We start from the raw sequence: 72,089 nt of genomic DNA, 5'->3' as shown, positions 1-72,089 counted from the left end.
TCTGCCACTGAACCCCAGCCCCTATTAAATTTTGGGGAAAAAAATCTGTGGGAGAATTCTAAGATTCCTCAAGCTTCCTGTCTCCTGGTATATACAGATAGATAGATCTCTCTCTATCTATCTCTGTACAGATAGATAGATCTCTCTGTATCTATTTCACATGTATGTACATTCATGTCTTTTCCTCTTGAGTGTAGGTGAATCTGTAATATGATGGGCTGTCATTTCTATGCTTCGATTACCAAAAATTTACTTTGGGTTGATCAAAGGGGAGATTGTCATGGGTGGACTTGTTTTAGTGAGATGAATGTTTAAAAAGAAGTGAAGCCTCAGAAAGACCTTCCTATGTTGGCCTTGAGGAAGTGAACTTAGGCTGTGGAAAAGGCCACCAGGAACAAAAACAGTGGGTGGCATCTTGGAGTTGAGGACTTCTTTTCTTGTTACTACAAGAAAATAAGTTCTGTCAGAAGCCAATTTAGTGATAGAGAAACAACCCCAGGCCTAAAATGAGATTTCATATCTCTGTATGAAGACTCTCAGCATAGAAAGACCCTCAGCAAAGGCCCTTCCTTAACCACATCCAGATTCCTGACCCAATGAAATTATAAGTAATGAATATGTACACTAGGAAGTTTGTAGTAAATTGTTACACAGAAATAGAAAGCTATTACATTGTCATATTGAGCTTGTAGTCACTCTCTCCAAAGAACTGAAAATGTTAGGAAGCATATATATCCAAGTCCATAATATGAAGAAAACTTTAACTGGCTTTCGTTCTTTTTTCAACCATGAAAACCTATAAGTCCTGCTTATGTAATATTATTATGTCTAAAATTTTTGTTATTCATAGAAAAACAATACCCAGTTGAAATAATTTCTCTCAAGAATGAAATTCAAAAAAATAAAGTTATATTTCATGCCTGCTCTACTTAATTCATGTATTTCTTTTTCAGATGCATGATATGTTAAGGTCTTTAAAGAAGATAATGTTTTTTAAAATTAGCAACTTCTTTGTTTTGTTTACTCTATTTGACATTGTATTTCATCTTCCAATTTCTCCTTCAGGTTACCTTATTTTCATGTCTTTAAATCACCCTGTTTAATTTTACTATGTGACCATATTCTCAGTTTGCTTGGTTGTTTACAAAATTGTCAAAGTTAGTTCATCAAAGGAATAATGAGTACTACATATTACATTTGTTATTTTGATTTTCAATAAATAGGTGAATTGCATCTACATCTTATTACTCATTTCACTTTGAAATGATACAGATCATTTTCCCAATAATTATTCTCTCTTTATATCAACAACAACCAGTCTCTTACAAGAATATCAAGTAGCTGGGTACAGTGGCTTATGTCCGTAATTCCAGGGACTCAGGAGGCTGAGGCAAGAGGAACCATGTTCAAATCCAGCCTCAGCAACTTAGTGAGGCCCTAAGCAATTCAGAAAGACCCTGAAGACTATCTCTAAATCAAACATAAAGTAGTACTAGGGATGAATCTCAGTGGTTAAGCTCCCCTGGGCTCAATCCCCACTATTAAAAAAAAAAAAAAAGAAGAACATCTACTAATGGCTCTTTGGGTTTTTATATATTAACAAGCACACTCTGTGCCACATAGACAAAAAATATATTTCTATAAAACATAAAATTAAACAACGTGAGGTAAAAGAATATAGAAAGCAAATATAGTCCCTTTGTTAGGCAGAATAATGCACTGAGCTGTCCTAACGATATTCATATCCTAAAGATATTCATGTCCCAATCCCAAAAAACCTGTTAATGTGTTATGTTAAATGATGAAAGGAAATTAAGGTTGCAGATGGAATTAAGATTGCTAAATAGTTGAGTTTTACATAAGGAGATTACTACAGATTATCTAAGGGGAGGGAACAATGTTATCACTTAAAAGTGGAAGAAAAGTTCAGAGGAGGACTTCAGAAGGTACACTGGAGGATTCAAGCTGCCCTTTTGAAATGGAGGAAGGGCACCAGGAGCAAAGACTTCAGGGCAGCCTCTGGAGGCTGGAAAATACAAAGAAACAGATTCTCCATAGAGCTTCCAAAACAAAGCACAGTCAAACTTATCTCTTGATTTTAGTCCAGAGAGACCTGTTTCATGTTTCTGATCCACAGAACTGTGAGATACTGAATTTGTTTGCTGTTGTTTTGAGGCACTACATCGTGTACAGTGATTTGTTATGATAATAACCCAAAACAAATACAGTCATCAACTTCTGGAGAGTACCTTATCATTGATTCATAGTCCAAGCAGAGTGGTTGCAAAATGAACAGATATGACCACAGACACATTCAATTTTCTCCCAGTGTATTCTCCCAAGGAGGAAGAGTTCATGGGGTGCCACTGGAGAAACTTAGAAGATGCCTATGCGCCCACCAGTAAGATGGTGTATGGCAACAGATGACAGATTCACAAAAGTAACTTTCTTTGGAAAAAAAAATATTACCTTAATAGATTGCACAAATATATTTTGTATACATATGTTAGTGGTTTTCCCAATAATTTTTTGTATTTTATTCCAATGATGATAAAAACATATTGCTTATATTCCACTTAACAGCTTAGAGATAGAACACCTAGATCTACTGTTCATATTGCTTCAGGGAACAAAAAAGTTTAAAAGTTATGCACACACACTCGTACACACAAATTCTTTGGCATTTGATAAATGACTACAAAGACAAGCCTTTGATTTGGTTTTGGAAATATAAGACTGTAGTCACTTATGAATTTGCCATAATAAATTGAAATATGTTTTTTTCCTCTTTATCTGTTTGTGAGAACATTCTTGCTTTGCTTGTCAACATTTGAAGAGGAATGAGAAAATTACTTTATAAGGTATGAAGGAGCAGGAAATTCCTCCCTAATGTTGTCATGTTATCTTTCTGGCCACCTGGCCAGAAGAGACACAAGACAGAACATTGTAGCTTATTATTTAAAGCTGAACTTTCAGTTCTTCGTGAGAAGGCTAAGAATCCAAAGGTAATACTTTAACACAAGCTATGTTAAAGTACTGTGACTTGGCTCCCTGTTTCATTAATAGTGAACTCTTTTCATTTCAAATTCCCTTTTCTATTAAAGCAGTAATTTGTGTCAAATTTAAATTTATAGAGAGAATTGTGACACATTTGTAGATTGGTTATTCTCAAAAATATGAGTATTGAAAGGTATTGTTTTATTTCAGGGTGACAATGTAGTGAAGTCAAGTCATGTCCTAATATATAGCAAAAATAGATATAAAAAGCAGATGTACATGTAAACATTTTGCAAAAATTTATTTTAAATCATTCATCTCTGAGATAAAGCACTAATTTTGAGTAATTATTTTTATTTCTTCCTTTTCCTCTTTCTTCTTTTATTAATAAATCGTATTAACCAATTCTGTTAAATGCAAAACTCATACCATCAAATGGACTATTTTACATTAGAAAGTGGCATATAATATGGATTGGTAAAACAAATTTAAAATTCTTGCTATATCAGAGGACACAAGCAAGAGTTGATGTTTATACTTACTAAGAGCAAGACACTATTCCAAATATTTTACCTCCATAAACTCATTTTGTTGGCACAAAAAGTAGGAACATTATTACTTGCATTTTACACAAGGTTAAGTAATTTGCCTAGAAACACACATTGGATCTAGCCAGAGTTGTGGCTCAGTAGTTGAGTGCTTGCCTAGCACACATGAGGCACTAGGTTTGATCCTCAGCACCATATAAAATTAAGAATAAATAAAATAAAGGTATTGTGTCCATATACAACTTAAAATATTGTAGTAATATTTTTTCTCTGTCCATTCAAAAGTTAGATTAACATTAATTTAGGTTCTTTGGTTGCAAATAACAGAATAACTTCAAGAAATAAGACCCTCAACAGATTAAATAAGGAATGTAAGAGTAGGTTCTCATGGAAAATAAGGACAGGAAGCCTGGGGTTTGAACCACGCAATAAAAACATCTAGAATCACATATCCATCATTTTACTCCAATCTTGCTCTTCTTGATCTTCTTTGTAAACTAGTCTTATCTGTTTTGCATTCTTCCCAGTTGATAACAGACACAACAGAGCTCTCATGGCCCACTATGTTTCTTTTTATGTCCAGATCATGTAGGCATCCTCCAAATTATGCATTCTAATACTGGAGTATTAGATTGGTTTAATTAAGTCTAATTAACCACCTATATCAAAATAGTGCCACTGTTTGCAACTTGGTTTTCAAATAAAAGAAGTGGAACGAGTGACTAGGAAACACAATTTTTGGTATCATGTGACAGCATCAGTGAGAGGCTGATTATCTCCTGCTATGTAAACTATGTGACTAAAGAAATGAATATCAAAACTAAAATGAGAAGTTATTACTTGATTCCAAACTGTCTGCCTCCTAAAAAGAATTAAGCACAGGGCAACTTAAAATGTAAGAAAATAATTATTTCAAAATGGCATAATTATGTGATTGATAAATATTTTTTATTATTAATTTGAAATTAGCATCACTAAGTGTGAAACAACAGTCCTCTCATTGTAATCTGTGATTCTATGTTCATTTTTATATAAAAATTCTTAATTGTTTAAGTAGCTATATTCAAGTGTTTCATGTATATAATTAAAAACAAAATAAAACAAAAGATTAAGTTTGAGCAGGTCAGCTATGCAACCTGCTTTTAACACATTTCCAGATAAGATGCTTTTGGAAAGAAGCTTATTAATTATATGATAACTAAATTTTGCAAAAACAAGCAAACATAAATCTTATGAAAATTGGTTGATTCCAGCATGATATGGAAAACTCTGAGTGAACAAACAGAACACTGGGCCTTAAAGGATGGCAGGAATCTCTGAAACAAGAACTGGTGTCAGTGATGTAATTGGAACATAAGACTGGGGAACCTGGAGTGCCCCATGTCAATAGGTCATTACTACCATAGCACAGGGAGGTGAAAGTTCTGCAGAGAAGGAAACATCATTAATTTAGGATTCAGATTTCTACAAACTAAAAATTATCCAATAATCAACTAAGAGTGAAATATCACCACTACCACCCCAACACACACACATATATCAGAAGTAAAAATTTGTGGGGGTAAAAAGGCAAGAGCAAATTTAGATTACCAAGCACTTCAATGTTGAAGTTTAAAGACATTAATATAAATTGATTTACATTGAACTACACATGAGATAAAAGGTAAAATATCAAAAATGAGTGGGCAACAATAAGTGAGAAAAAGCAAAGTTGTATGTATGTTATAACAATATTTTTTAAAAATTGAAAAGAAAGTAAACTAAACAATATGGTACGTAAAGATAAATAATTAGTGCAACTATAAATCAAAAGGAACAGGATGATAAATTCAAAAATCAAAATATTATTATCTATGAATGGAAGAATAAGAGGTATCAAGAATTTGGAAGTGAGTGTGGAAAATGCTAGATGGAAAAGTGATGACAATGTTGCAATTCTTAAGTTGTGTAAGATTCTCAGGTATTCTTTTATGTGTCATAAATTACATACATGTCATATATATTACATATATGAACTATTTTAAAATAAGAATACAACTAAAAAGTATTGCATTAGCTCTTTTCCCTAATATGAAATTAAATATTATTTTGTAAGCAGGCATTAGAGTACAAAGATAAACAGTTCTAAATCTGTTTCTCTCATAGAACCACATATTCCTGAAGGCTCTGAAAGTTTCCTTCTCATTCCCCTTCTCTTTTTGATGTACTTATTTCTCCCTTCCTCTTTCTTTTCCTTAGCAGTTACCTTCACAAATGTTTATATATATGCATTTACATTAATTATAAGTTCAAACAATTCAATGTCTACCTTAGAACTACATAGTTAATTATAACTATAATGGCAACATTACTTACCAAACTCAGTAAAAGAATTTACTTTTATGTTTATGTTCTATTGAGTCAACATATTATTTTACGTTTTAATGGGTTCAGGTTAATGAGAAAAGAATAGAGGTCAACAAATAAGTAAATAATGTATTTGTGCTTAACCAAGATCATGGATGTAACTTTATGGCATATTACATGAATTCATATTTTAGGGTAGTTAGAACAAGGTGATTAAAACTGATACAGGAAAAGGATCAAAATGTATTAGACACTAGAGAAAGTATACAGAACTCAAGAAAATCGTATTTTTGTGACAATGATGTCTTTATACTTGAAGTGGTTATTTAGTTTCATCAAATCACCAAATTAACTTGAAACATCATAATAACTTCCTAATTCATAGATATAATAGTATTATTTGATTTGTAATATTTAGTTGTATAATTGCATAAATAACAATGAAGATGATTTATAATTTATGTATATTTAATTAACTTTGTGATAAATAATTTGATACCACTGAGAGACAGCTAATTTATTTTTCTCTTAAAGACTATGACTAAACATATCTCAAATAACCAGATTGTGCATTAAAATTCTCAGATAGCTTTCAGAGTGATGCATTTCTGTTGACTTGAATTCTCATTTTAAAATCTGAGGGTGTCATAATTAATTGAATAAAACAAGTTAACATCTCTACTTATGATTATGACTGCTGAAAATAAATTAAATCAATAGTATTATGTAGTAGGTAAGATGGCAACCATGATTACAATCCTACATTGAGCACTTTATAATGACTCTTCAAATTTTTTTAGGAGGGTTGGAAGATACTATATAGCTTTTATTAGAAAGTAATTCTAACCATTCTTGAAAATCTGACTGTTGGTTATTCTTACCCAACACTCAAGCTCACTGCAGGAAGGTCTATTCATACAAGACATTCATATTTATTTTATGAATGAATAAAGGAAATAAGGAATGAATCTTTGAGGAATCTATTTTATTCCTGAGATAGTGATTTCTTTCAAATGAAGACCCATTCCAGGTTTCTAAGTGTTAGAAATGGAAAGTTTCTTATGGTATGTTCCTGATTCTTTTATGTTTTCTTTAATCCCCTTGCGTGTTCCTGCTCAAATGCTTCTTCTAAAGTGTATCTGGATATATTTAATTGAACAAGATTCCTTACAATCCAGTGTAATTTCATTTTTATGGAATTAAGATTTTGTAAATATAATTTTGAGACATCATACATGACGTCAGTGTGTGGTCTATGTGAAATTCAAGGAGCAAATCACCTTGTGAAGAGTCTACAAACAAAATATGAAATATTATTAATAAATTGATCTCAGGTTTTGAATTCTCTAACTTCAGTTTTATTAGAAATAAGAGCAAAAGGAATCTGATTCTAGGGAGAAGATATTTTGGAGTAAAAATATGATTTGATATCCATTTTCTCCCTTCCCTCTCCAAGGGAAGGCACTGATGCCTGCTCTCCAGTGCTCTTTTGGGCTCAGAACTCTCTCAGAGGTATTTGTAGAGCTCAACTTGTGATTCCATCATTGGTGAGGCAAAGCAGATTGGGACATGACTCCCAATTCATAATTCTTGTACAAGAAAAAAGAATGCAGTATTATTCTTAGATGAGTGTGTGTGATTTGGGATGGACCTACACCCCTTGGGTGTTTCATAATTGCATGCTCAGTGCACATATATATTGCCACATGGAATTGCTGAGGGAACTCAGCAGTAAGAAAGTCAAAGTGTATTACTTGGCTCAGGAAACTATGACCAGTGATTATTTAAGGTAGAGGTTAATATGCCTTGGCTAGGAAAATGGCAAGAAAGTGGTCCCCATCGAGGAATCTCAGAAGAATTCAGAATTCCCAGAATATATGTCAGTCTCCTAGAGCTGAATGATGGGTAAAGCAGCAACTATCTCTCACTTGAAAATAACATCTAGAAAAGAAGGTATGGGAGAAAACTGTTTAAGAGAGAAGTAAATATAAATAAATAGAAAAGCAAACTATACACATGTTAAATACTCAAAGCTTCCAGTGGAAATCCACTGGTGTTAATGGAGCACAAATGTACTATAAAGCTGTGATGGATGTCTTCAGTGAAACATTCTAACTACTCAATTGTGTCTATGATAATAATTTAAAGTATCCTTAGAGCAAATTTTATTTATGAGTGAACAGGAAAGCCCTGATATTTACTTCATTCAGTCTATTTCAAAGGGTACGTGGGTGACAAACTGAATTTAGATACATCAAGAGAAGTTGTTCAACAGATTATTTAAGAAAATGTAAAACTTGTCTTCAATGAGCTAATCTTTTCTTCTATTATGTGGGATAAAAACAGGAACCTATGTTCTCTGATGTGGTTAAGTGTGTGCTTATACCTCTTTTTCCACTATTTTTCTGAATTTATCATCCAAATTCTTAGTCTTAACCAAAATTGTGTGAGGGAAAACCACATATTCAGATATTCTGTTAATAAGATAAGCATGAAATTTTAATAGATTTTCATTATCATTACATACTAATTTTTAAACACTTTGATAGTTATAACTTAAAAGTGCAATGACTTAGTAATAGAGCAATCTTTACCACTTTCTTCTGTTGTGAAAACTGCATTGCATATTTGGAATATTATATAGCTGTACATTTTCAGCTGAGATCAGTGAAGACGTAAGTTTCATTATTGTCTCTTCCTCCCCCTTCAATAGTGAATATTCAGGGTTAAATCTTCTCATCTCTTAAACTTATGAGCTTGGAGATATTTTCATGATGAACATTCTTGTCTATGTAAATCATCTAACCTCATGAAGCTTTCTACACTGTTCAAAGTTTCACAAGCAGATTTAAGCCTGAAACTTCAGGTATATTTACTTTTAAGTTCTTTTATACTTTTTCCATTTTCTGTTTTTCAAAACAATGGCACTTAGCTGTAGGTGTATACATTTTGCAAAGGTACCATTTGATTAGTGTTCAAGAAAACAAAATCATCTAGATTTTTATTTGCATTTCTACTTCCATAGCACATCCAGCAACTTCGGCATCCTCTTTGCAAAATGTACAGAAAAAGATATTTATAATAGGTACGAAGTGTCTATATTTTGAAGACATCAGCAGATGACAGCAACTGAACAACTTCCTTTATAAATGGACACCAGTTGTCAATGAGCTCTGCAGTGTTAGTGTTTCCACTTGCAAAGAAAACTATCTGAGATTTTTATTGCTGAAGCCTCCCTTTAACCTCATAGTAACAGCTATTCTATCATTCTTGAACATCTGTAAATACTACATGATACTTTCACAATTTTTGATGTCATGAAATTTTGGAGATGAAAAAAGATGCTAAAATATTTTATTATATTTTTATTTATCTTATTTTTTATTGTTTTATAATTTTTATGAACCTATGAATGAAGTTTGTTGTCAAAATGACATTTCATATTCTCTCGGTATTTGTTCGCTCATTGCCATGACAATTAACTGATTTTCTACTCTCTCTCTATATTTTTTCAATTATATTACCATGTTGTTAGTTGAATAGCATCCTGAAATATCTCAGTAAGCAAGTAAAACATAAACTTAGTTATATTTATCTTACTCCATGATACTATTAGTTCTTTAGAACATCTCATTATAAATATCCTGATATCTTTGATATCATTCCTGGTATCCAACAAATTGAAACAGCACAATTTATTATATATAATATAGTATAATAATAATATATTAATATAATATTACAATAATACATATGATATATAATAATATATAATATGTATAATGATAATATATATAATAGTTCATAATATGATTTATTGTGCAAGATTTTGTGTAATACTACAAAATCTAAACAAAACATTTTGGTAGCACAGAAAGCAAGAAGAACTGTACCTTAGTCATGGAAAATCTTCTGAAAGGAAATATTTTAATTTTGTTAAAAAGATTAACTAAAAGTAGAAAGGTTTTAAATAATTTGTCCTTTCTTCCCTTCATTTCTTCCTTCTTCATTTTATCCTTTCTCTCCTTCCTTTTTTTTTAAATCAATCTGTTCTGTTTGTTTGTGTTTTCCAACATCTCCCTTCTTGATATGGCCATGTATTGTAAATATCAGGCACATTCTCTCAAAAGGAACAAAGACCATTTCCAATAATTTGTATGGATTACAAGTGTTAAAACAATTCATCAATTACTAACATTTGTGTATATGGTCTCTGATATGCTACCTTCCTAATTCTTAATTATACATCAAGACTTATACCTTTTCCCTATTATCTTTTTTACATGTTCTGTACACAAGTTCAATCTCTGGGTATTTAATATCATTTCAAAAAAATTCATATTTCACAACAGTCACTCAACATAAAGAGAAGTGATAGATTTTAGGCTCCAAATCCTATAATTGGTTTGCATTTTTTAAAATACTGGAGGCTACTATATTTCCTTTCAATAAAAGTAATGTCACCTTGTTTTTCTATAGAACCATTAAAACATCTCTATCAGCATCTTTACCCAAAGCACTTTACTGACCTTGTAATTTGTGCTTCAAAGACTTTGCTGATTAAGCATTTGTTCAGATGATATTTTGAGTCACATTTATTCTCCATCTTTGTCCTCTATACCAGGTATAAATCTATTGTGTCCCTAAAACATTTTGAAATATTAATCCCAAATTTGTCTTTTTATTCCTGTTTTCTTTTACACCACTATTACATTGTACCTCTTAAATAAAAGAAGATCAAGAATATATGTATATAATAAAGTTTTTAAAAGGAATATGTATATATACATATGTACATGTATATATGTATACATATTCCATGTTTTACTATATTTTATTTGTTATTTGATTGTCATCCCATTGGCTATTTTCTCTATTGCTTCACTACCATCAGTAAGCTAAGAAAACTAAGCTATTGAGCCATGTGTACTTTGTCCCTTTCATTGGTCTCATTGAACATTCTTGGAATCATCACCCCAGCCTCTACTTCCTGTGTGTCTTCTGATGTCAGGTCAGTTTCCTCTCACCTTTCTGCAGCATCTTTTGGGCTGTTGGAATACCATCCCCCTTCTACCCAGCCTGAAGCACTGTGTCATAGGGTGAAGTTCCACCTCTGCTCTTTCCTCTTTTGTATCTCTTGCTAAGATTCTATCACTTGAAATGCTGCAAGATCCTAATGACTTATAAATATATTTTTCTGGGATAAATCTCTTTCTCAACAGATGAATGGATAAATGCACATATAAGATGGAGTATTACTTAGTCAACCTTAAAGAAGAACCAAATTATGGCATTAATGGTAAAAATGGATGGAACTGGAGACCATCACGATAAGTAAAATAAACCAGACCCAGAAAGTCAAAGATCAAGTATTTTCTATGATATGTGAAAGCTAGTCCAAAATAGCGAGAGTGGTGAAGGCAGAAAATAAAGGGAGAGAATTACATCAAAATGGAAGAAAGATCAGTGGTGTAGAGAAAGGGGATTGAGGAGGAGGGAGGAGAAATGGGACAAAGGAACAACAGTGGAATGATTCTGACTTAAATCTCCTAACTAAGTAAAAGAATATACCATAGGGAATCTCAACTTTACTGAAGTCTACAAGACACTAATTTTAAAAAGATAACTGTAAGTTAATAGAAGACAGTTCAGTCGTGTAGAGGAAAGGGAACAGGGAAGGAGGAGGGGGGAAAAGGAGAAGCACTGGGGAGTGAATTAGAGACAGTTCTGCTGCATGTTTTATAATCATGTCAAAATCAATCAAAATTTTATATATAATTAATGAGAACTGATAACATTTTTTTTCAGACACATACAAAACATATGATAACTTGAAAAACACAAGAGATACTACAAAGGAATTTTTGTAACCTCTCTATATAAGTCAGACTAAGCACCACTCCCAAGATGGCAACCTCCTCCTAAACCCCACTCTTTTCCCTCTGATCTCTACACCTCAGAAGGATGTGTCTCTTCAGTGCAGGGCATTGGAAACTGCCTGGACTCATTTATTCCTTAGTCCAATGGTTATTAGCCAGCCTTGCCCTCAGATTCCTCAGATATATATGCAAAATAACATAGATCAAAAACCTAGGTTTTAATTAACTTTTATCTAATAAAAACAAAATAGATAAAAAACAATCAAGGAGCCATCAAATATATACCATATTATAGGGTGATAAAAAGTGCAATGAGTGAATGCGAATCAGAAAAAACAAAAATAGTGGAAATTGCTGTTTATTGAAAAAAGAAGTTCTAACAAAGATGTTCTCTCTAAAGAGATGACCTGGAGCATAACTCTGAAGAAAACTGCAAATGAGTTAGACAAATATTTAGGAAATTATCTTTCTGGGTAGAGAAAGCAACAGCTATAAAGATATAAGGTAGGAGAACATTACAGAGTCTTCAAGAAATATGATGGAGATAACATGACTGGAGCTTCTCAAATGATATATTTTAATACAAAGGTAAAGCTATACTATATGACCTAACAAAGCAGACAGGTGCTTGCCCTTATGTATTGAATTACTGAAACTTGCAGGTATAGCTTTTGCCTGATTTTGCAACCCGACTTCACTGACACTTTTACTGTTGGCAACGCAGTTGTTCAAATTGTGAACAACACCTGCCATAGTTAGGAGGATAACACAGCCCTAACTTAATTGATTTGCCTAATTTTTTTCTACCCAGAAATTGGAAAGTAACTTTCCTTTAAATCTAATGTGATGTTGGGGTAGACCAGACATTGACAAAATATGAACATGCAGGTCAAATCTTGGTTGTGTGGTATCATCCCTTGGATTTCACAATATCTGTCTTTTGAATCTTACTAAATGTAGTCGTGTTACAGGTAAGTGTTTTAATTTTTTTTTCAAATTGTTCCTTGGACATATTGATAAACATCTTAAATATATTTAGGTCTAATGGGGAATGATTTTAGTCTATTAAAGAAGAACAACATAGTCAGATTTATATTTTAAAAAGATCATTTGAGCTGGACCCATACCCTAATGATTTGTGAAGCTGAAACAGTAGGATCGATTGAACTCGAGGGGCCTAAGGCCAAACTGAACAACATAGCAAGACCCTACCTGAAAAAAATATTCTATCGATTAAATGCTGAAATTTAGGGCATGAAAACCAAAATCAAAAAGAATATCTTTATTTATATATGTTTTGCTTGTGTTTATTTTACCCACCATGTTTTAGAATGAGTTGTTATTTTAGGACAAATATTTGAATTTATTTTAAAATATCAAGCTTAAGTATTATAGCAGAAAACAAGTTTGAAAGAACTCAAGAATATGGGCAATTTAGAAAATAGCCTCAAACTTGAGCTTTGGAGTTGATGTTCTTGAGTTATAATAGTGCCTGTACTGTTAACCACCATGGGAAATTCAGGAGCTGCTTCTCCACCCTCATAAATGTGAATCTGAAATTGCATTCTATTTCCAAATGACTCCCTATTAAAAATAGCAGGAGATAACAGAGTTTTCTCTCTCATTTCAAACAAATACATAATATAGCAGTGGACAAACAAATGAAAAAAAAAGCAGGGGATGGATACTCTTGGATTAAAAGTGAATTGCTATTTATCTTGTTTTGCTTTCGGTTTCTTTCTCCTCATACAAGCTTTTTAATCTCTTAAATCATCCAGAGATGAACTGGCAGTGTAGTCAGGAAGACTACTCAATGCAAAGAGCTGAATAGTCCCAGCGGAGCCTAAACTTCTCTCTGAGCTTTATACTATACACCATTGATTCAAAAAAAAAAAAAAAGAGAGTTTAAGAGAGATGCTTTTTCCTAGGTCCAATTCATCAAATATATTAGAAAAGTTTTCACACTAAAAAAACTGTGTGTAGCAATAAATCATTTGATAGTATCTGTGAGATGGGAAAGGAAAATCTCTTTTAATTGTTACAGCAGTTAAATCAGTCACAAAGGAAGCACCAATTAAGAAATTTTGACAGTCAAATCTCATTTATGAACCATCTGTTAAGTTCATTTACCAAGACCATCAAGTGAATCATTAATTGCATATAAGGAAGCATTTTATTTGATGTTATTAGCATCCAAATATTAAGCTATATTAATACCAGAAAAATGTGGGCCCAGAGCTGCACATGGTGGCGCATGCCTGTAATCCCAGCTACTTGGGAGACTGAGGTAGGAGTACCACAGGTTTGAAGCCAGCCTGGGCAATTTAGTGAGACCCTGTCTCAAGATATAAAACAAACTGTGGATGTAGCTCAGTGGTGCAGTGCTCCAGATTTCAAAGAAAATCACAGAAAAACAATGAATAGTGGGTTCAGGATCAAACAATGATCACATGATTGCATGCACAGCACTGGAGGAAGCCTAGCACTTGATTTAAGACAGAGCTCTATATTTTGATGCTCTTGGTTTAAATTAGCTGTACCACTATCCAGATATGTTACCTCCAGCAAGATACTTTCTTTTTCTGATCTCAGTTTCTGTGTCTGTGAAGGAATTATCTACTTCCAGGTGTCCTGTGAGGAATGAGTAAAGTCGTCTTGGCACTCAGAATACTGAAAATATAGCCAGTACACAGGAACGCATGGAAAGGATTTGACATCACTGCAATTATTCAGAGGACAAGATATACTAGAAGTTGTGTTTTGGTTTAAAGGAAAGGGACATATATATTGATGCAAGGATAAGGGAGGATATAAAATTAAATACTTAATTGAGCTTAAGGAACACATTTTTCCTATTATATAATGAACCCCAATGCTTAAATAAGTTTGTCTCTCTCTTTTAAACTGAAAAACAAACAAACCAAAAACCACATATATCTGAATTTTAATCTCTTCTTTTTGCACAATAGGCAGTTTCTTTTGTCACAGTTGGATTAAAGACAAGATGTATATGATGACAGCACAAATATTCTTTAATCAATGTGTGTGTGTGTGTGTGTGTGTGTGTGTGTGGTTTGAGTTCATAACCTTTATTGAATTTTGTAACATGCAAAGACAGAAATAATAGCTATGAATAACTTTGTGGTTTATACTTATTTCTATGAGGTCCTGGAGGAAAACAGAGAAGCTAAGAAAAGTGATAGTAGACAAGGAAAGCAAACTTTGAGAATTATCAAGATTATTTAGCAAACACAAAGTTTCTGCTTTGACTCAAGGCATTCAAACAAATTCACCCAAGTTGGGATATCTTATTGATACCTGCTCCAATTTTCAACTTAATTTTAATTGAGATATCATTTATATAAAATACTAAAATTATCAAAGAATGTAGAATACAATAGAATCTTACTCTAATTTTAAAGATTAATAAATATGCATTGAGTACATTTTCCAAAAAAAAGGTTGAAAAATCCTAAAATAATATAATATATTGTAGTAATGTTGACAAACTCTAAAGGAACCCACAAAAGAGACAGAAAACATTATAAAATATTAATTATAACTTGAAAAAGTTTCATACAACTTGTTTCTTGATCCTTGATTTAAAAAAGGTAAAGAATATGTGACTCCTAGTTTTCAGTTGTCTCTGATTCATGTGAAAGAAAATAAAATAAGTAAATAAAAAATTACAATAAATCACAAAGATTTTGGTAAATGTTAAGATAGAGGGCTACTTAATGGGCATTGTGGTGCACGCCTATAATCCCAGCAACTTGGGGGGCTGAGGCAGGGGAATCAAATTCAAAGCCAGCCTCAGAAGATTAGTGAGTTACTTAGCAAATCAGCAAGATCCTGTCTCTAAGTAAAATATAAAAAAGGACTGGGGATGTAGTTCAGTGATTAAACACCCCTGGGTTCAATCCCAGTACCCCCCCCAAAAAATATATGTGTATATTAATTACAAATTTTATATATATAAATGTGTGCATATATGTACATATTTGTATACTTTCTAAATATACATTTATGTAAATATATATTTGTACACATTAAATATTTAATATATTAAATAATAAATATCTAAATATATGTATTAAAGATCTCTCATGAAGGAAGAATTTGATAGGTCCCAGGAGTTAATGAAGAAACGACATGAAAGATTTTAGCTTTGAAGGCTCACATTCCTTCTTCAAGATTCTCAAGAAGACAAATATTATAAACAGAGAGATAGCCCCCCAAAAAAAGAAAAAAATATATATATACATATATATCAAGGGCTTTTCTGATATGTGCACAATTATGAGAGTCTCACATGAAAAGAAATTACATTGGATAGCATGAATAAAAGGCCAGAGACAAATAGAAAAGAAAAAACATAAATTATATGTGTGAATTAACATTTCTTACAAACACTTTATAGTAGGCTAGTACCACACTTTTTTAAACTTTCACCAGAACAATGTTTTTCTACTTCATGATGGAAAATCTCGTATCTCTTTATAAATTTCTACAATCTTATTCAAGTTTGCATTACCCTTGCCTAAAGATATCACCCAGAATATAATAAGCACCTCCCTCTTCCAATGCTGTTGCTCAACAGAATCATGCTAATTGGACCAGTTAATTCACTTTTTTTTCAAGACTCAAAATGCAATTCCTTGGGGAGCATACTTATTGCCTTTAATTCACTTGGAAGCATAAAAGACTAACAGATACTTTTTTTACTGAGTTCTGTTTTGATAGGAAATAAAACATAAAAGATGTTAGAGATGAAAATATTCCCAGACAGGTAGTAAAAAAAAGAAAATTTTAAGTAAGGGGAGAAACCTTCCTTTCTTTGTTTGACCTTTGAGCTTATGGCGCACACAAACATGCACACAATATAGATGAGAAGAAAATCTGTATTTATTTTAGTTTATCCACGAGCAAAAATTCATTTAAAGTGAACTTTATTTATACATTTTAACCTTATTCAAAATCATGGCAGAGAAAAAACATTTTAAAGTAAACTTTATTTATACATTTTACCCTTATTCAAAATCATGGAAGAGAAAAAAACATATAGTGGCAACAACAAAAAAAGCCCCCCAAAAAATCATAGTTCAAATATATGGCATTTTTTTTTTCCAGATTTGTGTAAGGACCAAGAATACAGGAAAAATCTAAAACTGCCATTACATTATTAGAACTCTCACAAACACTATTCATCAAAGGTTGTATTATTTTTGTGTGCATGGGAGGATAAAAAGAAAGAATTCCTATATTTTTTTATGACTAACTCCTTCATTTTATGTTATTTGTTCATCAAATATTGCTATTGTGTTGCTCTCCATTTTGGAGTTCTTACTGTGCTAAGCAAAACTACAATGTAATTCTTTATTATTGGTTCTATGAACAATGTTAGTCCTCACTGAGGTATCAGCAGCAACTGCAATAGCAGGAATGACCACATCTTGCAAACTAAAAAGATTTCTGAAAGTCTGAAAAAGAGGATTGGGAGTTCTCTTTCCAATTATTGTTAAAATAATATGTATTTGACCATATGTACAAGGTGCTTATTATATGTTGGGTGATATCTGTAGGCAAACTTGAATGAGATAGTAGAAACTCCGACCAAAGCCTCAGCAGCTTTACTCAAGAGAAAATACCTGAATCCATTTGAGGATACTCAGACGGCTGTTCTTCACTCCTCTCCTTTATTATCAGTGTTGGCAAATATTGTTAGCAATAATTCCAAACTGAATGAAGGAGCACTGTTTATGGAAGTGGGGAAAAAAGGAGGGTCTACAAAGAACAAACAAGCTTCCTGCATCTTTACGTTTCAGTAAGGCAGACACTAATCTTAGGTGGTGACACTTTCAGTGCTCAAGAATTGCTTTCAATATTTGTATTGACCATAGCTTATTCTTTGAAGCTGCTAAAAGAAACACAAACTGAGTGGCCTATAAATGACAGAAACAGACAGGTACACACCTGTAATCCCAGCTACTCTGGAGGCTGAAGCAGGAGGATCCTAAGTTCCACTTTAGAGAGACACTGTCTTAAATATTTTTTTTAAAAAAAATGAGTAGGGATTACTTGTGGTGGGGACTTGCCTAGCATGCAGATGAATTTGAAGGGATAGTATGGAGTAATGACTTAAGATTGCAATGCAAATGGAGAGGAAGTATCAGGTATGATATAAGCCAGACTAAGTGCACCACAGATGGATTTGATGGTATAGAAGGGAGTAATGACTAAGAAATGCAAATGGAATATAGAAACAGAACAAAGAAAGGCAACAGATTCTCCCCTGAAGCTGCCAAAAAGTAATTTAGCTGGTGTTCACCCTGATTTTACCTTGAGAAACTTAGGCTATGTGAGATATAATTTAATTAAAGTTATAGAATTTGAGACAATGAAAAAAAATTCTGGAAACTCTAAGCAAAAATCATATTACTTAAAAGTTTGTAAAATTAGGCCAGCTTAAGATTATTCAAATAGTATCTACCAAAAAAAAAAAAGAAATCAGGCAATAGAAATTTTTTAAAATTCTGGAAATTCAGGGGACATATCATATTCAAACCAGAGCAAAGCATATCATATTCAAACCATAGTTTTCTATTTAGCAATATTTTCAATTAATTCTGAAAGTTTCAAAAATACATTTTGGGGCTGGGGATGTGGCTCAAGCGGTAGTGCGCTCGCCTGGCATGCGTGCAGCCCAGATTCGCTCCTCAGTACCACATACAAACAGAGATGTTGTGCCCGCCAAGAACTAAAAAATATTAAAATTCTCTCTCTCTCTTTCTCTCTCTCTCTCTCTCTCTCTCTCTCTCTCTCTCTCTTTCTCTCTTCTCTCTCTCTTAAAAAAATACATTTTGAAAATGGAAAAACCCAAAGACTCTTGTCAGTGTGTCTTTATTATTTTAGTAGAATAGAAGCTTCCTCCAAACATGAGATAACTGGCAAAAGCTGAAAAAAATTTAAAAGAATATGAATCAGTATATTTAATAGTGTAACTGGGAATAAAACAAGAGTCGACTGCCCATAATTTTTTATCCCTGTCTCTGTCTCTCTCTTTCTCTCTCTATCTAGATAGTGGACAGACAAAAATATAAAAAGAGGCAGAGTCTCTGAGATTTATTACACAGCTTCATTTAATTACATAGGCTGGGAATTCCCACCATCTACATAATGCAAAATGTTACCTCCAGGATGCTATTTATGTAATTTACCTTGAATCTGAAGGCCTAAGAAATAAGAGAAACAATGTTTGAGGATAAGGGAAAGATGGATATACCAGCTGAAATAAGAACAAATTATTTTTTCTCTGGCTTTTTCTCTTTAGGCCCTCAGTGAGTTGCATAATGCTCAACCACACTGGAGAGAGTGATCTTCACTCATCTTACCCATTAAAATGCTTACCTCTTTTAAAAACTCCTTCAAAGAGGCATCTAGACACAGACTTTACCAGGTCTGTGTATGCCTTAGCCCAGTCGGGTTGACGCATAAAATTAAACCACAGCACATACACATTATATTTTTTGACAACATAGAAAAGTTGGAAGTAAATTATGGGAGAAGTGAAACAAAAGGGGAAGTCAATAAATTTTGTATATGTAGTAGGTGAGGGCCCAAAGATACTACTAAAGTCAATATTCCAGCAAGTAAAGTGTTCTATAAAAAAAACAAAGGTATTCAGTATAACAAAATGATAAACATTTCTAACTGCTAAGTATAATTTAAATGGAAAACAATACACTGCATATGAAGAATTAAACCAACGCTTACTATAAACACAGTAACATAATATATGTAACACATACATTCATATATATGTATATATATATATATATATATATATATGTATATGCTGTGATATTTATAGAAATACATATATTATTGTATACATTAATTATAACATAATATGATCAGAGACTAAAGAAATGTTTCATATCAATAAATGTGAATGGATGTATTTGGTTCAAATGAATTCATAATGCTTTTGTTTCATTAACAAAGTTTTATATTTTTTCATTCACTGCAGAATAATTAATAAAACTCAAAGAGTTTACTGTCATAAAACCATTTTATTACAAGCAAAGGATGCCCTCCTGTAACAACCTAAATCTCAGGTGTAAGATATTTTAGTTTACAAATCCTTGAGAAACTCATTACATTTATACCTGAAACAACTACTGACATCATACAAAGTTCCTTAGCAGGGGGCAGACTACTTTCTCATGATGGAGGTCTCCAATGGTGAGCTGGTCATGGACACAATCTAATTCTACAGATGACGTTGATAATTACATCCATCACCCGCCCCCAAACTGCATAGTCTCTCTTGAAACTTGATACAAATCAAGAATCTAATTATTTTTCTTTAAAAAAAATGCTAACACAGTGATACATCCTTCTATGAAACAACTGCCAAAGCATGGTTAAAAAATACTATTTTTAATTAATAAAGCCCAAGTATTGGTCACTACCTGTTAGCTTTAGGAATGAGCATATCATCAATTCAGACTTGCTAACAGTAACCCACACTAGCAATTCTGTATATCAAAGACACACTAAATCGAGGTGATTAAGGCTGCCAACAACGTCATAGGAAAAATAGTCCTGTACATGAAAATGATAAGAAAGAAGTTGACAACTTGATAATAGGCAAATCTGAGTTAAAAATTAAGTGAAACAAAGAAGTAATATAATACTAAATGGATTTATAATGAAGATATATCAGCTATGATTGTCTATATAGAAAAGAGTAATTGCTCAATTCAAAAAGTATAGGAAATGAAAAGAAAAATACAAACATAATACTGATAGAAGACTTTAATATGCCAATAATATACAAGTCTTAATGATAATACAGTACAAATATTCTAAAAATAAGGATTTAAATCATAGAAAATAACACAATTTATAAAAATCTTAACTTCAGTGTCTAATTATACAAGATATGCAGGAAATAAATATTGTTATTCTAGCATTGTAATTTTTACTCATTTTAATATAAAACTATAAATAAAAAAACTATAGGTCAAAAGCAGAACTGTAGATTCATAAGAACAATTTTAATACTTATAAGCTATTAAAAATGGGCATTGGGTGTTATGCAGCATTATTATTGGCAAAACATGACTAATACTTTCCCCTAAGTCTTGATATACACTGTTGAGAGGTATCTTGAAACACTAAGCATGGACATACAATCAATCACCATCCTGATGAGATATGAGCCCAGAGAAGTTTGAATACTATTTTAAATAATAAACTTAAAACTCCTCATCACATTGTCTAGTCTAAGAATAAAATTGACTACATTGAAATTATTATATTATTGTGATATTAAAATTCTAAGATACACTCTGGTAAACGGATGCTTAATTGGTGAGGGGCAAATGTTAACTGCTTAATAAAACAAATAATGGAAACAAAAGCATTATTTGTCAGTATTTTTTCTCATTAATACATAATTACTTTCACTTCAACTTGCAAAAGTTTCTAAATTTATCCAGACTCATTTTTGTTTTTACTTTTTCCAATGAGATGCAATTAAAACTATATTTGGAAAATTACATTTATTCTAATAATACTCATCATATATTTCTGAGAGAAAAGAAATTGTCTAATAGATTTTTTAAAGCCTCTTTATGATGGTTATATTATAGGGGTGTTGGCTCTATGTATGGTTAAAATTCTTTTTTACACAAAAACTTCATTTGCTTTATCAGCACTGCTGATATAAATGTTTTTACTATCATTACTACCCTGGATATCTATAAATATATATCTATTATTTATCTATAGCTATATAGAGAGATATATATTTTAGTCTTACTACTACATATTATGAGTGTAAGAGTTTTAACCTTAAAACTAAGACTTTTATTTCGAACTAGGAGTAGAATTTTGTGTAATTTTATTTAACCTGACTGTTCTTGGATTTTCCCCACAGATAAAAGGGAGAGAACAATAGTGATTACCTCAGAGTCATTTATGACAATTAAATGTATTAATGTTTTAAAATAATTAGTAATCCTGGCATACAGGAGGCAAATAAAAGTCATTATCATCATAATCTATATAATCTTAATCTTTTCTAGTATCTTACAAAAGATAGTCATAAAACTCTATATATCAGTTTTCCATGTAAGCACAAAAAATATTGTTTTTTTATTGATGTTTTAAATATTTTACTCTACCAATACAAAGATGCCTTGTTTTGTTCTAAATAATTTGGAGAATATCCTTGAGTTTGTGTGTATTTTTCTTGCATTTTTAACAAAATTGAAATATTTATATTAAAAAACATATCAAAATTGATTGTGCTAAATATTCTATATTAGAAATGGACAAGGATTTCAATGTGATAGGAGAGTGAAGGTATAAAATATTTTTCTTAAAATAACTTAAGTCATCCAGTTTTACACTAAAGATACTCCTAAATTAAAGTTAACTTTTCTATTCCTATCTAAAAATTAAAACTTATTAAAGAGTACATCAAGTTTGTGTTTTCTTTCATGCAATCATCTTCATGCTGTCTGCTCAGGCTATCACTTTTAGGAAGATGATGTAAGAAAGTTTCGATATATAGCTGGCATAATTGTGCATAGATGCTGTCAAGAATTCCTAGTCAGAGACTGTCATCTTAAAAGGTTACTGTGACATTTCTAGAATATGCTTTTTCAAATATGAATGAAACATGCTGCCTTTTTGGTTGAAGGTGGGGAAGTTATGGAACCTGACATTTTCCACAGTGCCAAAATTAGAAAACATTTTTTTTTGGAATGCCAACATTAATCAATCACTCAACAAGAATTTATGTAATACCTATTTAGATGCCCAAGGCACTATGGGAACTATGGTTTTATCAAATTTAAGCACTTAACCAAATGTAACCTAAAAATCTAAGAATTTTCTTAATCTAAATTATATAGACCCATCAACAGAGTGTAACACTCATACATCGGAACTACTGATGTCAATAAAGCCTTTGAATGCTCACAGTAACTGCAAATGAAGCCAAGTTATGACTAAAAGAAATGTAGCACCTTGAGGAAATAGAAATATGAAATTTAATTATGTATTTAAGTGATGATAATTTCTCACTCATGAATTTACTGTGCTAAAATCTTACTTTTCTAAAAGAAAAGTAGAACATTCCAAAAGTAGAAACAATCATTGACTTTGGCTTTTGTTTGTTTGTTTGTTTTTGTTTTTCTAAGATGCACTGATGTTAGCAAAATCACTAAGGAGAAATTCATTTAAAATGAATCATTATTTATCAAAATAAAGGCAAATTGTAACAGTGGCACAGATTGTACATATTGTGAACAAAACTCATTTAAAATCCTTTTGATTGTAAAATAGAGACAAAGAATATAACATAGCAAGAGTCTTAGGCCTGTTTCTAATTATTTTACATTGTGTGGGAGGTTTGCTCAGATAAATTTGGGAATGAAGTAGCTGTGTTATCCTTCCTGTGGAGTTGTAAATGTCATGTTCAAATTGAGGATAATTCCACAGCTGGAAAAATTTTCACAAATGGTCTACCACTTCTTTTGTGCTCTTGTTAATCTTTAATCCTTTCCTATATAAATCCTTTAATTAAAAACTATCCATTGAATTAACTCATGTATGCTTTAGATTGGTTCTCTTTATAATGAATGGAAAAATATGATGGTATCAATGATTTTTGTTTGCCTCTTTTACTATTTGTTGTTGTTGTCATTGTTATTATTATTTCTTATATTTGTGAAAAGTAATTTTTTCCATCTTTGTTTCATTTATCAGTAACAAAATCTGTAAATAAGTAGAAAATATGGCAAGGAGGTAAGTACTATATATTAAGACTTACAGAATTAATGAGATTTTTCAGGAGGCCCATGTGCAAATTGTAATATGCATAAAAAGAGTCTGAAAAGTATAAAATAAATGCAATATTTCAGAATTTACATAATTTACATAAAATTTTACTTACTTTATAGGAGCTGGAATTTAAAATATATTCTTTCATTTTACTTTATTTTTAAATCAACACCATGTCTTTTGGCTTCATGCTCATTCTTATCAATTATCTCACCTCACTTCCTTGGTTTTGCTGTAGATTCATGAAGTTAGTCTCCAAAGTTTGTGGATCATAAGTTTGAGAACTGTCATTGGATATTAATACTTGGTATATCTTGATAATATCAAAAAGTGAAACTTATTAAAAATGCAAATTTAACCCTTATGACCTGGAAATAATAAGCAAAAAAAAAAAAAAACAATACAAAAAGAAAATAATCTCAAATAGTGAAGCTTTTTCTAGAAAAGTTTTTCTTGTGATCTAACATCATGGCATTATAGTCTTTTTCAAAACTTTCTGTAAGGAATAGTTCCCCTTCAATTCAGTCTTTCCACAGTATTAGACTATGAAGTTCCCACAAACTGTGACCCAGACTCAAACTTACCAGAACAGAATCTGAAAAGACTATCATTCTCTAATTGCTAGCACATATTTTAGCTTATTTTGATTCCTATTACCATAGTCAGTGGCTTTTCACAAATATCCCAAACCTATTTGTAATAAAATTTCATTGAAAATAGTATTTTGCCTTTCTCAGATTTTAATGCCCTTAAATATTTATTTATAACTTCCTAAACTAATTAATCAAAATTCTTATTTTCTGAATATTATTCAATGGTGATCCAGCACAGCTGGATTCTAGGAGAAAAATTGTTGCCAAAAAATAAACAAAGAAATCCTTAAAACACTTCCTACAACTTTTAGCATTTCACTACCTGAGGATCAAAATATTATAAGCATATAATACATATATGCACATATTTAAAAATAAATATAGTAAATGAATGGGTGAAATTAAATAAAATGGGTAATGAATCTAATAGTAAATATGTTTTAATTTGTCCAAAAAATGTTTATTGAGCACCTAGTCAGATGTAAGTGGGACATAATAATGAAGAAAAGTTAGACAACCATGCTATCATGAATTTTACCATTCTGTTTGGGAGAGACAGAAAATATCATAGTATACAATAATTCATTAAAATTTTAAGAATGTTGAAGTGTTAGAAAGAAAACAAATACATGGTTGAGACAGGCTGGGGAAATACTATACATTTAATTTGAAATAAACTGGATCAGGTGACCTCAATTGGAAACAAACATTTTTATTATTATTATTAGTTACACATGACAGTACAATGATCAAACTTTTTGATCAAGAACTTAAAAAAGGCAAGGAAATGAAAGGAGGAAGAAGAAGCTGTCACTGTAAACACACAGAGGTAGGAAATAATAATAGAGCTGCTGGAGTGGAGCAAATGTGAGGAAAAAAAGAAAAAAAAAAGAAAAAGAGTCACAGGGAAGAATTGAGGCCATTGTTAGAATTTTGTACTCAACTTTGACTAAAAGAGTTTATGAGAAAGCAACAGACACTGAGTAAATTCACTGTGAACAAGTCTTCTGACCTCATTTCTGACAGTAGTGTGTACCTGCATCAAAATGAAATGAGAGTCCACCTAGCAAGATATTTGATTTGAATATCAGACAAGGAAGTTGTTGCCTCGCACCAGGAAGTTGCAAGATTCTTTACATATTCTAATCAGTTTTACTGTCAATGTGACCAAAAAATCTGACAAGGACAATGCAGGGGAGGAAAAGTTGGGCCACAGTTTCAGAAGTTCAGTCCATATGCCCAAGGAGGTGAGGCAGAACATCACAGCAGAAGGGCAAGCAAAGGAAAGCAGCTCAGAACATGGCAACCAGGAAGCAGAGAGAGTGCTGAGCTTCCTTCACCAAGGACAAAATATATACTCCAAGGGCACAACCTTCTGACCACACCCTACCAGTCTATAGTTACCATCCAGTTAATCCATATAACTGGATTAACCCACTGTTTAAATCATGCTTGTCATAATACAATCATTCATCCTCTGAAATCTAATAATTTCACATTGTCTTACACATGAACTTTGGGTGCCACCACATATCTGAACTATTAACAGTGTATTTTAAAAATAAAACAAATCCAAGCACATGAATGTGAGATTTGTAAGAATAGGTAGGATCGAGAATTACTCCAATAACTTGATTGAGCATTTCACTGGAAAAACAACATTGCCAATCACAGGTGAAGCAGAGAGCAGGTAGAGAAGGTTCTATATGGATTTGGTGGGAATTAGAAGGCTCATCTCTGAGTATTTGAAGTAATTGATGCTACTAATAAGTAGTAATAGTATTCGAAGTTTCCAAAAAATTTTAGGCTTGTAAACTAGGTAATCTTGAGCATTAAAATGATGTTTATAAACATAGCAATGAGGAAAAAACCCACAGGTAATTTTAAGTTGAGTTCAAACTGTTTGTTCAAAACAAAAGTGTTTCAGTTGGGCAAATTTATTAATCTTTTATAGGAATTCAGAATTAAATGTATAGGTAAGGAGGCTTCAGTGAAATCTTGAGAAACAGAACAATACAAACTTTTTTTAAAAAAATTTCTTCAGAACAATCACTGATTTATTTTTTTACAAGACTGGATGGATTACTAGGCAAAACTATATTTGGAGGAAGGAAAGAAATTTGGCATGTGTTACCTTGGCAATTGTCCAAGTGTACAATTTCAAGTTCCTAGTGAAAGGAGGGAATAGCAGTACTTAGCCAATCTATTAATTTATTTAAAAGGAATAATATGGATATATTAACACTATATAACTTATTGTAATGATTAAACTCTTTTAAGTGTGTGGCAAAAACTAACAAGAGTGCTGCTTAGTGCTTAGGAAAATTGAAAAAAAGGTAACAGACTAAATAAAGTCCATTTACATTTTAAGAGTCTCCAGTAAAAGAATCATTGACACATGTAAGGAAGTTGATTGGATTAATAAATAAGGCCCCAATTCTACCTTGAATAACCATAATGGATGAGATGCTTTGATAGTGACTAGATATATATTTAGTGAATAACTATCATGTGCTACATACTCAGCACTATCTACTGAGAGAACCGTTGAGGGGAAGACAGATAGCACCCTTACATTAGAGGTCCTCGTCACACATTTATTCATTTTATTTCTTACTTGTCATTCTGCATATTGTTTTGTTATTGTTGAACATATGTAACATTGGTTATACTTACTTGCCTAGAGGCAAGGTCCACAATTCAGCCATTTGTTCTATCAAAACGTTTTGAAAATTTATTAGCTTTGTATGATTTTATTCTTCAAATAAACTTCAGAGGTAAGTATTGATCATGATTAATAAAGGAGTTCTGAATGATTGCAGGCATCAGTCTATCCTTCCATCCCTTTATGTATTCATTGGATCAAAAGACCTGTAATAAATGAGAAGTGATTCATTTTCTTATAAATATGTCTAGTGAAAATTATTTAATAAATATCTGAGTTTATGTGTTTGTCTATATGTATTTGTAAACTTCACAATGTGAATGAAATCATTGAACATTTTATGGAATAATTTTATTGTTTTCATAGTTTGTATGTACATATCTATGAATATACTATTGATATAAATTATAGACAGTTAAGTACATACATTGACACCTGAACTAGATAAGAAGACATCCTTAATCCTCAATCCTAAATCTAAAATTATTTTATTTTAGAATATATAGCAAATAGATATATCTGTATATATAGAGAGAGAAAGAGATAACTCAATCTAAGACTGAATATAAAATTATATATAAGTCTTTGGTAATTTGTTGAAAGTAAAAAAAATGAGAACTCAGTTATCATTACTAATGATCAAAAGATTTATAAGCCAATTTTTTTTTACTTATCTGAATATTTAATCATGAAAAAGAACAGAATGATTTATTATTATGTGTTTAGAAATTTTGATTATAGGAAAATCTAGGTGTTTTGTCATAAAATCAGAGTTTTTCAATAACAATTTTACCATATTTTCATTTGTAGAAGAATGTTTATATGAGTTCTTTTTACATATCTAGGAGTTAAAATATTTGTTGATTTTAATAGATGCTCAATAATTATTTGACAAATGAGCATATACATGGATAAATAAATAAGTATCCCACATTGGTTCCATGAAATCAATATTCTGTGATACTGAAGACAGTTGCCTTAATCCCTACACAAAACAAAATTTGGACATAGAATAAGCTATACCTTGTGTGTTCCTTTGGTAGCAAATAATTCAAGAAGAACAAATAATTCTAGAAGAACACTAATTCTAGAAGAATAATTCTAGAAGAACAATTATGAAAAATTAAACAGCTTAATATAGGCATACATTTTGAATTTCAGGGTTATCAAGAAATCTCACACCTTTACCATACCACCTTCATTGCCAACAAATATTAGTTCGGAGAGTATTTTTGGAAAATTGGTTTGGATCATTGTCACAATCCTTGAATTCTTAAAAAAAAGTATGTCAAAATAAATGACAACAAGTTAATGTCGCTTTTAAATTATTTGAGCATAGATAATTAAATCCTTTATTTAAGAATGTCAATTACCAACATCTAATATTAATAAAAACAACTAATGCTGGAAACATTAAAACTAATGTTAAAACAAAATTATATTTTGAACCATAATATAAAATGCTCATAAGATACATATCCTATTATCTTTTCCATTGTTAACCAAATTTTTTAAAATGGATCCACCTCTAATATTTTACTGCTTTACAAGTAGTACAAGTACCTTATTATGAAGTATTCTTTTTAAAATATATATTTTTAGTTGTTAGTGAACATAATACTTTTATTTTGTTTTATTTTATTTTTTATCTGGTGCTGAGGGTGGAACCCAGTGCCTCATGTATGCTAGGCAAGTGCTCTACCACCGTGCCATATCCCCAGCCCCAATTTTATTTTTAATGAACTCTTTTTCTAGGGGTTTTGGAGAATTTTTCTTCCTTTCAGTTCAACATATAAAACATTTTTTGTTGTTGTTGTTGTTTCTTAAACTTTATATTTTTGGTAGCCAGACTTCAGTATATCATTAATGGGCTCTTGAACTTGAGGGAGTGTGCCAAATTAGATCTTACTATACAGTGTGATGTGTATTTGGTCTTAAATGTGGCTGTAATTTTAATTAGACCACCTGGCTTGTTTATCTTTCATTATCTTTTCATTATCTTTCATTATTACTATGCAAACCTAAGTATCTGTGGTCAGAGTGATGTGGGGCAACCTGGGAGTTAGAAAACATTAGTGTTCAAAAAGAGTGAAATAACTAATTCTGCACTAAGGACATGTCAATATCATACCTTGACTTACTCCAAAACTATAGCATTTTCACTAATTAACACACAAATCTTTGGTATTGTTTACAGTATACTCAACGGGCACATAACTTTTCTTAGATCCAATAAAGTATTCCACTTATAAATAAATTATGTTGTGGAGTTTGAGAAACAAAGAATCAGTTAGTGGCAGCTAAACTCCATGATTCTCAGAAATTTGGACTGACACTAACTGCCAGTGTATTTAACTAAAAAATCCTCCCTCCCTTTTCTTTGCTATTGAATCATTCATTGACAGAAAAACAGACTTTGTTACACATAAATGTGTAATGCATTTTTGGAAAGTTGACATAATTGCAACGATGTATCTTAATGGAACATTCAGCATTATTACTGTCATTACTATCCATTTTCAAAGTCACCACGGGAGGTAAATATATTTTCCATTAAAACATGATTTCAGTCTGAGATCTGTCTGAACTATTATTACCTATAAACCTCAATAGCATAGATGTCATACAAAAATAAGAAAAATGTTTTATTCCTTTCTCAATTATTTCAGGAAATATGAACAAAATGAAATTATTGCATTGCTTGGTGTCTTTAGTACAAGGATGACAATATTTTAAAGTTGTTTGAATGGTACATTTAAATGATATATAAATTAAAATTTTAATATTAAGATTTTTTTTCACATATTATAACACAACAAGACTCACTAGGAAGGATAAGTCTTGACTAAGTTATATTAAATTGGTTACCGTTTTCAATATTAAAGTGACTTTGTCTTCTTACCTGTATTTAATATGATTTTCTAACAAGATATTTAGTTCATGGAGAACTTGTTTTCTTCCTGGGGGGCGGGGAAGCTGGAGACAAAGTAGTTGTAAAAACTTGTTTATTTTTTTAAAAATAAAAACAAAAATATAAATATAAAACATTAGCAGATAGAATTTGATGAAATGAAATTGCACAAATGTTTGTATACCAGGTTGCATATCACACCTACTAACACCACATGTACATTTTTTCTTTTTAAATTTAATGTACAGAACAGGATATATCTTAAAATTTCTCTGCACCTTTTCAAAAACTTCATTTGCAAGGGCAGAACATGTATCTAACAGAAGCGGCTCATTTCTGAGGTTGCTTAAGGGAGAGCTATCCTGTTCATGTTTTTGAATTTTTTTTATTTATTTTTTTTTTACTAAGATGGACAACACTGAATTTCCATAGCTTTGGCTCTTGGAAGTGATTAAATAAAATGTCACATATATTCCATGAGACATCCTACAGGAAAGAATTAATGCAATTAATGAACAAATTAAGAAATAAATGGGAAAGAATTGTGCTGAGTGGCAGGAAACGTCTCCTGATTATCAAATATGGTGAAGTGGAGACAGTGTCCTTTACATCGCTTCCTCTTATTGAGCAGAACAGAAATCCAGGTTAGGAGTCCTTGTCACTGTCCCCACCACAATACATCTCCGCGAGCTTGTTAAACCTGGGGCCCCTTCGGTGGTGCCTGACTCCAGTGAGCTCAGCGACTCAGCCACCGAGTCCTTGCCCTCATAGGCGTAGGTGGCCAGGGAGTCGTAGGGTGGTGCGGTGGGGTCCAGGTCGTGCTCCTTGAGCCTCTTGGCGATGAAATCCCGCACATCCGTGTTGTCAGGCACCGTGGGAGTCCTGCGGGGGATAAAGAGCGCTTCTGGCATGATGTCTCGCCTCAGCTTCTTTTCCTCGATTGCTGCAGGATTCCTCAGGGTGTCAATGTCAAAGGCCTGGGTGTTCTCCTTGCCACCACCACCGTCGTCATTATAGCTCACGATGTTGTCCCTGATGTCCTCCTTGAATAAGATCAGAGGTTCCTTCTTCCGCTGTCTCTTTAGAGCTGCAAACAGTAATACTATAACTTGAAAAAAAAAAGGAGAGACATAAGAAGCCCATTCAGAATGCTATCAAGCAAGTGGGAGCAGGAAAAAGGAGCATGCGTTATTTAGATATTTTTTTACTTCCCCATTTTTTCGTGCAAGTTCCTTTTTTTTTTTTTTGGTTGGGGGAAGCAGAAAAGGGTTTAGTCAAGGTAGGTGATGTTCAAAAGCGGTGTTTCTGACTTATTGTTAAGGCACTGTGGAATCTTCCTTAATTACAGTGCATATTTTTTTCTGTTTTTCTAAGAAGTGTTAGTTTCTGGTTGTTCAGAATATATGAGCCTTGTGTAATAAATAGTAAGATAGATGTTATACAAACATTAGAGAAGTTGAACTAAGCTTCATGTAAGATCCAAGTGGCTAAAATATGCCTGTATTTTCACATCCTTACCATTCTTAATAAGGTATAGAATATTGATTCTGTTAAATAACTGTGTTGATTGATTTATATAGCTTTGTTTCTTACTTTATTAAAAGAAGGCCTACATTATAGGAAATAAGACCCAGATGTTTAGACATAACATGGGTTTAGAGGTTTATGATGCTTTCCTTAGAAATATATATCTTGTAAGAGAACTCCCCCAAATTGTTAGATGACAGTACAACAAGTATATTCAAGTCACTACACTGGATTAACTCCAAATCAATGCAGGGACCTTGGCCAGATACATTTTTATTTATTTTAATTTTATTTTATTTTGGTGCTGGGTATGGACCTCAGGGCCTTGTGCTTGCAAGGCAAGAACTCTACCAACGGAGCTATATCCCCAGCCCAAGATACATTTTTAAAAAATGTGTATACATAAGTTGAAATGTGTATTGCTCACAAAGGACAGTTCTCCACTTTGATGAGACAGTAACAATAAGTATAAAAATAATACTGTTAATAACCAAAATAATGTTAATAACATGAACTCTAAGAGGAAGTATAACCCACTGTCTTTCTTTAGCTCTCTCAATTCAAAATGTTCAAATTGAATTGAAATCTCTTTCTTTTCAAAGAGACTTGTCTGGTAGAAAGCTTGAAAGTATCTTTGTATTGATATTTTACCTTTTATCCCACAAATCTTTTATCGACCTGGTTTCTAAGTCCTGTGGATCACCTCCTTAAATACACTATAATCTCAAATCCCTCCTCTCCTCAGCATTAGTTCAGACTCTCATCAATTCTTGCCTTTCCTGTCCAAGTAGCATGCTTCACTGCTATCAAAACAATTAGTCAAAAAGAAGAGCTATGCCTGATGCTTTGAAAATAGTAAGGATCTCTTAGATAATACATGCAGTGCTTTATATTCAGCCCTTCTCCTGATACTAACACTGCTTTCACTTCATTTCTTTCACAATCCCTGCTTTGACCACTGGGGCCCCACCATGCTAAATCATACACCTTTCACTGAATACCAATGGTGTTCACTCTGTTCTAGCAACAAAACAAAACAAAACAAAAAAATGCTCTTTGCCTCAGTGCCAATATTTTTGTTGTTGTTGTTGTTTATTTTAGAGGGAGTTTTAGATAATTTTCTCTTTACTGATGGTTTTACATGTGAGAGGGCACATCATTTGTGTTACAGCAGTCTTTGATAGCTGTAGCACTGATCTTCATAGATAATCTCTACTTACATGTTCATTCATGTTTTGTATATATATGTGGTGTATACATTTGTATTTTCACTTATACACATGATATATATTTATACACACAATATATGCATGCAAAAGCATCAAGATTGTAAGATAAATTACAAAGTGACATCATAAACTCTGTGTGTGTGTGTGTGTGTGAGAGAGAGAGAGAGAGAGAGAGAGAGAGAGAGAGAGAATCAATCTCTATACTTTATCCAAATGCAGATTATTGTGGGTCTACCCTGCTTCTTAATACTTGCTTTATGATTATTATAAACTATTATTATTTCCCAGCATAGTTCTTGACACACACTAGGAATTTAATCAATGTTTATTAAATTGACAAATTCTTAATAATATTATTTCTGTGTAATTCTTGCAAACTGTAGGCATTGGAGCGAAGAGGGAAAAATCCAACAATTATTTGACATTATTTTCATGGTCACAGTAAAAATCACACTGTATCTAACTAAATAAATTATAGAACAGTGCTGTGAAACATGAGTATATTTATTTTTTCTAGAAAATAAGAAGGGGAAAAGAGACATTTTGAATTTCATTTTCTTTTCAAGCTGAAGCATCTTCCTTGGGACATATCTGACAGTTACTCTAGTTGAAAAGTGCTTGCTAACTTTAAAATATGCAGATCAGCCTGGGGTCTACATTATCTTTGGATCCCCAGTTGAGGGAAGGTTGACTCTATTTACAAAGAGAAAACCAGCAGTTATTAAATCAAATCTCTTTGGTACCAGGCAGGGACTATGGTAGTCTCAGAGCTCCCTGAATATACGTGCCTTAAATTCCTATGCATATCATATAAAATTTCCTTGAAAGACCTTGTCTAGTGAAAACTTGATTATGCATCTGCCCAAGCAGTATAGAGAACTCACGAAAAGGACCAGTCATGTTTGGTCTTTAAGTATCACAAAAGCACCCACCTATGAAGGTATGATTTCATGCTCTTGTACCAAAATGCTTAGATGTTGAAGAATTCAGTGTGTCCTCCTTGAAGCTGACCCTATAATCCTGATGTGTAAAGTGAATCATATAATTAACTAAAAGTGGAATGCAAGAAGGAGGAACAATTTTTAAGTACTATTTTCTTTATATACTGCTTAGAAGTACAGAATTGAGAGCCAAATTATGTCAGTCTTCAGGCTGTTCCTTCTATTCCAACTGCATAATTATGAATAGTGACTTCAGTTTATAAATTTCTATTGTTTTAACTAATAAAAGGAGGGAGAAAATTATAATAGTCTTCCTCACACAGATGTTGTGAAGATTAAATGAGAATGTTTGTGTTATTTTTATACTATTTAGCACATGCTATAAAACACCTATTATTTTATAATATTGTTCTATCTTGTTTATTTTGAGCAAAACATATAATCTATACTTACAAGAAACTAATGGGATAATATAAGTCATCAATCAAGAACATCAACATCATACTAAATGGAAAAACTAAAAGCATTTCTTCTAAAATCAAGAACAAGACAATGCTGTCCACTCTCACCATTCCTATTCAATATAGTTCTTGAAACATTAGCCAGAGCATGCAAGAAAGAAAAGGAAATCTTAGGGATAAAACTAAATAAGAAGTCAAACGATCTTTGTTTGCCAATGATATGATTCTATAAGATTCAAAAAACTCTACCAGAAGACTTTTACAGTTTATAAATGAGGTTAGCAACATAGCAGAATATAAGATCAATACCCATAAGTCAATAGCTCCCCTGTACTCCAATACTGATTTAGTTGAATAAGACATCAGAAAAACCATCTCATTCACAATGACCAAAAAAAAAAAAAATTAATACTTGGGAATTAACCTAACCAAGGAGAAAAAATAGCTCTACAATGAAAATTTTAGAACACTGAAGAAAGAAAATGGAGACAATTTTAGAAGATAAAGACATCCCATGTTTTTGAATTGGCATGAGCATTATTGTCAAAGTGGACATTCTGCCAAAAGCATTGTACAGCTTTAATTCAATCCCCATCAATATACCACTGATATTCTTCACAGAATTAGAAGAAACAATTCTTAAATTCATTTGGAAGAATAAGAGATCCAGAATAGCCAAAGCAATCCTAAACAGGAAAAGAGAAGCAAGAGGAATCACAATATCTGAACAATTTCTAATCTGAAACATACTACAAAGAGGTAGTAACAAAAACAGCATGGTATTGGCATCAAAATAAACATAAAGACCAATATAATAGAATAGAAGACACAGAGACAAATCTACATACCAATAGGTCATCTAATATTTCACCAAGGTGCCAAAAATATATCTTGGAGAAAAGATAGCTTTTTTAACAAATGGTGCTGGGAAAACTGGATAGTTATATGTAGAAAAATAAAACTAGACACTGCAAAAAACTCAGATTGAAATGTATTAGATTAAGAAAATAATCTGGAAGCTTTAAAACTACTAGAAGAAAATATAAGGGTCAACACTCCACCATATTGGTGCTGACACCTATCCCCAAAGTGTAAGAAATAAAACCAAGAATTAATAAGTGGGATGTCATTAAATTGAAAAGCTTTTCCACAGCAAAGAAAATTATTAATAGTATGAAGAGGGAGACTATAGAGTGGGAGAAAATCTTGGCCAGCTACTCCTCCTCCAGTAGGGGATTAATATCCAGAATATACAATGAACTAAAAAAAAATGACCCAATCAATAAATGCGCAAAAAAAAAAAAAAACTAAACAGAAACTTCTCAAAAGAAGAAACACAAATAGCCAACAAATACATGAAAAAATGTTTAGGATCTGTAGCAATCAGGGAAATGCAAATTAAAAGTACACTAATATTTTGCATCATTCCAGTCAGAATGGCAATAATCAAGACTACAGATAATAAAAAATGCTGATTAGATTGTGGGGGAAAAGATACACTTATACATTGTGGGTGGGACTGCAGACTAGTACAACCATTCTGGAAAGTAGTATGGATGATCCTTAAAAAATTAGGGATGGAGCCGCTTTGTGGGACCCAGCTATCCCACTCCTTTGTATTGCCCCCAAAGGTCTAACATTGATATACTGTAGAAAATCAGCCACCTCAATATTCATAGCAGCACAATTCACAATCGCTAATTTATGAAATCAACCCAGATGCCCATCAATAGATGAATGGAATAAGAAATTATTACACACACACACACACACACACACACACACACACACACACACACACACACACACAGGTTTTTTTCCACCATAGAAAATAATGAAATTATGTCATTTGCTGCTAAATGGATGGAAATGGAGACTATCAGGCAAAGTGAAATAAGCCAAAATCAGAAACTGAAAATTGAATGTACTCTCTCTTATGTGAAAGCTAGAGTAAAATAAAGGAAAGAGGGAAGGAAGGACAGGATATTATATAGAACCAATCAAATACAAATTTATACACAAACAAAAGGAAGTCAAGCAGAGAAAGGTGAGTCAGAGAGGGGAGAGAAAATGGGAGGGCAAAAGAGGAGGAAAAAAGTGGGGGATCATAACTGAAATTGATTTCCATGCCTTGATAAGTTTGTCAGGATAACCCCAACTGCTATGTATAACTATAAAGCTGTAATAAAAAAATAGCATCCAAATAAAAAGAACAAAAAGCATATATAAATATGAAATTGTTTCCAGAACTCAGTGATTCTGAATTGTTTTTTACTTTTTCTTTTAAATAGTTATAGTTGTGTGTAATCTTTAGTGATAATCGAAGGGAAATATGAAGAGACAGCGTTTTCTTTTTTTGTTGTTGTTTTATTGGGTACTAGGGATTGAACTCAGAGGCACTTTGACCACTGAGCCAACTCCCCAACCTTATTTTGTATTTTATTTTGAGACAGGGTTTCGCTAAAGTTGCTCAGGACCTCACTAAGTTGCAGAGGCTGGCTTTGAACTTGCACTCCTCCTGCCTCAGCCTGCCAAGCTGATTACAGGCACATGCTACCGTGCCCAGCTAAGGGATGGTTTTGAAGTATGCAGAAGATGAGTCTTGTTAAATTAATGTTCAATCCCAAAGCTCATCCATCACCTATAATTTATTTTAACAAAAACTTTCCTGTGAGAAATTTTGCATTAGTCCTCAGGTCATTAATAAATGGTGGACAACAACTGATTTTTGTTACTATTCTCAATAGTTCATGGGGAAAAAAAATATAACAGACAGTAATAAATTCACTATTCTGAGTACACTTTGGATAGATCTGGATGCTATGTAATAAATACCATATCAGATTCTCATTAATTTGACATGTATCTTATATATATATATATGATATATATATATATCATATATATATATATATATATATATTAATAATATATACTATACCATATTAATTTGACATATATATAATATAACACAAATGAGGATTTTTCATTCATTGCATGATCTTTGGTTTATAATTTAAAAGTTTTCCCCTTCGTAAAATCTCAGCTAACCTGACGTTACATAAATTTACTTGCTATTGGTTTATGATTTCTCAACCTAAGTTGTACGAAACAAGTTCTGTGAGTAAATGCTAGGACAGCAGACACATCCTTAGCTAGAATGTAAAGTAATCTGTTCCCTTTGTATTTTGTTTCAGTGTTGTGTAAATAGCTGTAGCCTCTGAAAATTTTGCAAGGGTTTGCATCCCATTTGTGGGTCAGGTCTCTATGTTTTGCCTGAGTCTCAGATGCTAGTCTTGTATACCAAATCAAGTCTCTTGAGTCCTATTGCTATCTTGACACTTGCAGTTCCTTCAAAAACTGGAGCCAAATCTTACACACTAACTAGGTGAATGAAAACCTGACCACTGGTTTAACTGCTTTTGCAAACTCTTTTTCTCTAGAAGAGGGGCTTCCTTTCTGGTGTTTTTGTTTTGTTTTGCTTGAAAGAAATTGAGAGTAGAGTTCTGCAGCTGTTCTCTGCAACATTTAAGTAAGGATGCTGGGCCTAGCATGCTCACTATAGATGAGATATCCCTCATATAATTCTTGATATTTACCCTTTTCCTTCTCAAGACTCTCGACTCAAAATTGAATTATTTTTCCAGGGATGTTTTTGTTAAAAATAAATAAATAAAATGTAATTTTGAAAAAAAATCCTGTTGTCCAGTTGCTTTTGCCAAAATACAATGATCTAGTTAAAGTAATTTAATATTTGCTTAGATTATTTCCAGAAAGCCTATTTGGTTTTATTATGATTTTAGGAAATTCATATAGGAAGTGAACAAAAGTAGATGGATAGGCCTAAAATATTCAAATTGGGATGCATTACAGATATATTTAAGGTATGGACATATAATATCTTTCTAACTTTTGCAAAATGAAATAGCAAATCTCATGGAACATTGAACATTTGACTAATTTGCCCTGTAGTCCTCATTAAAGATAGTGTTAAGCAGTTATTTATGAGACAAGCACATTTACTTTATTGTGAAACTCATGATTATATATCTTTCCAGGTTTGAGCTGTTTTTATTTAATATTTGACCATAAATAAATGGCAGCTTGGCATCAGAACAAGAAAAATACTAAAATTTGAAAACTGAGATATAATCCTTGATATTTACCATTTTCCTTCTCAAGAGGAAATCCATGTATTGAAATACTATTATAAGCTATGAGAATTACTGAAGCCATTTTATTTATCTGACCTTATTGATTATTTGCAACATTATTATAAGTAACAAGTGATTTATATACAGGGATTGAGGTTCAGGAAAATCAAATTGCCTAATTTTATGCACTTTCAGTTTTTAAACTTATTGAGGCAACCTTAGAAAAAATATTTTGAGTCACATGAATTAATTGTTATTCATTTAACATATTTTAAAATGTCAACCTGAATATTATTGATATGTTGGCTTAAATAATTGTCTTTTGTATTATAAGGATTCTTAGCAGCCTCCCCAGCATCCATCCACTAGATGTCAGTAGGACCCACAAGGTAACACAAAAAAATATGTCAAGATATTGACAATTGACATCTTGTAGGCAAAATTGCCCTAAACTGAGAACCACTGTTATAAATTCACACAATAAAATAAACAAACAAATGAGTCAGGACATCTTAGCTTGCATGGGTCCCTGTCCCTTCCAAATGACAGAAGTATTTATGCAGTATATTGAGAAATATTAAATTTGGATGATTCAACTTTATTGAAAGCTTAATTTTTGACTCTACTTTAATAATATTTAAAGATGAAGATGCTAAAAGAGCAGCACTTGCACAGATCAACATTATTGGACACTAAATAAATAAACTAAGTGCTAGACAGTGAGTCAATGCCTCAGAGAGTTATTTATTTAGTCTTACATCAGGCCACAAAGTATATACTAGTGTCTAGTGTAACTAATGACACTGGAAAATAGAAAGTGCAGTTTAGTTCATCAAGGTGAAAATGCTCCTAGAAGTACGAGATCACTGAGTCTCATGCAGGTTGATCGCAGGATCTGCTCCTGAACTGCAAATATGGCAGGTTACAATCAAATCACTCAAACTCTTGTGCTATGCATTGAAAATGCAGTTCATCTGAATTAAAATTTGATGACAGTGGAATATATTTGACCCAAGTATAAGACTTGGAGGGGAAAAAGAATGGAAAACTATCTAACTGTGTCCTATACTGATGACATATATAAAGGACAATACTGGGTTAAAAAATATATAATTAGGGCTGGGATTTTGGCTCAGCAGGAGAATGCTCACCTAGCACAGGTGGGACCCGGGCTTGATCCTCAGCACCACATACAAATAAAATGTGTTGTGTCCATACACACCAAAAATAAATTTAAAAAAAAAAATACATGTATATAATTAAAATAAATTCCTCCTGTCTCCCTTATTTTTTTTAACATGGCTGATAGAAAATTTACACTTACACATGTAGCAAACATTCTAAATTTACATTATATTGTTAGTAGACAGCATTGGTTTTCTCTTTATTATACCCACTCTTAGTTTCAAAGTTAGTATGAGATTTCTATGATACATTGCACATGAAAGATTACAGAAACAGAACTAACTTTGTGTATCTAATAAAATGATATTAGAAATTAAAATCAAGTTTCTTGAATGTTAGATGATTTAGGCTATCAAATGACATTCTAATTGCCATGACTGAGTGTTCCCAACAGTCAGATACAGTTGCAAATGTTTATAATATAAAAGATAATTTAGCAAATAAAAATCACTAAATTATGTTTCCATCCATATTTTAAAATAATGAGTCAGGAAGCAGGATGTGCTAAAATCCCTTTAAATATATTGTGCTTCACATTTAGAATTGAACATTGATGTCAACACATCTCTGTCATAACTATCACTTTGGCCTTAACATCTTTAACCACTCATTTTCTTCTCATTTATATAATTGAGATCATAACACTGATCTGAATGAGTTGTTCTGATTAAATAAGGTAGGTCAATAAATAATATGGCACAGTGTCCTATAAAAATGCCATTTAGAAAATGCAAAAATTATTGCAGTTTTTTCCTTTCATTATTATTAGCATCTTAATGATTATTATTGCCACTATTACTACAGCAGGGTTTTTATATTGTGCCTAAGAGATGGCAATCAAAAATTTCAAGTTAATAAAATAAAAAGAAATATTTATTAAATGAATGAATAAAGGACTCACAGCAATTGAAAACATAATCAAGTGTATTTTCATTGATCATTACTGCCAATAAAATGTCTAATTTTCTTAATTTAATTAGAATCTATATATTTGTTTATCAAATGTGCTATTAGTGAATGGACTGCATTTTAGACTTCTGAAAATTTAAGAATATAGTACTAATCCAAATGATTATTAACTACTGATAAAATACATTTTTTTTCCAAAATACTTTGCTCATTGTACATTGTGAAATTAATTAGTTATGGCTTATTCTATTCAATTTGCATGTTCATTCTCCTGGTAAAAGGCTCAAGATAAGAGGTGGCCAGGAATACATTTGTAATCTAAAATTTGTTTTATTTAATTTTTAATTGGTGCATATTTATTATACAGAATTGTGGGTTTTAATATGATATGTTCATACATACTTTAAAACAAAATATGATAAATTTCACTCCCCAATACCTTACTCGCCCTCCCCTCCTCCCTCCCTCAGTCCTTCTTTCTCCATCTTAATGATCTTGTATATTTACAGTGTTCTTTTTTTCCTGTTATGAAATTACTTTTAAATTGTTTATATCTTTAAACCTGTTTTATGGAATTATGTGTATTTATTATCAGTTTGCTTTTTATTGTAAATTGACATAGATAATGTGAAGATGAAACCTGATTTCTTGAAAATAGAGTACATGGATGCCATCCTTTCTCATTGTCCTGGGCCTAACCTTATGTGTGATGGGCACTTGCATCAAACACCCAGCAAGCAGTCGCCATGGGTACAGAGGCAGGCCATTGGTCTTCTGAAGAAGGTTCTATCTGAACTTAACATTCCTTCACATAACTAATTGTAGGCAATATAATTAAAAAATACACTACTAATAATCACATTTTGATTAAAAAACAGAGAAAATAATAAAATGCTTTCAAATCATCAAACAGTGCTGGGGCTATAGCTCAGTAAATAAATAAAATAAAGGCATGCTGTCCATCTAGAACTACAAAAGTAAATAAATAAATAGCAAAAAAAAAAAAAGAAAGAAAAAAAGAAACCCACAGTGAATTCTTACACTATCATTCATTCTGAGTAATAGTCTTCAAAAATACAAATATCACAAAAAAGCCATTGCATTTTATATTTTAATATTTTATTAGGAAAATATTTAAACCAAAACACTAACTGAAATGGAGATATATTTAGAAGTAAATGTTCAGCAAATGATGAGAAATTAGATTATCACTAGAATTTGATTTTTATGTCTCATTTCTAACAACATTAAATTCCATCTTGAAGTATAGGCTCTTTTAGAATAGAAAAAAATTGATTTGGTCTTGGGTGTGTCCACTGAGACTCATTATCATTCTCTCTATGTACAATTAGGCATGTAGTCACACAAATTTATACAAGAAAAAAAAGAATAAATGTATGTATTATAAGGGCAGAAGCTAGGGGGTCTTAATATATCCTGAATTTATTTTGAGGATTTGAAGTGTTAGCAGTTGACATTAAATACACAGTGATTGGAAATATTTCTCATGTTTTAGAAGATTTTTCTATATAGCCCTTTCTGATGAAGTATTTATAATTTGTCAAATTATATTTTGTATCATAAAAATTTACCTTTAAGCTAGGGTCCTTTTATTAAGTTCTAAATAGAGAGGAGTGAATTATTAATTATAACAGTGCATTTTCAGTAAAATATTAAACTAAATGTATAAATATAAAGATGTTTTTTAATCACAGCTCCTGTCTGAATAAAATATGCCTGAAATATTTCATTTTATTTTGAATAACAGTGAACTCATCAACATATAGTTTTAGTTCTTTTGTATAGCACATTTTCAAGTGTTTCAAATAAAATTGATAGTTCCTTTTTTATTTCTTCTTTTAACTCTATTTTGTTTTATTTTTCTAAAACTTAAAAAAAATTTTCTAAAACTTTCTTCAGAATGAACATAAATGACCATTAAAGGCCACTTACTCTGTGGGAAGCGAGGTGGATTGTCATTGACGTCTGTCAGTGTGATGTTCACTGTGGTGGTCCCAGACAAACCTCCCATCTGGCCACCCATGTCTTTGGCTTGGATGACCACCTGGTATTGTTCTCTGTTTTCTCTGTTCATATTTGGTAAAGCAGTTCTGATGATACCTGAAGGAAATACAAATACTTTCATTATTCTAACTGGATTTTCAGTTATTACTTGATTCAGCTCACAAGTAGTATTTTTAGACTAGTGAATTTTTAAAAGATATTCTTTTGATATTGATTTCTATTAATTGTAAAAATAATTCCATATAAATATTTTCTAGCAGTTCCCAGTATATTCTAGAGTCATCTGAATCCATGTATAAAAACACGAAAACAATTACATTTCCATTAGCATATTTGATATTTTAACATTGAGTTTTGCCATCTTTAATTGTGGCATCCTCAGACTTTCCTGAGTATTAATGCTTTGTTCTCATTCTCCCCTCTCTGTACTAATAAAGATCACAAAGATGGTTAAATGAACGAACACCGATTCATTATTCCTGACCTGTTTCTGGCTCCACAGAGAAATAGGGCTGCCCTTGAAGTATGCTGTAAATGACTCTGGCGCTGTTCCCATAGGAAGGGTCATCGGCATCTGTAGCTGTGACTTGCACCACAGAAGTACCTGAAGTATCCAAACTTAGCTTAGTTCTGCACAGTACCAGAAGGAGGAGCAAAAGCACTCGTTTTCATTGAAGACTTCATTGATGTTTGTCTTTAATAATGACCTCTTAATAAAACTTTTACATATAATTTGGATGATAATCAAATAAATGTGTGTGTGTGTGTGTGTGTGTATGTGTGTGTGTGTGTGTATTTCATGAACTACTAAAATAAAGTTCATATTTATAAGGGCTTTATAGTAAGATGATAAAATATAAATATTTGATTTTTATATTTATATAGTGTTACTGCAGTTCAACTTTAAGTTCAACTGCATAATCTATATTTAATCAACAGTATTTCATGTATAAAATAGATAATGCTGCAGTTTTTCAAATATTAACAAATATGATCATTTTTCAAATTCTCAGTTTTGATATTTAAATTTATTTTTATATAATAGATTTGTTTTTTTAAAACGCATATCTAAGCACAAAGCAATAAGTCTGTTCTCTTCCTCACCCCTGCACTAATTAACTCTAAAAATAATTAACATCTGATCTAGAATACATCTTTATGAATATATTAAATTCTAAACTTAGAAACAATCTAAGATGATCCTAATTTTCATGAACTACTAAAATCTAATAAAGTTCATCATATTTATAAGGGCTTTAGAGTTAGGTGATGGTCCCAAGCCCTTGGAATTTAGTAAGTAAACATTAAATAACAATCCAGACCAAATCTTTTGAGAATTGCAGTTTAAAACATTACTATTTAAATTGTTACATGTAGAAAAAAAGTCATCATAGTGGTCACATCAGTTTAAAAAATGTACATACATTTGAAAAGTGTGTATTTGTATTAAATTCAAATGTGTGTCTCTCTAAAAATATTATCTGAATTTCTTGGTGCATTTAATTCTTTGTCATCCTCTATCTAATTAAAAATGACAGTATTAGCATTATTCTCCTACAAATATGTTTATTTTTATTTAAATTGAAAAAGTAAACTCCACTTTCTTGAATTTTACCCTTTTCATGGCTTCTGTTTTATAAGTTTCAAAATTCAACCTTGTAACTCTCTACCAACAAATGATTAATTGTGTGTTTTCAACTGGAGGTTTATTTCAATTTGAGATTCATATCAGCAGTTTGAAATATATTGTATATTTTTATATACATGTATATTTTATATATTCAAATACATATATGTATGTGTATGTATACATATATGTGTTATAATAAATGAGTATCTTACTACATAATAAGAAATAAATCAGTAATTGAATTCCATCATTTGGTATATATAGATAAGCTAAATAAACTCTTTTGGTAATTCGTAACTAATACACATAGCTAAAATTCTATATTGCATTAATAGTAATATTTTTCTTCTGTGTATGTGGTACTGTAATTAAACCGAAGGCCTCGTGAATGCTAGCCAAATGGTCTTCCACTGTGCCATAAACTCCAATCTTTTTATTTATTTGAGACAGGTTCTCAGTAAGCTACTCAGGCTGGCCTCAGGATTAGAATTCTCTTGCCTCCACCTCTCCAGTGACTGGCTTTACATGTGTGAACCACTGCAACAGGCAATACTATTCTTAAAATCATTGGCCACCTATATCTGCAGGTTCTTTATTTTAGGACTCAATTTTCCTAGGTTCAAAAATATTTTTTAAAAATGTACATCTACTGAATATGAGTAGAAGTTTTTCCTGTAATAGTCTCTATCCAATGTAGCATAGCTACTATTTCTATAGCATTTTCATTGCAGTAGGTATTATAAATAATCTAGAAATGATTTAAAATACATGTGTGGATGGGTATTCATTGTATGCAAATACTGTGCGATTTTATATGAGGAAATTGAGCATCCAAGAATTTCAGTATCTGTGGGCAGCCCTGAACCAGCCTTTGTGGAAAGAAAGAGATGACTATAATTATATCCTAGGACAGAATTTTACACAACTGTTAAACAAATCCATGTGAAATAAAATTAATATTTTCACACTTTTCTATTGAAAGTCAATTTTTAATTAATTTTTAAAAGAAGATCTATCATATATATATAAAAGATTTACAAATTCACAAGCACTGTGAAATGAATTAATTTCTTTTTTCCTTATTTCCTAACTAAAATAATGTTAAACATGTAGTCTTGATAAGGAATATAAAAAATGTTTTCAGTTAATTTATCCTAATATTTTAAGTATTTCTTGAAATTTTTCATGTTCTAAATATCTTCATAATGCTGTAAATAAACTTACCTACAACAGACATTTCAGGAACACTAGCTGTGTAAATTTCTTCTGGAAATGTTGGTTCATTGTCATTGATATCATGGATTTTTATCACAAATTCAGATTCTGGCTCCACTGCCACAGAGTTCTTCTGTTAATTGCTTGCGCACGTAGAGTGTAAAAGGCCATTTCCTCCCTCTCAATTCTTGTGGCATGAATATCACCTGTTTTTTCATCAATAATATTAAGAGTTCCAGCTCCATCTCCAGATAAAATATATTTGAGTGATCCATCTCCTTTATCTTGGTCTGAATGAAGCTATGGGAAATAAAAATGAGCATATCCATGATAACGTTTAAAGGTGAATAATGCTGAAAGAATTCAAAGAAGGTCCTTCAAATCCCATCACAGAATAATGGGGTCAGTAATCTTACTTCTGGAAATGAGAGTTGAATAGGTTTGTTAACACTCATTTATATGCTTTAAGCACCAGGGATAGTCTTTTATGTATCATTGTGATTTTTTTATAAATGGGAAAAAGTAATAAAATGAACCAAATCCCTTCTTCCCTTTACTTGGTAAATAACCATTTTCATGGGCAAATAAATCTGATTGAGACAGCAACCATCAGTCTTGATGTGTTGTTGTAAACAGTTCTCTCAATCTTTTGCTGTATGGAAAAGTCTTTAACTCTCATATTTTGCAGGAATTTCGCGTTCTACAAACTTATTATCAGTCATTGTATTTCTATCGGGGAATTAGAAATATTTTAGGATTTGTAAGATAGACAAAGCTGAAAAGCATAGTGTATACTTTAGGAAAAATATACACCATTTTTGGTTCAAACAAAAGACAGTGACTACCTCATAAATGTTTGTAGGTCTCATAGCACAAGTTCAGATAGAAATCTACAAAAACACACAATATATATGTTGTAAGTCAAATTAAAAATTATTTGATCCTTATTACTGAAAAAAATAGGAAACTATAAAATAAAATATGTTCTGGCTTCTTGCCTTATCAAATCTATCTTCTTAAAATCCTTAAATGGCAAGACAATGCAGGGCAAGTCGTTTTCTTTCTTCCTTGCTTATGTCCAAAGAAAACCACACTCAAACTTTCAAAATTAATTCACATCAAAGAGCTTTGCATGCATCCACATGGACATCCCATTCCAGTACCATCACAGTGAGTACAAATGCAAACCCAGAAATCTGTGTGTCATGGGAAAGTTCCATATATTCTGCCTTTCACCAGATACCCGCCTATAAGGTCAGCCCTCAGACTTATGGATACAGGTATCAGTGAGTGAATTTGGTCTTAAGAAGACATAAAGAAGAGATACCCATAGAACCTAAAGGAAGCCCAAGGATGTTTGAGCATTTAGTAATGTGTCCCTCATGCATTGTGGATTATAAAAATGGATATGGATTCTAGTGAGTGTATCTCTTGCCTTCCACTGGATTTGTGTCCTTAAGGAAGGAGGTTGGCCATAGGAAGCACAAAGTTTGGCTTTGAAAACCACAAGGATTGTAAGGTTTTCTTCACTTGTAGCACACAACCAGTAAACATTTTTATGTTAGGATTACAGTTTTATTATTTGAAACAAAATATTACAGTTCAAACTTTTATTATTTGCCTTAAGAAATATTTAATAAATTGTAGATTTTTCTTAATTTCTAATATTAGCACTATCAACAAAAGTAGTTTGATTTTTAATGATTATCAGTAATTTGTATTTACCTATCAACTCTTGAAAAATATTTTTATTTCTCTTATTTCAGGATTGATAACTCATTATTACAAATATAATGCAAGACAGAAAACCCAAAAGGCATATTCACTTTAGAGACAAAGATAAAGAAATTAGAGAACAAAATTTTAAATACATTTTTAGCTGTTCATAAACAGTAAGGTAGGGGTGGAAAACTCAGGAAATATCTACTTTTAACTGAAAAGCTCTCAGAAGTAACATATGATTGTGTTGTCCATGGAACCACTCTCAAAAAGTCACAAGATTTATGCTTTTTAGTAAATGAAAATGCACATAGTTGCTGGGAAACTTTCCAACTATATGCATGTACCATACAGCGGCAATTTTCCATATGGCAGATCTAGGCATTGCACATTTCTTTCTGCCTGGGAATCAAAATAATTCAAGAAAAGAGCATTGATAATATCAATATCTATCATTTGAACAGATAACTTTATGGTTTGCAATAGACAGTTCTGATTTTTTTTTATTCATTCAGTAATTTGAACGGATAAATATTTGTTTATTATCAGAAGAGTCAGGTACAACTAAATGAAATCAAAAATTTCATTCTAGTTCAATGAAAGATTCAAAGAAAGTGTGGATGGATATTCACAGGACAGCTACCAAACTAGCCTACAGGAATAATGGAGGGTTTGTTAAGTATACACAACCAAACTACCCAATTAAGAATAAGAAGACATTTGAACTAGGAAAAGTTTTTCCATTTTACAAATTTTACATCTTAGAACAGAGGATGAATATAGAACATAGATTTTGGTCAAGGATATAAAGCAAGATATGAAACTGATTAAAATCAGTTCAACTATTCTAATCAATTAAACATATTTATAAAGCTGCTCATATGGTGAGATATTAATTTCTATAATGCTGAATTTTAGAATATAAATCACAGCAGGATTTTTACCTTTACTTATATTATACTACAGAGATTAAAAATTAGATCCTATAATTGGATAACATACTGTGGGAGTTTCCATTGGATTAGAAAATTGTACATGTAGCAGGGAATCAAAGAGATGAGGATTGTAAGTCAGACTGTGACATTAAAAATTGGAAAATGAAGGATGTCTACTTTCTCCAACAGAAATATAACTAAGAGAATAAAATAGTTACAATTCTAACCATCTCATTAGTTTTCTCTATGTATTTGTGTTTTATTGTTAAGAAACTATAGACAATAATTTTTTGAAATATACAATATTGAAGTAATGATAATTTGTATTTAAAGAAAACTTTGCTTACAGAGGGCCACAAGTAAACACTATTATATTAGTTAAGAGTAATAAATAAATAAATATTTTTTTTAAAAAAAGAGTAAAACATGAAGCTGGATGTTGTGATGCACGGCTGTAATCCCAGCTACCAGGGAAGTTAAGGCAGGAAGATTTGCAATTTGAGACCACCTTTAACAACTTAGTCAGACACTGTCTCAAAATAAAAATTAAAAAGTGCTGGGGATATAAATCACTGAAGAGTGTCCCTGCATTAAATTTCAAGTAGCGCAAAAAAAAAAAAAAAAAAAAAAAAAAAAAAGACAGAAAGCAAAGAAATTTAAAAAAAAAAAAAAGAAACAAATAAAAGAAAAAGAAAAACAAATGTTGGAATTGAGCACGTAGCTCAGTGGTAGAGCTTTTGGCTAGCATGTCATGTGTGAGGCACTGAGTTCAAGTATCAGCACCACCTAAAAATAAATAAATAAAATAAATGTATTGTGTCCATTTACAACTAAAAACAAACAAAATGAAAACAAAGATTAAAATGACCTTATTTACTGTCTTGATATTAACCTCTGTTTAATGATAGAAGGGTTTTTAAAAAATTGAGAAATGTATTAGTAAAAAACTAAAATTGATATCTGTCATACTAAATGAGTCAGAGAGATGAATTCCTATACTCTCAAGATTGGAGAAAATGCCTCTTCCCGAAGATAAAACCCATGGTTGTTAAAGGCAGCTCCTTGCAGGGACACTGAATGCTGATGCTTTCCTAGCAGATATAGGAAGAGACAAATGGGCAATCCTTCTCCTCTATTTTTAAATATCTCCTTAGTTTTCCAATCATCTTTTCTGGGCATACTCTATTCACATGTGCACTGGCATTGTTTTCTTCCGTCATTCTGTGTATGTGTGATACAGTTTATTTCTTGTTCTGTCTCATTTACTAAGTTCAGACAATAATTAATTATTATGATTGTAACCCTCTAATTACTCTTCCTTTTTTTATTTGGATATGAGGTGTCAGTGCTTGAATTTGTTAAACATTTAATTGAATAAGATCACTTATTTTTGTTGCAGAGAAGAGGCATCAATGGAACATGTGTTAAAAAACTTATTGCATCTCTTTACAGAGAAATAACTTTCATAAGAACTTGTCTTGTGCTATTTTATTATATGAGACTAAGTTTTCTTTAAACAGGGAAAAAATATTAGATTATTATGGCTTTAGTTTCTCACTAACACCTGTTTTGCGGTGTAAAACATTTGTGCCACAAATCTTTAAGAAGAAATTTATGATAATACTGACCTTTTCTTTCCTTGAGGAAAGCCTATTAAAAATTCACAACCTGCTATGTTACTTGTAAATTCACAAGCAGATAAAGGACATGGCAAGATACATGACAACTAATGAAAATAGAACAACTGGTACTGCACTGCACATTTAAAAGTCATCTTCCTATGCCTTAACTTTATTCAGATATGTTTAATTATAACATCATTATGTTTGTTTATATTGACTAGTTGTAATATTTAAAACTAAGCAATCCATTTATATTAAAGAATTATTTGAAATATAAATGATTAATAAATGCCTGGTAATTTGAAATGTAGCACATATCTGATATTTTTATAGAATTTCTAATAAAGCAGTTATTTGAGATATTTACATAAAATAAAGCTTATAAGCTAAAAGGAACTCTGGATTACCCAGCTTAGGAACTAGAGAGTCAATTTTTCATTACATGGAAGTTAAATCGAGAGTAAACTCCAGGATGGGTTCATGTTGGAGGATCCTTGTTTCACAGTGTTCAGTCTGCTATAATCAGCTCCACAGACACATAGTTTCTATACAACAGAAATTTACATTCACAGTTCTGGAGGCTGGAAAGTCCAAGAACAATGTGTCAGCAGATTCAGGGTCTGCTGACACCTTCTCTTCCGTACCTTCTGGCTGTGCCCTCCATGGCAGAAGGAACCAGGGGTCTGCCTGAGGCTTCTTATATAAGGGCACTGTACCCATCTTATTCCTGAAGGCTTTTTAACCTGCACATCCTAACCACCACCCAAAGGCCCATCTAATACCATCACCTTGGAGGATAGGGATTCAAAATGTGAATTTAGGGTGAAACATATATTCAGACCATAGCAAATCTTTTACCTCTTGATAGCAGTTCATTTTTTTTTCTGTTCATTCATAAAATAAGAAAATATCACTAAAACAATAAAAGAATCTATCTTCAGAGTACATAGAAGTTTAACATGTTACTGAAAGAATCCATAAAGGCTTTTACCTCATTTTTCCACTTTTGGCTAGAAAAAAATATTGAAAAAATTTAAAAGTGAAAATAAATACCAACCCAGTCATAGTGGCACATGCCAGGGGTTTAGGAGGCTGTGGCAGGAGGATCACAGGTTCAAAGCCAGCCTAATCAGTTTAGAGATGCTGTAAGCAACCTGGTTAAACCCTGTAACAAAATTAAAAGGGGATGAGGATATGGCACAGTGATTAAGTGGCTTTGGGTTCAATTCTTGGTAGGAAAGAAAATAAAGAAAAGAGAAGGAGAGAGAGAGAGAGAGAGAGAGAGAGAGAGAGAGAGAGAGAGAGAGAGAGGTGGGGGCGGTGGGGGAGGAATGGAGGGAAAGGGATAAGGAAAGGAAAAGAAAAAAATACTGGTTCTTCCTGCAAAAGTCAGATGACTAGTTCTGAGAAACTTCTTATATTGTTTATATTGTGAGATTCTTTCTTATTCAGAATATTAAGACCATTTTAGAGATTGGTAATTGTTAGTATTTGACTCCAGTCCAAAATCTGAGAAATAATTGTATAGATAAGTAGAATCACATTTGTAGTGTTTATAGTTCTCTGAAAGATGAATTTTCATAAAAGAATCAAGAGAACTATAACATACATTCTCTGAATTTAACAATTTCAGTTCATTTTCATGTTCATTGTTGTAAAAATATCAGATATTGTTGAATAGTTTCTGACATACAATGAGCATTTTATGATTGATTTTCTTTCAAATAGCTTAGATATTTTATTGTTGCTGAAAAGAAATCTAGAATGTAACAGATATCCTTTGCGATTCTGGTGGTATCAACATTAACATACTGCTCTTACTGGTCCAGTGAATTATATCTTATGAAAAGTAAGGCAATGACTCAAATAACCAAATTCAATAAAATATACCAGTGAAGGTAGCCTAGCATCAGAAATCAGCTGAGAGCACATTAATGCCAGCAAACACAATCTGGTCAGAAATAAATAAATAGTTAATCTTTTTGGGGGGCTGGGGAAGTAAAATATGGACAGGGTGGTTGGCCTTGCAATTATGAGCCCCTGACTGGTGACCCTAATCTAGATGGTCAAGGAAATTTGGGAGTTCTTTCTGAAGCCATTAAGAATTCCTCAAGACTCTTCAAGAAATCAGTTTTCATATCAGTGAGTGCTGTACAATTCTAGAAGGTACCACCTTTTAGAAAATCAGTTAACTAGCCAGGGATGATGGTGTATACCTGTAATCCCAGCAACTTGGGAGGATGAAGAAGGAGTAATCACAAGTTCAAAGTCAGCCTTAGCAACTTAGGAAGGCTCTAAGCAACTTAGCAAGACCTTGTCTCAAAATAAAAAAATTGAAAGGGCTGGGATGTGGCTCAGTGGTTAAATAAAACTGAGGTAAATCCCCAGTACCAAAGAAAAGAAAGTTTAGTAAACTTACATCTTGAAGCATATCAAATAGGGTTTTTTTTTCCTAGTACAGAAAAACAGCGAGAAAACATCAAAAGCATTGATTTTTTTTCATAGACATACTTTTATAGGCATTATCTACTTCAGAGGCCCACAATTAAAAAAGAAAAAAAAAACACCATTCTATATGGCAAGAACATCAGTGTCATGTATAATATACAGTAGACATATTATTTCTAACTTGGGAGATTATCCTTTGTAAATAGAGTTACAAAGGAAATATTTTAGAGAAAGTTTATATTATTTAATAAGTTAGTATCTTCCTTCTTATAGTTTTGAAAATGAGTAAATTATGCAAACTATTCCTTTGTGGTCCAAAAAAAAATGGTGGACATTGATACCTTATTTTCCCACAGTTTAGAAAAGTCTTAACAATTGTGGATTTACAATACATACATAAAATATGTATATATTCAAATATATATGATTTTTTTTGTGTGGGGGGGGGATACTGGGGAATTAACCCAGAGGCACTTTACAACTGAGCTGCAAGCCCAGTTTTTTTTTTTTTTTTTTTTTTGAGACAGGAGCTCACTAAGTTATCCAAGGCCTTGTTAAGTTGCTGAGGCTGTCCTCAAACCTGCAATCCTCCTGTCTCAGCCTCCCAAGACACTGGGATTACAGATGTGTGTCACCATGCCTGACTTCATTTTTTATTAATTATGTGAAAAGAGATTGAAGAATAATTAGTAAAGGAAGATCATGTCAATTCTATGAACTGTGAAAGCAACTAAGAATATTTCTGTCCACCTCTTCACCAAAAAAATGTGTGATAACAGATGCTATGAAAGGAAAGTGAGGGCTAGGAATAAATACCAATGGAAGGAGTTTATTTAAATATTTCTTGAACTGAAATGTACTACACCAAATTGAAGATAATGGTGAAAATTCTTCATGTGGTGTTTTATGATTTCAAGAGAATTTAAGACTAGGCTACAAAGGGTGATTTGAAGGGGTTGCTAAGCCCATAGAGGTCCTTTGTGTAGGGAGGAGAACTAGAAAGAGGAGTTTGGATGTTTATATTCATACGTTTAAAATAATTATTAAAATGAGAATTGTTTTAAGATGCAATAAATGTTATTGTATAAAAAACTTAATTATATGTATGTGGTATGTATGTGTGAAAAATACAAAAACAATACTGAATGCAGTATCTGATAGATGCACAGATCCTCTGAAATATTGGGCATTAGGTTAAAATGGAAAAACTTATTCTAGGTTAACTTTCTGTGTTTTCCTAATCAAAAGAATAGAGAGATCAAGATATGAGGCTGTCATCAATAAAGCAGGCTGCTTCTCCGGCTGAGACATCTGCACCTTTATCAGATAGAAAGACAAGTTCCCCAGAACTACTAGATGTCATGTGTCCATAACTTCTCCCCTTATCCATTGTGCAAAATTCTTACTCCGCCTTCAAGGTCATAACTGTGATCCTACATAAATTGATTTCTAAAGTACATTTAAAACTTGTGTCTCTTTCCTTCTGCCTGAATTATAATTTTAGTATATGAATAAATAAATTCTCTGTATTTTATTCATAACTACGTATATAAATTATGTGTATACATATATGTATATAAATACGTGTATAAACTTTCAAAACACATGTGACAATTTTGAAATATTATTTCTGTAAGTCATCCTGAAAGAAAATATGTATTTATTTTTAGGACAGGAACCAAGCCTTCTATTCTTTTGGAATCTTAATAATAAATACAGTATAGAGTACATCATTAACTATTACTAGAAGGAAATGAACATTGCAGTCAAATGCCACTATAAGGTCCCATTTTGTGTAGGGTTCGTTCGTTAGTTTGTTTTTTGTACTGTGGCTTGAACTCCAAGGTGCTTTACCCTTGAGCTACATCATCAGTCCTTTTAAATTTTATTTGGAAGCAGCATCTTACTAGGTTGCTTAGTTAGGATCATGCTAAATGTCTGAGGCTGGCCTTGACTTCTCCTGCCTCAGCTTCAGGTGCCACTGGGATTAGAGGTGTGCACAAATACACCTAGCCCATTTCTTAAAAATCCTCAATATTTTGGATGAGTGGAAAAGTTAAAGTTAGATGATGAAAACTGGGGATCAACAACTGCTTAAGAAAATCTTATTCTTCATATTGAAGAATACTGAGGTTAAAAGTTAAGACAGGAGCTCAAATCAACTATGAATATTAATCAAAGGGAATATGATGCATACATGGATTACCAAGAAACATATTTAATTTTTGTAGGAATAAGAATGCAAATATAGGGTTGGGAATATAGCTCAGTTGATAGAGTGCTTGCCTTGAATGAATAAGGCCCTTGGTTCGATCCCCAGCACCACCAAAAAAAAAAAAAAAAGAAAAAAAAGAATGCAAATCTAGCCAGGTGTAGTGGTTCACAACTGTAGTAATCCCAGTAGCTTGCGAGGCTGAGGCAGAAAGATTCAGAGTTCGAAGCCAGTCTCAACAAAAACAAGGTGCAAAGCAACTGAGAGAAACCCTGTCTCTAAACAAAATACAAAAATAGGGCTCTGGATGTTGATCAGTGATTTATTGCCCCTGAGTTCAATCCTCAGATGCCACTCCCCACACCAAAAGGATGCAAATTTAAATTTTCTCTGAAATTGTCAGGGTATCATACACCTCTCTAATTTATCTTAGGAACAGCATTACTCAGGTTAGTTATAGCAGGCTCACTTTCCCATTGGTGGCATGTACAATAACCAAATTGATTAAGAAATAATCCTATTGCTATGGACCCATCACTGTATATACAACAAGAACCAGAACGTGAGAGGAGAAATGTGTGCACAGGTAACTAATGACCAGCAACAGTTTTCTCCCCTGAAAAACTGGCCATTCTTGCTATAGGTTTGAAGTGAAGACCTGTGGTTGACCAAAGAAGAGGGTATTTCTGGGAATTAGAGACCCAGAGCTCACATAGCATCAAAGGGCAAACACTGTTGAAGCAAGGAACTTCAAGCACATTATCATTCTTCAGCAAAAGACTTAAGATGTGTTGAATTATGAGTCTGGAGGGAGGCTTAAGGATAAGGCTGAAAGCTTCAGAAAGCAGAAAACAACTGTCCATATTGCTAGAGACTAATGGCTATTAGGTTCAAAACAAAAAATCATATAAAAGTAGGAAATAGGTGAGAGTGGAGAGTCCTACAAGGAATGGTAAATTGAACTGACGATTTATATGTTTTTCTCTAAAGGCATTCAATCTCAGTGCTTCTTAAAGTTTAAAAATACAGACCTGGTCCCTTGGCAAACGTGCACTGCCAGGAAGAGAAAGCAGGAGATACATTCTTCATGCAAAGCTGAAATGGCAAAACAGACAGCCAATCTACTTTTGGAGAATTTGTCAATCATTGATAAAAATGGGAGAGAGAGAGAGAGAGAGAGAGAGAGAGAGAGAGAGAGAGAGAGAAATTGGTTCATGCAATTGTGGGGACAGGCAATTTTGAGATCTGTAAGGAAGGATGGAATTTTTAAAATTCTAGTAAGACTTGATGTTGAAATCTCAAGTCAAAAACCCATATGACAGAGTAGCAAGATGAAAACTCAAGCTGCATTTCTGTTAGAATCTTGAGAAGTCTTCTTTGGGATCCCTCTGTCTTTGATTTTAAGCCCTTTAACTAATTGGATGAGTCCCAGACACATTGTGGAGGTTAATCTATATATGTAATATTTACTGATTAAAATTGTTAATCCTATTTAAACATATCTTAACAGCAATAGTAAGACAAATATTTGACCACATAATTGGGCACCCTATCTTTATCAAGATGGCACATAAAATTGATGATCACAGGTGATAAGCAAATAATATGAGAAAAATCTTCTCAGTAATAGTACTAACCCTTGTCCTAAAACAAGTGCATCATTTTCATCCTCTGAACAAATCATGGCTCTCCAATTCAGTTAACTGTGAATATCAAGCTACTCATTCAACCAAAAACCTAGGCTGGGGACATAGACCAGTTGGTAGAGCACTTGTCTCACATGCACAAAGCCTTGGGTGGGTTCCATCCCAGCATCGCCCCCACTCCCCCCCAAAAAAAAGTCTAAGCAAAGTGAAATCCTAGGAGTCACTGACTCTTCCCCCTTGCTCTACCCTTTTATTCCATAAGTAAAACCCTTCTGGCTTCAAGATACATCTTCAGTTGCTTCTCATAATCTCTACTGTTGCTATTTGAATGCCAGTCTCCATAGTTTGCCACTGAAGCTCTTGAAGCTGGTCACTCCACTTCGATTTTTGTCCTTCCAGGATTACTCTCTACCTTCTAGCCAAAGAGATCATCTTTCAGTGTAAAACAGTGCATGCCACTACTTTTCTCAAAATCCATCAGTGGATTCTCCATGTACTTAGAACTTTATCTAAAGCCCATAACTTAATTTATAATTAATTATAAGTAACTTAAAATTATTTATAATTAATTCATAATGATGTAGCCTCTCCTGTCACTTTGACTTCATACTCCTTTCAACCAACTATACTCAAACTGGCCTGTTTCTTGAATATACCCTTGCTATTTTTATGAATGAGATCACCCCTTCACTTATTTTTTTGTACACTATTCAATTTTCCTCTGTTGTGCATTCATATCTTTCTTCCCTCTCTGTTCTTCTTGATCTCCTTGACATATTCTCAATTTTAAGCGTTTCTTTATACATTCTGATTTGACAATTTATAGTTATGTCATTAGAAATGACTTCTTCAAGTTTGAGATTTTTATTTTATCATTGATAATAGTTTCCTTTGTCCTAGGGAAATGTTTAATTTTAATATAGTCAAATTTATCAATCATTTATTATATGATTATTATTCTCTGTATCTCTTTAAAGAAATATTTTTCTAACTCAAAATCATATATTTTGAGCCATAAAATTCTCTCTTTTAATATTTTATAAGTTTTCCTTTTGACATTGGATTCACTTTTACCATCTGAATGTGTGTGTGGATGTATGTCTATGATGCTATACATATCACAAAGGCCTATTTTTATTTCTAATCAGCATTCAAAAAAGATTGTTCTTAAGCCATTAATTCTTAACTGTAACTAGATCATCAATGTATTTTTGTCTGTTTTAGATCCTTCCATTTTGCTCCATTTGTCCATTGGCACTGCTGTGGTTTGAATGTGTCTCCCTTTACACTCCAATAAGTATTTGGTGAGAGCTGAATCACCAGTGCAGCAGTCTTGGCATATGAGGACAATGAGGGAAGGTTAGGCCATTAGAGCTCTGCCTTAATGAGAAAGTTAATGCTGTTGTTACAAGAGTGGCTTCCTTATCATGGAAATAGGTTTAAATAAAATGACAAGTTTGGTCCTCTCTTGCTTTCTCACCCTCTCATCTTCCACTATGAGATAATGCAGCAAAATTGTTCTTGTCAGATGCCAACTGTTTTTCACTGACCTTGGCATTCTCCAGATATGTGAGAAATGTTTTTTTTTCCTTACTCAGTTTCTGGTATTTTGATAAAGCAGCACAAAACAAACTAAATTATGACAGGCATGATTATTTCATTAAAAACACTCTCAATTTGTTGTAATAATTATTGATATCTGTTCAAATAAATAATAATTCCTATCTATTTTTAAAAAATGTCTTGACATTCTTGGTTTATACCATATAGATTTTTTAATTAGTATGTAACATTCTGATATAATAGCAAAACAATCACTATAGAATAATAGAATTATTGCTTACAATTACACTCAATCACAGGTTTTTCTATAACTGCCTATGTTTTTGCCTAGACAGTGAGGTCAACCAGGTTTCATCTTTTTCAAGACACATCCCCCAGAGTCTGCTGATATGATCCAAAAGGGAATTTATGAGATTCAAACTGTGCTTATCTCTGTCACCCTGTGATACTTCTTCACCAGTGCCCTGTGTCTTTCCAACTCCAGTATGTTATACCATTATTTTTTTTTTTTCATTTCGATGTGATAAATATTGAGTATATGTGCACTTATTCTCTTGGGCAGAAAGAGAAGCCTGGATATTGTTTTTCTTGAATGGACAACTTCTTTATCTTCATTTTCACATTACAGTAAAAAAATAAGCTATAGTTACCAGGCGCATAGGCGCATGCTTGTACTCCCAGTGGCTCAGGAGGCTGAGACGGAAAGATCGCAAGTTCAAAGCCAGCCTCAACAAAAGCAAGGCACTAAGCAACTGAGTGAGAACATGTCTCGAAACAAAATACAAAATAGGGCTGGGGATGTGGTTCAGTGTTTGAGTGCCCCTGAGATCAATCCCCTGTACCAAAAAAAAAAAGTTATACTTATTCTGACTTCTGATCTTTTGTATAAAACTCATGGGTTTATTTCCTTCAAAAGTTTGCAGAAATTTTTGTTTATTCAGATTTCTGAAAGTTTATAGTATTAAAACTGCAACACACTCACCAAGTCCTTTCAGTCAGCAGCCTCATACCATTCAGTTATGGGACATTCTAATAAAATTTTTTATAAGTGCCCCTCTCCTCCATTTTAACATTAAACATTTTTGGACATCCTATTTATTCAGACATCAATCCTCATCATTTTTCCTTTAATTCCATTATCCCTTAGCTTCTATTTTTTTCTTTGTCTTCATGTTTTATTCCCTTGACTGTGTTTGTTACATTTCTCTCCAAGTCATATATTGAGAATTTTATTTCCAAAGGCATATTCTTCATCTATGATACTTCATTTTTAATTACTTATATGTAATGCACAGTATTTTCCATAGGGGTATCCAACAGTCTTTTCATCATTTAACCTCTTTTAGTAACTAATCACTCCCTAATCAAGAGAAAGAATTTTATATCCTTTCTATGGTTTCCACATCAAGAACACAATTCCTCTCCCCCTGAATCTCTTGTAATGAACAGAATATACCTAAGGGGAAGCTTCAAGACTTCTCATGCTGGATGAGAAAAGATGGAGAACCTTTTGCCTTGTGAACTGGGTTTCTTGCAGTATTGCACTGAGCAGTTATTATGTGATTATTTGAGTTGCTCTGATGTCAGCATGCTATGAGGAGCACCAACTAGCTCTTACTTAATCCATATAAGGACAGGGAGCAAAAGCAAGAATGAAGGGGAGAAAAAGAAAAAGAGATAGGTACCCTGTTATCTGTCAGATACTCCAGCTGCTAGGCCACTCATGGAGTGCACCTTCATGAAAAACTCAGGTTGAATCGTCCAGTCAAGTTCTTACTTTTGTCCTGAATCATAGGAATCATGACAGCTACTTAAATTACTATTGTTGTGCTAAATCATTAAATTTAGTGGGGTTAGTCAACAAACATATATAGTACTTACATTGAATATTTTCATACATGTGGAATTGACCTTTTAATTTTTTTTGCATATTCTCTAATTCCTTCAAATTATTTTTCCCCATTTGTTTCCTTTCTTTGGTTTTTCGGAATGGTTTTTCTTTAAAAATTTTGGTTGATAGTTTCACTAAGGTAAACAAAGCAATGTTCAAAATTTTATCTTATAAAATTTTAGAAATTATTCCAATTTATTCTTTTCTTTCTTCTCATTTTGTGTACTGAATATTTTACTTCTTTTTTTAAAGTATTACACATTTTTTAAACGTTCTATTGTTGTTGTTTATTTTTTAAAGATTAGGTTCAACAGTAGGTAGTCACACTTACTATATCACCTCCAGGGAAATATATGATTGCCTATTTTGTTTATGTCATTAGTAGATTTGGAAAGCTGGGGAGATAGGGATGCAAACACAATCAATACAGTTGATGACTGTGGAGAAAGTAAATTCAATAAACATTGAGTTCAAATTAAAGGTGAAAATAATGCCACTTCAGCCTCAGCATTCTTCTATAGTGTACTTCTGCTGAAGTGATGGGGGTGGCTAGCATGGTGACCCTGTATTAATTCCCAATAAATTCTTCATAATTTTTGCCTGGTATCATATGTTCCTTGTGCTTCTAATGTATACTTATATTATTTTCTTCTTTTGTAAATAAGAAAGAAAGAGTTAAGAGTAATTAGGCAACCATGTTAAAACATACCCTTTTGAGAAAAAATAGTGCAATTGTTCTAAGTTAAATTGAATTGTAGTGTATAATTGCCAAAAAATAATTGTGATTTGATATACAGTAATAAATAATATATAACTATGTTCATTTTTATATTTCACTGTTGAAACTCCAAAACCTATAAAATATAGTTATTCTACATATTAGTCCCACAAGGTCTTTTTATAAGAATTAATTAAATCAACATTATAGTCTAAGTTCCATCCTTCCTGAAAAATTCATTACATGTTCTTTTACCACTAATGATCAGACAAAATTTTTGATTGAACTAACCATTATCTGTAATTACTTGGAAGTTTTTGTAAAAAAATTTAGTGACTAGAAAATTACAAGAATTAATACAATTTAATTAAATATTTAATATAACTATTAAAAATTAGCCCATGTCTTTATTAATACTGCCATTATGTAAGAAAGAAAAATTAATTGAGCATAATTTATTTATAATACTGTGGTAACACATATTCACTTAGACACTAGAGTTGTTCAGAAATATTTTTACATATACTACCAATCAATTGACATAATTCAAACCAAATAATTAAATTATGTTCTGAAGATTATTTTCATAGTTTTTATTTAAAAAATAATGAGAAAATGAATTTGAAAATATTCTTCTTTTCAAGATTTCCTAAACAATATCACTTCATCTGCCTAAATTCTATGAAAGACGGCTTTCTATTGTTATACCATATTATGCAACTTTGATCAAAAGTAAAAAGATTATTAAAATTCATTGCTTTTTTATTTTGCATTTACTTCCAATTCTTTAGACTTTTTTTATTTACATCTGACATTACTATAAAATTTTCTAGTTGAAATTTTCTGGGTTTTATTTCCATTACTTATAGTTTACTTTTTTTGCCAGTTAAGAAAGTTGTATTGTTTTTCTTTATTTTCATGCTCTTAATTTAAATAATCATTGTTCTTTCCTACTGATTACGTTTTCCTATGTTTTTAGTAAAACAGAACCAATTGCTAGCTGAAAAAAAGAGTTCAATGCATTTCCATATAATTTCATGCATAATTTGATTGGTGATTCCCAGCCCCTTGCACATAAAAATAAAAACAACACACCATTAAAATTACATAGCTTAATTTCATTTTCAGCTCAATTGTTTGCTTGTATCCTTTAGTCATAGTCAAGGGAACAAAAATGATATGAATTCATAGTGCTTATTTCTAGTCATTGAAAAAAAGGCCTGAGGTTAACAATAAGTATCTCTGTCTAATATGAGAACAAATAATTCCTTTAGCATCTGTGACAATCAATGCTGTTCCAATGAAATCCTCCCTGATGAATTTAACAATTATTTAAAAATTGGTATAGTCACTTAACAAAATAAGATGAATGAAATGGATTAAAGATGGAAGTAATGGTGCATATATATCAGTTCTCTCAAGCAAGAACTAAATTTCATTGTTTTTAGCCCCTTTGAGTTATCATCCCAACAATTCTATATTCTGCATAAAACTTTTAACAGACCCCAGAATTAAAGTTTTTTGAAATGAGAGAAAAAGGAAAAACGTAAAATGTTTTTTTTTGTCTGTTATAAATTTTATGTGACAGTAAGTAAAATAGGAGTAGGAAAAAATGAAAAAGATGAACTCTATTTTTAAATTGAGTGTAACAGAGTAAGTACAGTGTGCACCAAAGATCATTTAAATGCTGAAAACTTGTAAAACTCTAAGTAGTGTTAAAATTTATTTATATTTCTGGGCAAACTTTCTGTAATTAAGGGCATTTAATGCAATCACTATATTTCTCATTTCAGGATGTTTGTCTATAAAAAATTAATCATCCATTATTACAAACTACAATCAAGATTCTCAATTTTCTAGAATATTCATAAACTTAAATATTCTTAATCTCTCATTTAGGATAAGAAGCAATCCCATGAATAAAAAGGATTTATAAGATATTAAAATAATAATATCAATTAGGATAACAATTATTAAAGATAATTATTACATTAGTTACTAGAATTAGTTATTTTAGAAAACAAGTTTTATTTAGATGACCATACTTTTTTTACTACACTCTGTTAAACTGACAAAGGACAAGGATGTATGTATATACTGGAAAGGCAAAAATTTCATTACCCACCTAATGGAAATCAAAAATGTCAGAGTTAAGAAAAGGAGATGTATGACTAAAAATCAAAGATAAAAAGAAACACAGAAGGTCAGGTAAACACACACACACCCATATGTATATAATAATAAAGAATAACATCTATCTAGATTATTACAACATATATTAAGTCTTGATCAACTGAAACATAAGCTAGGTAAGAATCAGCATATTTCACCTTGTGAAGTCTTACTGTCATTTCACATTGACTGCCACTATGAATTCTTGCATCTAAAGTCAAAACTTTAATGTGGGTTGGGGTTGTGGCTCAGTAGTAGAGTGTTTGCCTCCCATGTGTGAAGCACTGGGTTTAATTCTCAGCAACACATATAAATAAATGAATAAAATAAAGGTTTAACAAAAACTAAAAAAAAACAACAATTAAAAAAACATAAATGTGCTTCATAAGCCAGATTATTTTCACAAGAGTCTTATCCAATCTCATTCAGCATACTACTTTTAATTTTTTTATATATTCAGTGACTTTAAAAATCTTATTCTTAAACTCAAACATTTTCCTTGGGTAATGTAATGGTGGTGGGTGGATGTGTAGTTTGAATTATTTATTTTAATGTATCTTTTCAGTAGTATATAATTCTTATCAAAATATGCACTATATTTTGTGTATTTTAAATTAGCACCTACAGATAAATATGCTGTTCAAAAATAAGTACCATAAGAATTAATAGGATGCTAACATTTTACTCTTCTAGCAAATGAATCATCCCACCTTTCGTTTTTAGACAACATGCCACAGCCAATTTTAGCCATGTAGAAATTTTAGCATATCTTAAAATTTAATACTTATTTCTGACATTAAATCTGTGCAAGCAATGTATATCTAGACACATGGAGAAACATTCTAAATTAATTATCTTTGTTTTTATAAAATAAAAATGTAGTTACAATATGTGTAAGTTGAACTTAGATCAATATTCATCAACAGCACTTTGTTCAGACAGTGTATTATTGCACTCATTCACATGGAAGGACCCATTTCATCTTGAGAAATCTTTATTTGAAAAGAAAATTCAAAAGTTTTCTGACCACTTGAAAATATATCATGGGCAGGAAAGAGAAAAATAGGCTATTCCAATACAGTGAAGTTTTGGTTAAAATATTATTATCCAAAGTAGCCAGGCTCAGCCCATGCCTATGATCACATGGATTGGGGAGGCTGAAGAAGGAGATTTCCTAGGTTGAAGCTAGCCTGTGTAACTTAGTGAGACCCTGTCTCAAATAAAACAAAAGGGCATGGGACATAGCTCAGTAGTAAAGTACCCCCTGGTTCAATCACTAGTACCACCCCCCAAAAAAAATAAATGAATAATTACACAAAACATGCATTTTTGCAAGGCAATAAAAAAGTGGTATTAGTAACTGATAACTGTGTTATAAAAAAAAGTGCTTTCTGAATTTATACTTTAAAATCTAAGTCTAGTTATCATAAGAAAGAAATGTTACAGTCTAGTTACCCTATTCAATAAATGGTAAATGAGCATTTTCACTTGGAAATGTTTAACTGATTAAAGTTCCAAATAAAATCAGTTTAGTACACAGGCCAGATTCCAGTTGCTATGTATTTCTACTGGCTAGAAAACAAATTAAATGTGTGGTCATACTTTCTGTACTTCAATGTGGTACTCTTTAATATTTGTTACTTTTATACCACTGCATTTGAGTAACATCAGTTTTCAGTATTTCATCTCTAAATCTGTGAATATCTCAATATTTTTGTCTTGCCTTTAACTTTAAAAACTTTAGGTAACGTGTCTTTAGCTTTTTTGATTAAATCAAAATGAACTAATGATATTTTTTGTTCAGAAATATTTCCAGTTTCTTGCATGTGTGTATGTTTTTCAATATTCTATCCATTTCCTTCATTTTGCATATTTCTGGCATATTAAAGATGCTGGCAGGAAAAATATGCTTGGGAAGAAAATCAACCACCAACATAGTACATGCCCAACATATAATTATCACTAATTCTGCCACTTCCAATTCTGACTATGTTTTTAGATTCTTCTTTTCATTTATATAATTAAAATTGCACTTAATTAAATATTCTGTTTGATAATAATTATTGTATTTTCTCATGGAAGTTTTAATAGGGCTGCACATTTGGGTAGGGCTTGATAAATTCTAAAGAGTTCACATATTGATCATCTAATTTTGATTTCTGGAATTATGATTTGCATGAATGGATACCATTATTTCATTTATAAACATGGAAACTGAGACTCTGAAAGATGAGGTCATGTTTTCAAGAAATTCCATGCTGAAGTTAAAACTCCAGGGTTTTTTTTCCCCTATAAATGTCTGTCTGTACATTTTTTGAGTAAAACAATTTCAGTCTGAGAAATTGTTGCTGATGGATTTTTGTACTCAATCAAAACCCTGTCCACAAAACAAAACAAAATAATGCAGTAACTCTGTGATGCTTTGCACATAAGTATTAATATGCTCTTACACTATAGAGGAATATATAATCCAGGTTTCTAAATTATGTAGTTTTTGATTTGATTCCTAGCTGTGTTGTTTATTAACTAAATGGCTAGATATGATAACTGACTTTCCTAAGTTAGTTTCCTCCTGTGGAATGACAATATCTATCTTGCAATAGTGTTGAGAAGATTTAAACACAGCACCTAAATAGTAACTGGCACAGATGAAGGGAACAGAATGTGGTCCCTGGTATTATTTTAATTATGTTATAAAATATCACATATTTTATTTTTAAGTATAATTCTCAAATATCAATGTGTATTATACATAGAAAAAAATGTGAATGGTACAGCATATGTATGAGGTTTGAAAGCAATAATATCTAGGAGATTAACAGAAATTTCATATAATGTATTAATTACTGCAGAAACATGCTTGGAATGAATTTTAAATTATTCATAATCAAGATAAATTAAAAAATTAAAAACAATCCTACGAGGATATGACTATACACATTTCTAACTGTGTTATGGTTAAACTACTCTGGACTTAATTCAAAGGTCATTTTCCTTGTGATTAGCTCAAAATGAGCCATCATTTGTGACCCATTTGCATTCATCCATTCCCTTATCACTCTCTGTAGTAACTCCACAAGTCACCTCCAAACTTCAGAAGTACTCAATTTCCCACAGTTAGGTGAACATTAAAGGCTATGCCTATGCTCTTAAAGAAAATGTCCCTGTAGTGTATAAGAACAGATGCCATAAAATGATTAAAAAATACCACATTTTAAGATTAAATGTATATTATTTGGAATCATGAGAATTAAAATAAACACAAAAAGACAGCATAAAGCAATAGTAAAATCAGATCATTTCCAAGACATTCTGAAAAAGCTAAAGCTTGGAGAAAACCCACAATTTTATAAAGGAGCCATGAGACAATGATCCCAGTAATTAATTAGAGATAGCAATTCGTAAAGTTAGATAAGGCCACCCCCTATTTCTATTCCAATGTGGATCATGCAAAGAAACTAAAATTATAAAGCAAAAATCAAATGGTCCTGGTCTAACATATCAGAATCTTTCTAAGTAGAAACATTAGCACCAGTACTAATCCAATGTTATAAGAAGAGGAAATGGGAAACAGAAACCCAGAAGAGATCATATGAGGACATGACAAAAACTAGCTACCTGTACGCCAATGAGAGATCACAGAAAAAAACCAATCCTTCTGACAGACATCCTGATCTTGGACTTTTGGTCATCAGAACTGGGAGAAACAAAGTTCTGTTCTTTAAGCCTCCCCATCTGTTGTATTTTGTTATGGCAGCCCTAGAAAACTCACACAATGAGAACACAATTCTCTATAAAATGCTCTGACCCAGGAAAGATGCTACATGCAAATACAACCTTAGGGAATTTTTGATGGCTTTGTCTATCTCAAGTCATCTCATCTCAGTTACTGAAAAAAATGCATTCATAATATGCATCTATAGTTTTATCCAATCCCAACTCCTCCATAATACCAATCATAATGCACTCTTAAACACATTTTCCTTTGCTAGAGAAATCATCAAGATCTGGTGCCATTCTCTGTCATTTCAACTTTAATATTTCCAGGACCATATGCTACAAACCATATCCTGGGGCTCCGGTGTAGATGGAAAACTTAAAATACCAATGCTTTCCTCAAAATTTCTTCACAAAGTGATATTTTGGCATTCTTTTTTGAATCTTTTTTTTTTAGTTGTTGATAGACTTTTATTTTATTTATTTATATGCAGTGCTGAGAGTCGAATTCAGTGCCTCATGCCAGACAACAGAGCTACTGCTGAGCCCCAGGCCTAGTCCCAGCCCTTTTTGGTATTCTTATAATTATGATCAATCTAAAGTCAAAGTTTCACTACTGTAGGTCTCTGAAGACACCATGAAGCTTAGAAGTTTTACAGATGATCAGAAGGTGATGCATGAAATCAATCACCTTCTGATCATCTGTAAAACTTCTAATAATCATTTGAAAATCAAAAGAAGCTTTACCTCCTCCATGAAGTATTTTGAAAAACATTTTCACCCCTAATGTTGACTGGCTCACAATGCTGTAATTATTTACAAAAGCATCTGTCTCCTTCATTAGACTATAATGTTCTGATTCCAGGATTTGTACTCATATTTGAACTGCAAATTTGCCCTTGCAGAGCCCCCAGTATATGATATTTGTAAATGTATACTGAATAAAGGAATGCCACCAGTAAATCCATGTGCTATAAATCAGTTATTACTATGGGTCACTCCTGGAACTGTAACTAAATAATCAGTGCTCCCAGAAAAATTTGAATGAATCTCACAGACAATACATTTGCACATATGAATACGTAACAATGGGGCTGGGGTAGAACACTTGCAAGTGTGAGGTGCTGGGTTTGATCCTCAGCACCACATATAAATAAGTAAATTAAATAAAGGTATTGTGTCCATCTACAACTAATTTTTAAAATGTAACAATAAATTTTAATGTTGTATAAAACCATAATATACCAATAAAAATTTAAAAAAAAAAACTAAAAGAAACTAGGATATTATAGTTGATAAAAAGTAGAGCAAGATTAATGAAAACTTAGAAAAAAGAGAAAAAAAAAACAAGAAAATACAATACATAGAAGTTAAAAAAATATGCTTACCAAACTATATTCACAAATTTTATATAACCATGATAAATGCAAATTATCATTCCATAATTTAAAAACACTGCTCTTTAGATACTGATTTACAAAATTTAAATAGAGATACATAATCATTCAGTCTGATGGTAATTAACTTCTATATAGCTTATGTTTTTCATTCTTTATTTTTGTCATCTATGTTAATATCATTTTGGAAGATGACCACCATTTGACCCAGTTATCCCACTCCTTGGTATATACCCAATGGATTTGAAATTAGAATACAATAGTGAAACAGCCACATCAAGTTTTATAACAGCACAATTCACAGTTGCTAAGCTATGGAACCATCATAAGTGTCCTTCAAATGATGAATGGATAAATAAATTACGTTATATATAAAAAATGAAATATTACTCATCCATTAAAAAAAGAATGACTTTGTGATATTTTCCAGTAAATGGATAGATCTGGAAACTGTCATGCTAATGAAATAAGCCAGTCTCAAAAAACTAAAGGCTGAATGTTCTCTCTGATATGTGGATGCTAAACCCAACAAGGTCAGGGAGGGGAAGAATAGAAGTAAAGGGGATTAGACAAAGGGGAAGGAAGGGAAAGGAAAAGGATAGGAATAAGAAAGATGGTACAATGTATCTGATATAAATTTCTTATGTACATATATAAATATACTACAGTGAAACTCCATGTTATGTAAAACTATAAGAATGGGATCCTAATTAGAATAAGTTACACTCCATGTGTATATGTTAAAATACACTCCATGTGTGTATCTAAAAAAGAACAAATAAAAAAGAAAAAAATGGCAGAAGTAATGATGTTTTTAATTTAATCTTATCCAAATGCTCCATTTGATTCATGACCAAACCAGAAACCCAAGAAATTAAATGATTTTCCCATTTCCATACATATAATTGGTGGCAGAGAATGGCATGCAAGAGTGTCATTATATAACTCACAAAAAAAGTATCTGCAAGGGTGTTGAATTTGTATATTTATAAGCAATTTTAAAATATGAGTTTGCATTTATTCTATAAAGATTTCTGTAGTTAACATCATATATGATTTAGGAAGACAAAAGGGGTTTCCTCCACACTCAAAATCAAAGCCAAAAGACAGACTCATCCATCTCACCATTTCCTTTAACACAGTTGCCCAAATACTCATACTTTCAATGAGTACATACAAATATATTAGCAAGTGTACTAACTGAAAAGGAAAAAAAAAAGAAAATCTTTTAAAAGATATTTGAAAGTCAAAATAATAGGATGTTGGAATGAAGTAAGAACACATTTTATCCTAAACGATTTGACTCTCAAATAACCTGCCCATTTAGTTGGTATGTTTGTTTAGGATATTTGAGTCTGGAACTGTTTGTCAGTATTCCTTAATGAAGATTTAGAGAATCATAGTAATTACAGATGAGCTGAACTTCAAGATCTGCCTTGATTTAGTTTTCGTGTTTCCTTATATTTAAATATGGGGTAGGCATTTTGGTGGGATTATCACAAAAGTGGTACTATGTTTTTTTTCACCTTGATAATGAGCACTAAATATCATTTTCTGTTTTTACATATTATATTCATTTTGTTCAACATAAATCTTCTCTACTGGAAAGTTTGGTGTCTTCCCCTTGTAATTAATACATATTTTCATAAGAAACAACAATGTAAGCATTGTACTTCTTATTTTTATTCCATCAATGAATCAATAATTTATATCTTCCTGAGTTGTTTCTTATCTTCTTCAATGGGTTATGATTCATGACTAATATTATTTATTTTGATGTTCAAACACCATAGAGTTGCTTTTAAGTACAAGTTGCCTTCATTCTTTGACAATCTATTTGCTTTCTGATAAAAGATGAATGAGATTTGTATAAACCCTGATCTTCTTGTGGACTCATCCTCAAAAATCAAGCTACTAGGGACACTCTCATTAAATAGAACTAAGGTTTATTTTTGTGTACATATACCATACATAGGTATTATATATATGTTTGTATATATATGTACATATGTTAAAATGAATTCATTCTAGTGCCTCTAATTGTTGTTCAATAACACAGTTTTATTCATTTCCTTACTTCTGTGACAGAAAGAATATTTGCTGAAATGATCCTTACATAGTGTATTTACTTTTTAATTAGTCCTCCTTTCTATCACAAATATCCCCTCTCTGCCACCATCATCTCTCAGGTGACTGCATCTACCTCCCTGCTTCAGTACCTCATACTGAGCCCCCTGTGCATGAATTCCCTCCTCATTCTGCTAACTCTTACTCTCACACTGCCACTGCACTGTGCATATGACCATCTTCTTCCACATCTTACTGTGCCTATAGCAATCCGACTCTCTAAACTATAACTTTATCCATCTCTGAGATGCCACATCTGACTGCCATCTATAAAAATGACTACTTACTCAGATTTGGTTCTGAAAACTTATTCTATAGAATGGAGGTTCTTTGAGCCCTGAAAATGTCTAGCTTAATTTGCCCTTAATATACTTAAAAATGTAACACTCAGGAAAGAAAGGAGAAGAGGAAAGAAGGGATTGTGGAATTATTCAGACAACACGATTACCTATGCAGAAAAAAAATATATGTATAAAATTTTAAAGATTATAGATAATTGAATTAAGGTCACATTATGCAAGGTCAAACAAAAAATAATTATATATTCCCATGAACTAGTATCATATACTTGAAAATTGTCTCTAAACTATAGAACATTTTACCATAGCACTAATACCACAAAATACTTTGGGAAACTGTATTGAGATACATTTAAGATCTTTACACTAAAATCTAAAAAGTATTGTTAAATGAAATTCTAAATAGATGGAAACATATAATCTGTTCAGTGATTTGAAAACTCGAAGTTAAGATATGGTGTGGACTTAACTTGTATTCACCCTCCCAAAAGTTTATGTTGACCCCCTAGCTGCATTTGGAGATGGGCCCTGTGAGGAAATGATGAAGGTCAAATGAGACCATAAGAGTGAGACCCTGACCCTTAGGATTTATGTCATTATAAGCAGAGACACTTTTCTTTTTCTCTCTTTTTTTCAGTTCCACACCATTTTATCCATTCACTCACAAGAAAGAAAAGACACGTTAAGTATTTGTTTGCAAGTCAGGAAGACAGCCTTCAATAGAAACCAACCTTGCATACCTATGTCTAAGACTTCTAGCCTTCAGAACAATGAGAAAATAAATTTCTGTTTTTTTAAACAACTTAATCCATGATAGTTTCATTTTAGGAGTCCAAGCATGGTACCTGAATATGCTAGTTTTCTCCAACCTCACTTACAAATAAAACCTCAATAAAATGAAAATAATATCCCTGAATGTTTTTATATATATATATTTAAAGTTTTTATGAAATTGCAAAGAACATAGAATTAAAAAAAAACTTAGGAGAAAATTACATTTGGTGTACTTACTGGCTTTTAAAACTTGGTTTGAAGCTATAGTAATCAGGGTAATGTGATATTGGCATAACAATCTATAAATAAATCAATGAACCAGAATTGATCACTCATAATTAGACCCCAGTGTACATGGTCAATGGATTTGTGACTGATGCATGACAACATCTCAATATGAACAGAAAAGATTTTTTTTTCACAAATTATGCTAGAACAGCTAACTATATAGAAAAAATATTCATATATTATACACAAAAAATATTCAAATATTTATTTGGGATATGTAAAACTGTAAATTTGCTTAGAAGCAAATATAGGTAATTAAAGATTTGTAAGATAACCCCCCAAAAGGCAAAAATGCACCAATCATAAAAAGTACAAAAATTATACACTTGGACTTCATTGAAATATAAACCTTTCCCTCGAACATAAAGAAAATGAATATGCCAGTGAAAGATTAAAGGAAAAGCCACTAACAATAACTTTACATCTGACACAGAATAAGCAAATTTCTCTGACTCCATGATAAATTTCCTGCAACATAGCACAATATTTGCCCTGACCTTAGAAATACATTGTACAAAATAATATATACAATTGGTCATTAAGCCATTTTCTTGGGCCATATTTGGTATTTTGAACATCTTTAGTTATAAGGGAAATGAAAATGAAACAACATTGAAATATCAATACACACCTCTTGGATAAACTCAATCTGAAATCCAAAAAACACCAGTGAATTCTCTGCTTCCTGATGGCCATGTCCTGAGCTACTTTCCTCTACCATGCCCTTCCACCATGATATTCTGGCTCATCTCAGGCCAAGAGTAAGTCAGTTGTCTATAGATTGAGACCTCTGAAGCTGAGATTTCAGCAATAGTGTTTTCCTATGTCCTGTCTCTTCTTTTGGATCAAGGCAAGAGCACATGCTCAGGAGAGGAAATCCTGCTGCAGACATACCTTCATTTCTGAGTTCATTGTTGCAACTGTTCAGTGTCCACATTATGAAATCATCTAAGTGTCCATCAGTGGATGAGCAGATGAAGGAAATGTACATATGCACAATGGATTATTATTTAGACATAAAAAAAGACAAAATACTGTCATTTGTGATAACGTGGGTGAAAATAGAAAATTTCAAGTTCAGTGAAAGAAGTCAGGGACAGGAAGACTAAATACTACACTATCCCACTCATGTGGAAGATTTTCAAAAAGCAGATCTCGTAGAAAAAGAGAGTATAAACGTGGATGTGTAACCAATGTGAATCTCCAATCTGCATATGTGGTAAAAATGGGAGTTAATAACCTACTTGAATCAAATGTATGAAATATGATATGTCAAGAGCATTGTAATGTTTTGGACAACCAATAAAAAAAGAAAAAGAAAAAGAGAGTAGAATGGTAGTCACTAGAGGTAGAGGAAGGCTGGAGGAAAATGAGAAAGGGAAGAGTTTGATCAAGAGATACAAAGTTACAAGTGCAGAAATAATTTCTGATACTCTACTGCAGAGTACAGTGGCTGTACTTAACAATAAGAGGTTATGTAATACAAG

The 72,089-nt window shown here is 32.0% G+C and overlaps 1 pseudogene; it reads right to left on the bottom strand.

Moving 5' to 3' along the window:
- Positions 1-30,443: 30,443 nt before the first annotated feature.
- Positions 30,444-50,070, bottom strand: LOC143389736 (cadherin-10-like; annotated as a pseudogene).
- Between the last annotated feature and the right edge of the window lie 22,019 nt (positions 50,071-72,089).

The sequence above is a fragment of the Callospermophilus lateralis genome, unplaced genomic scaffold (assembly GCF_048772815.1).
Source record: "Callospermophilus lateralis isolate mCalLat2 unplaced genomic scaffold, mCalLat2.hap1 Scaffold_406, whole genome shotgun sequence".
Taxonomy (NCBI): domain Eukaryota; kingdom Metazoa; phylum Chordata; class Mammalia; order Rodentia; family Sciuridae; genus Callospermophilus; species Callospermophilus lateralis.
This window is presented reverse-complemented; position numbering and strand designations above follow the sequence as displayed.